Below are 72,089 nucleotides of genomic sequence, written 5' to 3'. Positions count from 1 at the left end.
CTCAAAATCCTTTGTACATATGTGGAAATAGCCAACACGTTTAACCCTTCACAAGGGCTTCTTCAGGGCAAGGATAAGAAATCGTAAAATCGCATGCCAATTTAAAGAGTCCAGCGATAGATACGTTTGCAACGCGTCTCTGTTGGTGGACATTGTCTCCTGAATTGAAGGCCTTATGCCGGTAGCGTTTACTTTTGTATCCTTAGTTCTATTATAATAAAGGTTGCCTTCAAAAGGGCAGTGAAGGAAGTCTGTATGTCACAATTATGCCTCCAATGTGTTCAATAAAAGTACTTGAGTCATCCACGAATCCGAAGTCCCGGTAGAGCCGTGTCCGGCAGCAGCAGCATTTCAGAAATGTGAGTGGTGAGAGGAAAAGAGAGAGGAAAAAAAATCCTGCCTTCTCTGACCAACATTCTGATTACCTGTGTCGTGGTGCAGTGGAATGGCAAAGAATCATGGTCTGAAATGGGGTGTGTTTTATAGTGTGATATGCAGATGTTTCCACGTGGCCAATGGACATCAGGTGGGTTGTCTTTGTATCCATTTAATGCCAACTGTTAGGGTGCTTTGTAGAGTGCCGAACGGGACGGACTCCCTCCGTTGGGTAAGCGCTGCAAGGATACCTCTAGTGCAACTGTGATTTCTTAAAATGCCCGGCATTGCAGTCTGCCATGTCACAGGTGGGACATACTCCATCAACGTGGTCAGCGATATAGGCTGCATGCATCTAAATACGACGGGCGGAATACTGACAATTCAACTGAGTACTTGGAGCTGCTGCCACGGTGGGATCACGGTAAGACCGTTAAACTCATAATCGGGCCCTTGCGCCGAATGTTCTTTCATGTTAAATAACAAGGCTTTCAATTAGCTTCATATTAACAGAAGAGCTTGTTCAGCACTTTCTATGGTGATATAGGGGGTTATCACACCTAGCTGTCATTTGCAAGATTTGCGGTTCAAACCCAGCCACATCTATTGTTTTCAGATAGTGGTAATAAAGTTCTATTGTAGCATGGTGATGATTGGCAAAATAAGTGCAGCATCGTCTGGTTTTTCTTTCTTTCAGGCATTTTCAATGAATGGGACTTGACCACAGTTCAAAGCACGAACATGGTTATTAGTACAGGCGTATCTGCTAATAAGCAAAGAGTAAGGTAATTCCCAATGATAAACATACTTTCTGATATTATTCTAATGACTCCACATATGAACATCCTGTATATCTGTAATTATACACCGGAAAATGAACAATGCATTTCACTAATCCTGCAGTCTTAGGTTTTTCACCTAACATGCAGGTATCAACATCTAACAGGTGCAGACAAAGGTGTAGGACAAATCCCTGCATGTTGTAGAATTGTGATTTGCATTTTACAAGCAATGCTCCAAAAAACTAATACATTTCTTCAAATTTCATGGAGGTCATGGGATTGTAAGATGCAACTTAATATAGTCACAGCAGTTTTGTTACTGCTCTGTTCTTTGGAGTACATTTTATGCGTAAGAACCTGCACATTATAATCACAAAGACTGAAAGCGTGTTGCAGATTCAGTCTATCGATTCCTCTAATGCACTCTGTTGCATGCTGCTCTGTGTGGATAGATTTATTTATTTATTTATTTATTTGAGGTATTTGTAGAGCGCAGCATTCATCCCAAGGGATATCAAGGCGCTTAATGAGAAAGGGCTGCTGAGGTTTGGACCGGGGGTTTATTATTTGGGGAAGAGATGAGTTTTGAGTTTTTGCCTGAATACAAGGAGGTTCGTGGTGTGTCTCAGATCCGCCGGTAGTTCATTCCAGCGTTTGGCCGCCAAATGCGAGAAGGCTCGTCCTCCTGTTCTTGTTTTGTAGATACGCCTGGGTTTTGCTAGGGCTGAATTAGTGGATCTTAAGTTTCGGTTTGGAATGTAAAATTCAATTTTCCCTTGCAGGATAGTAGGGCCTGTTTTATGGAGGGTTTTGTGCGCTTGACAAAGTAGTTTGAATGTGGCGCGCTGGCGCATCGGCAGCCAGTGGAGTTGTTTTAAGCATGCCGATGCTGAGTCCCTTTTGCCTTTGTTACATACCAGCTTGGCAGCCTGGTTTAAGTAATATGTGAGGTTCAGCAGACAGGAGCTGACACTTTCATTTCTTTGAAGAACTCACTCCTAGAAGGAAACTAGTTACATTTAACGTATTTGTATCCGGAAGCTAGCACTTATTTTTCTGTATCAGCAGAGGGAGAAAAAATACAAAGTGAAAGATGGAGAAAGAAGGAAAAACATTGCAAAGTGGATTAAAGAAGAATGAGGTGGATTTAAGACTACACAGACTTGTTATTCCACCCACTGAAATTTAATTGCACCGGTTGCGGGCTTCCGAGCAGAGTTTTGAGCACCGGCACTCAGTCTTTTACAAATAAAGCACTGAGTGGAGGTATTACTGTTTTTTGCATGCAATGTCACAATGCCAACGTTTCTGATATCAGAGCCAGCTAAGGCTTTGCTATTGGAAACCGAGAGCCTCCTGACTTAAAGTTTCCTGGGGGAACGGCAAGGGTGGCAGAACAGGACATCTCCCAATATATGGTGAAGGTCCTATTCTGCCAATCTCACCCTAAGTATTGAATGGTGGGGGGGGGGGCAATAGCACCATTCATAATGTGGAACAAACTAATCTCTACTGTACATAGAAGGAATATTACAAGTGACCTCTCAATATTGTGACAATATTAACTAACTTGGCCCTCAGCTTTCTTTCTATATACTGTAACAGAGCTCTGTGATGAAGAAACAATTCTTTCTACTGGCTCAGACAGAGGAGTGTTAAGGACGGAGACAGAAGGCCCATTTGGAGCTACAGTGTTATCCCTTGGCCTTTCCTGGCACTGTATTCCCTAGGGAAGGCTAACCCCCACAGGTTAATATTTGTTTAGCTCCCGAGAGGAAGCTCACAGTTCCCCGCCTTCATCTATACACTTGTGGCAAAAATCATAGCTGGACCTGTCTGCGTGGAATAGAAAAAGAAAACAGCTTCCCAGAGACGGTTACAGAAATGACTGCTGGAATACACAGGGACTGTCTGCAACTTGGTTGTAAAGGTGGGACAGAAGTTTCCAGTCAATTTGCAAAGATATATTGGCCGGTAGCCTAGGCTCCAACACAAGTGGTAATCAGAAGATCCCTTTGAGCTCCAGGGTGGAGATACTGAGTGTTCATTTTCCTTCCCAAGTTTGGAACAAGTAACTGGACAAGTAACCTGGGATCAACTCAACATGACTGTCAGAAGGGGCTCCCTGAATCCTGATTCAAGGGAGAGAGCTGACAGACTGTTCAGGAGGCTTTCCATCCATCACCTGCGCAGGATTAGGAAAATAGCAATGTTTCTTCCGCCTAATCTACTGAATACAGTGGTCCTCAGCCGTGTAATCTCTAGGATTGACTACTGTAATGGTCTTCATTTCAACCCACCCAAGGTCCAGCTGGAAAAATTGCAGATTCTACAAAACACAGCAGCAAGATTGCTGTTGAAAATACCGAGGTTCCAGTCGGCCTCACAGTCCTTGGTAAGGCTTCATTGCTCCCTGTTCATCAAAGGATTCTCTTCAAAGTGCTTTGCATAGCCTATTAATCGCTTCAGGGACAAGGTCCAACCTTCTTAAGAGAAAAACTTAGAAGATATGTGCCTAACAGGTCCAGCTCAGCAATGAATTTGCTGGTGCCTACCTACAAGCTCTCTTCTTGAGGAGGTAGGAGCTTTCTGGTCTGCACAACTCAAAACTGGAACATCCCCATATATGCACAGGGTCTTAACAAACCAGAACATCCAATGCAGGGTCACAGGCACAGCTTGGTCTGCATTGCTCACCTCAGCCTGTCCTTGCAAATACACTTCTAAATGACCGCTTTGGGACGGGAGCGCATCGTCATCAAGTCCCAATATGCTGAGAGATGTTCCTGACAATAAGTGGCATCACACAACCAGCCTTTCCTTTTGGGGCTAGGTTGCCAGCCCCATTGCAGCACGATTTGACATTGGGCTAGCAGTAGCAGCATCACCGCTACCTTTAGGCTATGTTAAAGATACCCCAGGCAAGCAGGATATCTTTGACATAGCCTAATTGTGCAATGCGCCGTGAGTGCTCTATCGCGCATTCTCCGATTTCATTAATCGTGTCAAAAATCTTTGACCAGAAGTATTGTATGCCAGGACAGCTCCATGCTAGGTGTATGAAATCTGCTGTGGGTACAGAGCATTGCAAGCAGCACTGGTCCTCAATAAGGCACATTATTTTTAGACACGCTGGAGTGTGGTATATGCGTTGCATGAATTTATAATGTAAAAGGCGCAATCTATAATTAGGGGAAAGGGCCCTAGACTGGGTGCCGCAGTATCTCCACTGATTATCAGTAAAGGTAGTATCAAGGTCTGTTTCCCATTCTAGTCTAGCACGAGGAACGGGCACCAGTGAGCCTGCTTGCATTTTATCATAGAGTCTGGTTACTTATCTGTGCTGGTTGATGTAAGTGAGCGCTGTCTCTAGCCCTTGGAACGTGGCGGGACACGGGGAAGGAGTCATGCAGTGTCCTAAACTCAGCACATAACAGTTAGTATGTGAATGTGTTCTGCAGGGTAGTGTTAGACCCCTGAAGAGCCTGCTGTGGGGTAACAAAAGTGCCCACCGGATAGAGCATTCTCATGGTCGTTAGGTTTATGTTCCGCAGCCTAGAATGGGTTCCTGCATCTTGCGTAAAGTGTAGGGATGGATGTCCAATAATGGGCATCAGTGGGGCATATAGGATTTCAAAGGGGAGCCCTCCACTGAAGATCATTCCATGCCCACACAGTGCAATAGGATGTGGTCATCTCCCTCTCCACGAGCACAGTGCTGACATGGTAATGATTCATATAGTCATGTAATTCGGTATTGTAGTTGCTGGCCCAGTGTTTATGCAATAGGTTGGCAACAGTTTATCCCACCTTGTCACCTGAAGAAAGTCACCCATTTAGGGTCACCCGGGTCACTAATGACCACCTCCCAGCCTTCCATACCAAATGAAGAGTCCGTCAGACAGTAGAGAATACAAACCAATAACTGTTTATTCAAAGTACACTCAGAGTGGAGCCCAGTCTGCCCAGTCGCTAGGAGTGCTGCAGAGGCACTGACATCAGCAAGCATAAAGATACATTATGTACATTTCAAAACCAATGAAGGCACGCCCACTGTGGAATTTTCCAAGCTGATGCAGCAAAACAGTGAAGTAAATAGAATAGGTTTCGATTCTGAGGCCGGGATTGCACTATCTACTACTCAAGGTCGCTCTGCCCGTGCCCGCCACTAGACGACTGGAGAAGGCCTCTATCTAGTGGGAAAGGTATGCACTAATAAGAACAGTGTATTCATTAGTGAAGTGAATCCCAGACTCGGTGAAATGAAACCCAACCGAGGCCTCTTCTCAGAAATGACGGAGGGCAAGTTTAGATTATAACCCAAAATGGCGCCCAAAAAGAAAATGGCACAGCGAATGCTAACATACATAGTACAATGCACAAACATGAATTTTTCTATTCTATCAGACCCTCCTTTTAGCATGAGTTAAAATTTTTCTAGTAATAGCAAAGAACATATAAATAAATAAAACAGTAAACCTTTTAGGAAAACTCCATACCTTCAGCATCAGGAAGGGGGACTGTAAGGATGGAAGAAGTCTCGTAAATGCCCTCGTCTATCTGCACTAGGTCATCTATCTCTTTCTGGACCATAATCGCGGCATTGGCGTCATGAATCTATATCTTCTTTTTTAGGAGTAAGGAGAGTGGTGCAATATGAACAACAGAAGGGAAGACATTGAATAAGGACACAACAAGACACCAATATCATTATTAAGTAAATCACCTTTTTAAGAATCCAGCCCCAGCTGCCAAAAAAGAGACCAACTCCAGTTCTCACTTTCAATTCCTTTGACATTGTCAAGAATATCTAAAATGTGTTGGGTTATATTCTTTTCCATATGTGTTATCCCGATAACACACTGATCTCCTACTACCGCACATAAACCACCACACTGGGCTAAAATGAAATCAACTGCATATCTGGTTTGTTCTGAATATAAATTAAATCAAGGGGGGAAAAGAAGAGCTAATGTTTATAGAGGTCCTGTACCCACGCTCCTCAATAAGTATATCTGAGACATTTTTAAAGGTAACCTGTTCCTCTTTTATAGTATATAAGGCATATACGTGCAAGTTAACACTGCATGCCTGACACTCTAAGTCGCTGGGAGATCTGGATTTCAGATCATGTTGCCCTCACACACCTTTTTAGGGGTGTCATGCTTCATCATAGGGCGCTCCTCGTCGGACCGGCGCTGCAATGTCCAACGGGCCTGGTGGCTACTTTGGCGGAGTTCTTTTGAACTGTATAACGCCGTATGAGAAGGGAGTATATGGGCAATCAGTATTATGTGTATAGTATCGTGATTAAGTGATTTTAAAAAAGGCTCCAGGTCTTTAGAATTTTTTTTTATTCAATATTAGAGCTGGGTCTCAGTAAAAACAGTGAGGCCACCAGCAGGGTTTGAGGTACCTAGGTGGCAAGAAATAGGGTGTATCAGGTCGACATGTTTCGTGTCGTAAATGCTCCAGGTTTGAGCGACACTTCTTCAGGACCTATGTTGTGTGATGACGGATCCCCATGTGATGCGTCATGCAAGAAAAGTTCTCCAGAGTCCGAAGAGGTAATATAATCAGAGGGGAATCCCGAGTAGGGACAGGTCCCTTCCTTTCCTTTCCACCTAAGTCACAGGAGAGACAAAAGGGAAAGGGGTGGAAGGGGAGGACAAAGAGAGGCGACATAAATCAGAACAGTTCAAAGAAGACATGTGTGTCTATAGGAAGCATAACGTCTGATTTAAGATAAAAAAGTGAAAAGGCCGGGAAACTTCACAGCCAATAAGATTTCATCATTTGTAGAAATATAGTAAAAAAAGGGTTTAAAAGCTAACATTATGTAGATAATATGCATATAACACCTTACAAACAGACACCAGAGGACCACCCAGTCTGAAGAGATAATACAAGTTAGGTGATAGCGAAGTTTAACAGACACACCAAACGAGGTGTAATTCTTACCTTAATTAAGGCAGCGGGGTAGACAACATGGAGGAGGGGGGGTGGGAGTCAACTCAATATATTAAGAGGTTGCCAACTAAAAACAGAGAAAGAAAGAGAGAAAGGTAGGAAGATAACCATTAGAAAAACTTCCCAAATTAGAATAATGGAAGTAAACTAATCTCGAATTGGTGTCCAACACTCAGCATAAATAGCGTGAAGGGTAGCGTGTCAAAGTCAGTAGGAACCGGAGACACCTCGCACAAGCTAACACGAACGGAGACACACCGAGGTGGACGGTGACTCCAGATGTGAGGGAGAATTACTTAAGTAGCAAAGAACTTAAGAGGCAAAAAAAGGGGGCAATTTAGTGATCAAACCCCAGCAAGCCAGTCCACTCGGACATAGAGTGGAAACGGACCCCGGGTAAGCCCGGCGTTCCGAAGAACAGAACAACCAGACGAGTGGGGCCGACAGTGTGTCCCAAGACTGATAAAGGCTCTAAGAAAGGCTATGTAACACTCACCAATAGACCCAAGCGCAAATGCTCCTCAGACAGGTAACCGCCGAATCCTCTGTGTGTATATGCTGCAGTGGCCGCCATAAGTATATACGGAAACGCGGAACGCTACCCTGCGTGAGAGGGGCGTGATGACGAAATAGGGGGCGGGTTTGCCCACCATATTGTCCCGTACTCACTGCCTGACTGTGTAAAAATAGAGGGAGGCGGGAGAAAAAGGAAATGCTCAATGAGTAAAGCGATGTGCCTAATAAGGAGGATATATGAAACGTCGCTGCCTAAATGTTAAAGCGCGACATTAGAATGCATAGGTGAACACTGAACTGCCCGCAATAGCGGGTGTGTTGTCAAAGTTAAGAGCGGGGCCAAATGTTTAGTAAGTCCACGAAACACTGCCAGTAGCACATGAGAACTAGTGCAAGAAAAATAAACTGTGGTATAAAAATAAATATAAATATAAATGCTAAGGGGCATGTATTAGAGAGGGGTAATTGGGGAACACCTCATACCAATGGTATGCAGGTGAACAAGAGGCAGACTACAGATTAGTCAAAAAAACACAAGAAAGGGTCAAAAGGTATGTGTGATGTAACGATGTCTAGAGAAATTGTAAATCATAATGTGTCATGTAGTGTAGAGAAAGGTTAGTACACGACAGACATGGTTAATACACAATTCGTATATTATTTCAAGTTGGTATGACGCTATAATATGACTTAGTGGTTGTTCCGCATCTCGGACCAAGGGATGGCATTGTTCAATCCCTTCTTGTGAGTGGACAGACGGAAAATCCACCTTTGTTCTGTCTCAAACAGTTTACCGGATGACCAGTTGGTATTACTTTCAATTATTGTCCATACCATCTCATCTGCCCCATGAGGTTGGGCCAGGAAGTGGGTACTCATTTTTGTTGATGATCTACCGCATCGTATATTGCTGCGGTGCTCCATTATTCTGGTTTTGACGGGGCGCGTAGTCATACCCACGTATTGTAAATTGCAAGGGCACTTGATAAGACATACACAGTTCTTTGTGTTGCAGTTTGTATGTGACCTCTGGGTCCACGTCTTTCCTTCTTCCAGGTGGAGTTCCTTGGTAGTCCTGGTAAGGGGGCAGACTCCACACTGTCCACATGGGTAATGTCCCTGCACAGGGGTTGTGTTCCAGAGGGTGCCTTGTATGGTTGGTTGTACAGTTTTTGGGCAAGTATGGATGAGGATGTCTCGCAAGTTGTTAGTCCGTTTATTCGCAAACCTAGGTGAATATATTCTCATACTCTCCAACTGAGTAGTGATGTCGCGTAAAGCAGCCACAGTAGTATTAGATAAAATTTGGAGCTAGCATCCACAATATTCTCTGGCTCTCCCACTTCGGGCCGTAGAAATCCTACCCAAAGTAAAAATAGAGGAAAGGATGTATCCAAAGGTGATGCCATTACTATAATTATTGACCTCTATATCAGTCACTCCCTCACAGAATTCTTTGGTCAGAGTTCTTTTGATCCATCTCACTTTAGGCTTCGCACTTTTACACGGCACACCCAAAGGCAGTATTATCCCAAGTGCCACATCGTTTGTACCATTATAGACATTAGAATAAGTCCCATTAGACAAAAAGAAAAACTCCGGGTGTGCATAAATTGGTCTATCATAATCCGCTGCAGAATATCGGGAATTCCACCCAAAGGTACTGGAACATTCTGAATTAACCAAAGGGAATGTGGTCTTATGTAGCACAATTCCTGAACAATTTATGTACAATGAAGTATCAGTACTATTAATAATTCGACAACAAGCAGGATAATAACCAGCTTGTCGAGGAACTGTCAATTGCTTATAATGCCAACCCACCAGAGTTATATTCTGTTTCTCCATGTAAAAATTATCACAGTACGTACTATCATCACAACCGGGATAACCCTTCCCTGATGGGTCTCTATAATAAAGGCATGGTCTTGAGTAACCAAATCCAAACACTGCTTTCACATCTACAAAATCAGGTAGCTGAGCGTAAGTATAATTCACAAGTGATAAAGGGTACACGGTCCATAGACTGGTGACAGATTGAGTGGGGTAACAAGCCGTTCCTTCTCCAAAGAACCTCTTATGTGTCACGAAGAATAAATTGCTTGTGCTGCTCTTTTATTTCTTGTTGGGGATATAACCTTACCCTTACTACGTAAAGGTACACTTTGATCATTTTCCAAAACCCATGATACACCACATAATATGTTTAACAGCAAAATCACATAGGCAACACGTTAACTTTTGTTTAAGGGTCCACACAATATTGTGCTGGGCAACAAGAAGCACTGGTTGCCCTTCCTCAGCAACCATTCTACCAAAGGGATGCATAACAAAGGATGAAATGGGGGCAAAATGGAAGAGAACTATATGAGTTCCCAGTGTCCGTCAGAGCCTCACTGGTACAGGCTCCTATTGCCCATCAAAATTTGACACTCTTGAGCACCAGCAGTGGAGCTTGCTCGGTCCTAAGCTCGTAACCCACGTCGATCAGGATGGTATACCTCCAAGGTATACTTCGATCTATCCTGTCCAATGTTCAAACAGTGCACAAAGCTCCCATCAATCTGAACTAACTCCGAGGGTACTATAACAGAGTACACCCTAACTTACACAGTCCATCCCGAACTAATCCTTCTTTTTTTTTGGTGCACTTTCTCTCAGACAAGGGCGCAAGTTGTACCTAGTGGCCCCGGGCACAGAATGAGCAACAAATAAGGACTCCTTGATAGACCTTATTTCTGGAGGAACTGCTTCATTCAACACGTCATCATTTTCCTTAACTGTTTGCTTCCATGTCAGTTGGGCATCACTAAATGGGACGAACCAAGGCACCGTCTCGCACTTGGAGTCCCCGATGCCGTCTTTTACCCACTGGTTATAGGGCAGAGTCAGAGGGACCCTGCAACAACGGGTTGCATGGATTCTGTTCTTATGACCAGCAACTTTTACAGCGGTGCGTGTTACCAAAAGGACTTTTTCCGGCCCCTTCCACCGTGGCTCCAAACTCTTCTTCCGCTGAAATTTCCTAATTAAGATAAATTCACCAGGCTGGATCTCATGACGTAGGAGGCAGGGAATCCCAGACCTGGTGCTGAATAGAACATAAACTTTCAGTTAACTGGCCAAGCTAGTCAAGTAACATAAGTAACTCAATATCAGAAAACCGCCGAGGGCGCGGGACGCCCCAGACATTTATCGGGCATCCACATATGACCTCATGCAGTGACAATCCTGATCTAGAATGTGCTGTCATTCTTGTTGATAAAAATGTCAATGGCAAAGCATCTGGCCACTTTAACCCTGTTGTCTCCTGAATTTTCACCAGTTTGAGCTTGAGAGTACCATTGTACTTCTCAACCAAACCTGCTGACTGTGGATGATTGGCAGAATGACATTTTTGCTTTATGTGCAGACCTTTACAAATCAATTGAATCACTTTTGCATTAAAATGACTTCCGTTATCACTCCAGATCACTTGTGGCAAGCCGAAACGAGGAAAGAACTCCTTCAGGAGCACCTTTGCAGTCATAATCGCTGTATTGTCTTTGGTGGGCTAAGCCTCAACCCATTTACTAAATGCACATACAGCCACCAAAATGTACTTTAAATATTGCATCTCTCCAACTCTATATAATCCATTTGAATTACCTCAAAAGGAAAAGTGGGTGGTGCAAAGTCTACGGGCGGTATAGGGGTACCCTTTCCAGGATTATGCATCATACACACCATGCTATACTTCACTAAGTGTGCATCTGTCTTAATGATGTCATTCTGCCATACAGGGTCTAACAATTTGCAAATGCCTTTGGCCCTGATATGAGCTGGGCCATGAGCCATAGTGACTCCAGGAAGGACATATGCATCTGGCAACATCCATCTCTGTTTCCCTGACTTATCAATCCAACATCCCTCATCGTTCAGTTGTGCTGTATTTTCATGCCACACCGCTAATTCTTCTATCGTGGCTTCACTTTGTATCTACTTTGCACTTTCAAGCGTGTCTTCAAACACAAAAACCTCTGGAACCCACCTAGCTGGACCTGCTACAAACATTCTTTTCATCTTTGTCCCGGCCGTTTCCTTAGCTGTCTGATCTGCAAATGCATTTCCCCTACAGTGACCTTCCAGTGTGTGCTACACTTTACTATTGCCAATTTCTTGGGGAGTGTCAAAGTGGGCAATATGAGGTGTCCATGCTGGATTTTTGTGCCATGAGAAGTAAGGAACCCTCTCTCAGCCCAGAGATGCCCAAAATTATGCGCGACCCCAAAGGCATACTGGCTGTCAGAGTATATATTGACAACCAGCCCCTCACTCAATTCGCAAGCTCGAATAAGGGCACCAGGCTCGGCAGCTTGATCCGACTGATAAGGGACTCTACTACTATACACAGTGCAGTAATAGCATAAGCAACAGTTATAGTGCCATCTGGTAGTTTGAAACAGGAGCCATCAACATATAGTTCTCCTTGTGGGTCAGATAAGGGAATGTCAGTCAAGTCTACCCATCCTTTCATCTCTTCTTCCGTCCGGAAAGATACAGTCATGTTTGTCGACTTCATCACTCTCAGAAGGGAGGGGCAGTAACGTGGCTGGATTCCGAGTTGCACATCTTTTGATTGTGATATGTTTAGCAAACAATGTCAATTCATAGCCAGTAACACGTGCACTGGTGAGGTGCTGTGTCTTTGTCTTATTCAAGAGTGTATCCACAGCATGGGGTACCATGACTCTAAGGTCAGTATCAAGCATGAGTCCAGCCAATTGTTTGATTGAAGTGGTCGCGACCACAACTGCTCTTAGATAACTCAGAGGGTTCTCGCAACTGTATCAAGGACAGCAGAGAAATAAGCACACGGTCATTGCTTATCCCCAACGTTTTGTGTTAGAACAGAAAGCATGCAACCAGCCATCTCATGGACATACAATACAAATGGCTTAGCTTAATTAGGAGTGCCAAGCAATGGAGCCGAACAAAGCGCTGCTTTCAATTGCTCAAAAGACTGCTGACATTCAGACGTCCAAGGCAGAGGCTCATGCTCTTTTTTCGTTGTTAATGCAAGCAAGGGTTTGATTAGCAAGGAATAGTTAGGTATCCACTGTAGACAGTAGGAAGTGATACCTATAAAAACAAGCACATCTTTTTGAGTTTGTGGAATGGGCATTTTAACATTGGTACTATGCACTCAGAGGGTCAACCTCCTACCCTCCTTCGACAGTTGTTGACCTAAATAGGTGACCTCCTGTTGACAATGCTGAAATTTAGAAAGAGAAACTTTATTTCCATGTTGAGCTAAATGGAGCAATAATTGAACTGTACTGTCTTTACACCCTTGTTGGGTATCGGACCTTTTAATGCCTGGCTATAAGTGCTCGGACTCTCTGTATAGCCCTGTGAAGCTCGACAGAACCTAAAGCTCCTGCCAACTACGGTGAACCCAAACAAATATCTGCTATCTGGATGAATAGTAATACTGAAGAACGCATTTTTCAAATCAATGACAAAATTATTTAGCAGTGGAAGGAATCATTGTCAAAAGCATGGTAATATCTGGAACCACTGGAAACTAGGGAACCATTATTTTATTAACTTCATGCAAGTCAATCACAAAAAGGTAAACATCTTCATGATCATAAAAGGAACCCAAGGGTATCCGTTTAAGAATTGGAAGAATGGGACTATTATAAATATTGGCAGACATCTCTTCAACTACTCCTTTGCTTATCAAATCCTGAATAATTTGTAGAAGTGCCCGTTCTCCCGCTGGGAGTATTTAATAATGAGGAATACGAGGCAAAACAGCATTATCTTAAACCTGATCGAAACCGGTCGTATATGCAGCAGCCCCACATCTGTATCTCCCGTCACCCATAGTGTGGATGGTATATCAGCAAATTCAGTGGGAAGAGGGAGGGACAAGCACTGTTTAGTACCTACACTTGGACCAATCGTCATATAAACGCCTGCCGGGGAACAATAAATAGTAGCATACAGTTTTTTCAACAAATCCAAACCCACCAAATTTTCACCACAATTGGACGACAACAAAAACAGAAAATCCAGAGTAAAAGGACCAACAATCAATGCAAGGGGGATTTAAATGGCGGTTTCAACTGGTACATCTGAACAACCTACTGACACATTATTATGGTCAGACAGAGCTGCCCCATGGACCAAAGATCGAGAAACGGAACTCTTCGTTGCACCTGTATCCACCAAATATTCCTTAGTCGAGCCATGCAAATCTGCGGTGACATAAGGACCACGCTGATCTACAGTTATCAGAACTGGTCCCTCATTCTGTCCCTGGCTGTCCTAGCTATAAGACATCCCTGTCAGCTAATCCAAATCATAATCATCATGATAATACTGTCCATCACGAGGGTCAACAAAGTAATTATTATCAGAATGACCCTGTGAGACCGTAGCACTCTGAGCTCTATTTGTCCCTCAACCTCGTCCCGAGGACCTCGCCCTCTAGGGACCGCCACCTTCTGCAGAAGCACAGGACACTTGCTACACCAATGGCCCTCTTCCTTACAATATTCATACTGATTTGGCCCCAAAGAAGTTGTGGTGGACTGCCTACTAGTGCGTGGAAGCTGTCTTGCAGAACCACCAAGTCCACTGAAGGACTGGGCTTTTCTAAGACCCAGCGGTGCCAGGGGACAACACCTGAAACCTTCGTGGGTTACCTGTTCCGGCGTACAACACACAGAGACACGGGACACTTCCTGCGGCATCAAAGATCAACGTTTATTTACTGCAGGGATACAGAAATCGCAAGAAGTACACAGCGTGTAGGTTCTGAGAGACTGCTTCAAATTGCACAAGTGGATCGCTCCTTTTATACACATTTTGGTCATTGCACAACATGGCAACAAAGGTTACGACTCAGTTCCCACAATAAACTTTAAAAGGGTCGCATTCATGTTTCAGAAGCCCGGAACATAATTACAGCAACATTGCCGGTTCCCAACTGTAAAAACATATTATCCCCACATTAAGCACATTCCATTCTGACTGTAAACACATTAGGGGAAGGGACAGAAACAGATTCAAAGGAAGAACAAGGATGCACAACAGATTGAAAAAGAGTGTAGAGAGTAATAACAGAAACTTGATTGCAGGATCAAAGACCTCGTGCCTAATGCATGCATGACTAAAACAATAGACGGGCACGGCAAGATGAGCCTTGAGCGGGGCCATCTGCCTTTGCCGTCATTTCCCCTATCATAAAAGACACCCTCAAAGAAACACGTGTCCTTCGTGAAAGCTTGGGAATCCCAGGGTCACAAAGCGGACAAGGTCCGTTCGCTGGCTACTTGAGGGCAAGAAACAAAATGGATGCCGTATCTAAAATGGAACCCGAGGGTTCGGATGGACATACCTAGGAATGAGACGATCCGTACATAGTAGCGTAGCGAAAACGCGTACACCCACTAAACTCGTCATTTGCGGTTCGTAGATACCAAACTCGTCCATATTCGAACACACCCAGAAAATGTCGTTCCGATTCACACGGAACCTCAGACGCTCCTTTTGCCCTCATGTAGGCAAGCACTAGTCGAGATCAGAATCGATTTCGATATTCATCAGATCGTTCAGCTGTTGCTGGAACATCATTCTATCCATCAATGTCTCCTTGGTAACAGATGGCCGTCTTATACACGTTGTAGCACAAAGACTACATAAGGCAGGGCCACACTGCACACAAAGACAACACGTGAACAGAAACGTTACAACAACCCCTACGATCATCAGAATCTTCCAACCCCAAGTTGATATCAAGCCCCAAAACCATCCTAGTAGTGTCCAATTACCTTCATCCACGTGTATGGACTCGGAAATCTTATGCAACTTCGAGATGGCTCGACAAACAGTTGGAGCGTTGTCAGGAATGAAAATGCAACAGCTCGAATGGATAACTTTGCACACACCACCTCTATCTGCAAGAACAACGTCTAGAACCATACGGTTCTGCAACGTCATAAGTCTATCCGCCTGAAGTTCCGCTGTCAGATTACCAAGAGCACTCGCAGTTATGTTAGCAGTCGACTCCACCACACGGGTCAACTGTCTTAGGTTCCTACTATTGACCATAGGTCCCCAAAACGGCAAGAAACCCTTAAAGAAGTATCCTGCTTCTTGACCCGCAGTATCCTCTTCGCTAATAACGCCTCTCACAATCCTAGTTTTGTGATAGTCTGAGGCAACTGTAAAAGTCGGTGGCAAAAGATTCGCGATATAACAGGTACCCGAGAAGTCACGGGGCAACCATGTATATGCACGTTCATAACATACAAAATAGGTACCCTTGGCAGTCAGGAAAACAGGAGAAGAGAGCATCGGTAGAACGTACGTGTCAGTACAAGCGCTCTCCCCGAGCTGGGCTCTCGGATTTCGACCAAGACCTTTCAAGCAGAAATTACCGAGGTGGGGTACGATCCATATTGGAGACGAGCTCTTGAGCTGTCCATCACCCACTGACATGCTATACTCAGCCTCACTCAGGTCCTTATAGGCTTGCACCTCTTCATCTGGAATAAGCGATGCATCAAAAACATCTCTATCCAAATCAGCAATCGCTATCGCCAAAGGCTTATGGTACGGGCCAGGACCAAAGCTTGCAGAGCGTGGCTCTCGACTGGGGTAGGAATCTAGTGCACTACGGAACATAGTTTGGAATGCTCGAGCTGACCCTTGGGAGCTATAAGGAAGAACCAGATATGGAATACCCCTATCCATGGTATGTGGCATTAACCCACACACCCAACAGTTGGTAGTATTCATCACCAACTGGTGCTGATGTAGGAGTTGAACAAAGGAGTTATTCATGAATTCCGCACGTCTAACCTGTTCATGTTGGGGCAGAGGATGAAAGGAATGTGGAGAAACAGTGGTAATAGAGCTTGGTTTAGGGGAAAGAGTAGGTGAAATGGAAGGCAATAACAACTGTATTCCGAAATACACTCCACCCACCAATAGCATAGACACAGTCAGAAACAGCAGAAATACCTGAAACAAAAAACATTTCGTTCGTACAATCTTATGCACTTTTGATCTTTGCGCCGACATCCTTTCTACTTCCAACAGCTTAGAGAATGCCATCCTCTAAAAACCGTCCGTGACGTACTTGACGCACTTCGTTCTGAGTAGCGATTATCAATACCCAGGAGTTCCCAGGAGTCGACAAAAAGTAACCGACCTAGTGTCAGAAACCTGCTAAACAGAAGGGAGTACCCGCACGGCCCTACGGTTAACCCGGATGATAGGTTTTCCTAAACACTCAGCTTAATACAAATCTCTGTAGCTGTGAGAGGCACACATAAAAAGAACCTCAAAAAAGGATGTAATTGTTCATAATGTTCGTGGCAACAGTAAAGGAAAATATAAGAAAAGTTTTATTAGTCTTTGCTACGTGGACGAAGAAAGTATCGATTTCTTCCAGGTCGGGTCGGTTCTTCAAATAATTGTTCAGCTGGTGAAACAATGTTCAGTCGATTGGGTGACGATTCAGACCTCGAATTCTCTTCAGCTAACGACTCAACAAGTGTGTCTGACTGCAATGAATTGTCTCTCACAGGTTGAGCATCGCTAAACTGCACAAAGCATAGAGGGGTCTCAGTTTCCGTTGCCGCTATACCAGTTCTCACCCAACTATCTGTTGGTGAGGGGATCGGCACCTTCTTGGTATGGCCGGCGTGTACCCAGTTCTTTCTGCCTTCCAACCGAACTGCAGTCCTTGTAGCCAATAGCACTTGAAAGGGTCCCATAAATCTTGGCTCCAAATTGCGTTTTCGGCCAAAATTTCGGGTAACGACCCAGTCACCCGGTTGGAGCCGATGTCCAGGACCCTCTGTCTGTGCCGGCAAAGTTTCAAAGACCTGTTGATGAATTAACCTCAGTTTAGTAGTCAGATCATGAAGATAATCAATTAGCATTGGATACTCAAGACTATCAAAGGCCTTAGGTCTCGGGACTCCCCAAATATTCGCAGGGCGGCCGAACACAATCTCATATGGGCTGAGCCCTACTCGAGAGTGTACAGTCGCTCTGGTTGATAGGTGAGCCAGAGGTAAGGCATCAGGCCATGACAAACCAGTCGTAGCTTGTATCTTTGCAAGTTTCAGTTTCAGAGTACCATTGTACCCTTCAACCAAACCCGCTGCCTGGGGATGATTGGCACTATGGAATTTCTGTCGAATTCCAAGGCCCTTACACACACTCTGCATCACACTTCCCACAAACTCACTTCCATTATCTGACCACACAATCCGTGGCATTCCATACCGAGGAAAGTATTCCTTCAGTAGGACTTTCGCTGAGGACAGGGCAGTATTATCCTTAAGAGGATAGGCCTCAATCCATCTGGAGAACGCACAAACCACAACTAAAACATACTTCAGATTATTGCATCTCTCCATATGGATGAAGTCCAGTTGGATAACCTTGAAGGGACAGGCAGGAGGAGCAAAATGACCAGGTGGAGTGGGGGTGCCCTTGCCAGGATTATGCATCAAACACACCATACAATTCTTAACCACCCTCTCAGCACATTTAGCAATACCATCGTTCTTCCATACAGGAGACAATAACTTGCATATACCTTTCGCACTAATGTGTGACAACCCATGAGCCATAGTCACGACAGCCAATACATAAGCATCCGGTAACATCCACCTCTGACGTTCCGACAAGTCAACCCAACATCCATGCATGTCCAACTTTCCCGTGCTTTCTTTCCACTTGGTTCTTTCAGTTTCAGTGGCCTCATTCTGAATTGCTTTCACACTCTCAACAGTGTCTTCACACATACCAGTCTCCGTTGGCCACCTCACTGAACTCGTAACATACATTCGGGTTGCAAGATTCTTAGCCGTTTCCTTGGCAATCTCGTCCGCAAATGCATTACCACGACCAACATCATCCGTAACCTTTCGATGCGCACTACATTTAACAATCGCTACCTGTTTAGGCAATGTAAGTGCATCCAAAAGATCATTCACGAGCTGCCCGTGTTGAATCTTCGTACCATGCGATGTCATGAATCCTCTTTCTCTCCACAGTCGACCAAAACTATGCGCAACACCGAATGCATACTGACTATCGGTAAACACATTCACTCGCTTTTCTTTAGACAACACACACGCTCTCGTCAATGCAATCAATTCTGCCGCTTGGGCTGAATTCTGACTCAATCTCGCGGTTTCCACAACCGTGCTCAACGTCACTACAGCATACGCAGTCGTCACATCACCATTCGGCAACTTAAAACATGAACCATCAACATACAAAGTGCCATCGGGATCTGTCAACGGAGTGTTTTTCAGGTCCACACGACCCTTCGTTTCTTCCTCAGTTCGTAAATAACAATCATGCGGTGGTACATCATCTGATTCCATACTAGTCGGCAACAATGTCGCCGGATTCAGCACGTTACAACGCTTGATCTGTATATGACTTGCCAGAAGTGTTAACTCGTAACCGGACAACCTTGCACTCGTCAGATGTTGAGTTTTTGTACGATTCAGGAGAGTGTCAACTGCATGGGGAACCATCACTATGAGCATATTATCCCAGACCAGACCTGCGGATTGTCGAATAGACACCGCAGCTGCCGCTGTCGCCCTCAAGCAACTTGGCAACGCTCTAGCTACCGGGTCTAAAGTCGAGAAAAAATACGCACATGGACGCTGTTTACCACCGAATTGTTGCGTCAAAACACTCAACGCACAACCTTCTCTCTCGTGAACGTATAGTGTAAATGGCTTACTGTAATCAGGAGTACCTAACACAGGAGCTGAACACAACGCATCACGTAGTTCAGAAAAACTTTTCTGACATTCTTTCGTCCATGGCAAAGGAGTCGAAACATCCTTGCACGTGAGAGCTATCAATGGCTTCGCTAACAGTGAAAAATTTGGAATCCACTGTCTGCAGTATGACGTGATACCTAGAAAGGCACGCACATCTCTCTGAGTTGTTGGCACAGTCATTCGAGCAATTGCTGCAATTCTTTCAGGGGTCAACCTTTTTCCCGCCTCTGACAATAAGTGACCTAGATAGGTTACTTCTTGACAACAATATTGCAATTTAGAAGGTGACACCTTATGATGTAAGTCACATAAATGCTGCAACAGTGATACTGTAGCAGTTTTGCAAATCTGTTCAGTGTCAGCAGCTACCAACAGATCATCAACGTACTGAATCAAAGCCGCACCAGCCGGCAACACAAACGCATCAAGTTGACTCTTAAGAGCTTGGCTGTAGATCGATGGGCTCTCACAGTAGCCCTGAGGTGCGCGTTTGAACCTGAAGCTACGACCACCTAATGAGAAACCGAATAAATCTCTGCTTTCCTCAGCAATCAGAATGCTAAAGAACACATTCTTCAGATCGATCACCGAGAACCAAGATGCAGAAGCTGGAATCAGAGTCAGCAAAGCTGTAATATCAGGCACCACGGGGAACTGTGGGACAACAATTTTATTCACCTCCCTTAAATCAATAACAAAACGATACACAGGAGGCTTGGATGGATCAGTTTGTTTCAAAATAGGTAACACAGGACTATTACACACGTTACCTCGTGTTTCCTCGATGACATCTTTATCGATCAAATCGTAAATGATCGCTAATAGCGCTCGTTCACCATCAAGAGAAATACGATACTGGGGAATACGCGGCAGTCGCACATTTGATTTCAACTGAACAACATAAGGTGGTATATCCAGCAGGCCCACGTCATTGGGACCTGTCGCCCACAAAGAATCAGGAAGAGAACTCAATTCCGGTGGGAGCTTATCAGTCGACAGATACATAGGAGAGATCACTCTCTGACCCAATGTAAGCTCCACTCCCGCAGGAGAGCAGTACAAAGTCGCATATAACCGTTTCAATAAATCCAAGCCCAAAAGATTCTCACCACAACCAGTAGTCAAAATCAAAAGAACGTCTAACTCACGAGACCCAATTGTAAGGGGCAAAGGGCTAGAAACTGGATTGCTAACGGGGGCGCCAGAGAATCCAACGGAAACATTCGTCAAGCCAGACAAAGGCGCGCCAGGGAGTTTCAAATGAATAATGGAACTTTTCGCTGCACCAGTGTCCAACAGAAAAGGCTCAACTACACCCAATGTAGCAACTGCGACATAAGGCCCTCTCTGATCAACAGGAACTGATACTTCTCCCTTCCTTTGTCTACGGCTGTCCTAGTAATTACTGTCAACACCAACATCATGCTCGACATAATAGTCGTCCACATGATACTGTGCAGATCTACCAGACGATGGATCGCGCCGATCAAAACAATTTTGCGAATCTGATGAAGTGGCAAGACGCTCGTTCTGATTCTGAGTAACACCGCGACCTCTACCACGTGACGCTTGTTGAGGACCACTACGACCTCCCCGAGCCGAAACACCATTGTTGCGGTCACGCAGCACTGGACAATTAAACTTCAAATGACCCTCACCCCTACAATATGCGCATTGATTGTACCCCAACACAAAGCGAGGTGTAGAGGAGTCATTACGCGACTGCGATCTAGAAAACTGCGATTGTAAGCGATTTGGCTGTTGCGAGTCATTCTGATTCGAGCGCGGAGGATACGCTTGCTGCAATAAGACCTTTGTTTTAAGATCCTTCATTTTCTTATCTGCGCGTTCGCTTTCTTCTTTCTCCCTATTTTCGTAGTATTGGGCCGTGGCTAATATCTGAGCAGTGGTAGAAACGGCCCACAAACTTTCAGATTTCTTCAATTTGTTGCTTAGTTCAGGCAACAAATTCGATACGAATTTATCAACAAACAATCGCTGACCTCCCTCAGAGCTCATATCCTGACCACTATGATCAATAAATGCCTCCTCAAATCTCGTAAAGAAATCGGAGACACTCTCATCCTTCTTTTGCTTGCACGCAGACAATTTGTCCCAATTAACGCGTATTGCTGGCATAAGTGTCTTCATAAGGGTAATTATCCTCTGGGGCAGATTCTCAATGAGCTGTTCAGGTTTAGCCCCACCAACTTGCCGTCCGTCAGCCGCCGCAAGAGCAGCCCAATCACCGCCTAACTCAGCTGCGTGATTCTCTTGACGGATTTTCGCCCAAATCGGTTGAGGTACTACATTACCAAACAACATGTCAATAGCGGCAAGGTTCATGACAGTAGCATCCACTAATTGGGACAACTCCTTATAATAACCTGCAGGATTTTTACGGGGGTCGGGCAAGGTTTGCTTCACCTGCAAAACTTCCGATCGCTTCCATGGGAGGTGTATCCAAACTCTCTGAAAGTGTGGTAGAATAGCAGGATTAGCATTAGGATCACCTGGCATCCATACTGGGGGAACTTCCCGCATAGGATACTGACCAGGTTGTGCCATCCACTCCCCAGTTGCATCCTTAAACAATGCTCGAGGTTGCACTATAGATCGAAAAGATAACAGACGCTCTAGAGCACGTCGGACGTTATCACCTACAATCGTAGCAGTAAAAAATTGATTCTGAAGCTCAGTGATCTCGGGCGGTACATTATCTACCGCATCATTATCCCACTCTTCTCTCAAAGATTTACACATTTCCTCAAACACGAATCTTTGAGTGGGCTCGTTAAACTGAGAAAATGTCTCAAAAACTATACGCGAAGCGTACTTCGCAGGATGCCTAATCCATTTACGCGCCATTTTTACCAATGACTCACGTTCCCTACCATCAGGAATTTGACTGCGCCTCTGAGCAACATCGGAAAGATTTGACCCAAGTACTGGTCCAAAAAACGGAGAATAGAGAGTAGCGACAGCATTAAATGTACAACTACGAACAGAAGGGGAAGAAGAAGAAGGCACAGGAGCAACAACATTAGGAGTAAGCGTAGAAACAGTAGCAGTAGTCGGGGTAACAGGAGTAGTGGTAAGATTGGGCTGATGAGATACTGGCAAAGGAGCAGTAGGAAAAAGAGCGGGTAAGGGAGGACGAACAATTTGTGGCACAAGGGGATTCGGAAGAACAGGAAGAACGGCGGGCTGACCAGCAGCCGCCAAAACAACAGGTGGAGGAACAGGAGGAATCACAGGACCCACGGTATCTGGAGCATAGGGAGGTGGTGATTTCAATAGATAAGACGATAATGGATCCTCTATCACTTCCTCTCCCGTCTTATCAGAACTAGACGGTAATACCGGATAACATCTATCCATGGCCATATGATGAAGCCTAGCACTAACTTCCTGCTCCTTCTCATCTTTGTCTCGCTGATACTGTTCTGCATTTCGCATCACCGTAATGACACCTTCTCTCTTATTTTTCTTAGTCTGTTTGATTTCCTTCTGCTTGGCCTCTTTGCGCCATAATCGAAAGGAATCAAACATAGCCGGCCTAGCCTTCTTTTTAAACAATTTAGCTTCAAGATTATCTAAGATTGCAGTTTCGAAACTACCATGTGATGGCCAACTAAGAACACCATCATTTTTATCGTAATGAATCCAATATTCATTATATACAATAGGACCTACGCCGTGGCGACTATAGAGCTCATAAATTGGAGTTACAACTGGAGGTATCGGGCATGAATCCTCCAGTCGGGAATCCGTGCTGCAACATTTAAGGAAACCAAACAACGTACTACGGCCAGGCATCGTGCACACTAACCGAGTTTACAAACTTCAAGGGCTATCGAATTACGATGTCCTCGCAAAAATGCAAGACCCTCGGTTTTTGGCAATTGCAATCGTCAAATAAAACCCAACAACTAAGAATCAACAACTAAGAACCACAAATGCAATGGAATCATGCAAACAACAAAGTAACCTGGGAGCGACCCACAAATACTTAACTGAAAGAGCAATGACGTCACCAGGAAGGCCCGTCTATCGTCTCGCCGTACAAAGGACTACGCCAGGCGCCAAAACAGGTCGACAGTCAGGGCATCAGTCCGTCGCAGCCGTCAGGAGGCAGGAATCTTCGCGGGGAAAATCTTCGGGCCACTTATTTCGACAACTCGATCGATGAAGCGGGGTGCACCTACCCTCGGAGATTTCACACGAAGTTCCTCACGATCGTCGGGCTTTGGACCGGTACCGCTGATGTCGCCCCACGTTGGGCGCCAACTGAAGGACTGGGCTTTTCTAAGACCCAGCGGTGCCAGGGGACAACACCTGAAACCTTCGTGGGTTACCTGTTCCGGCGTACAACACACAGAGACACGGGACACTTCCTGCGGCGTCAAAGATCAACGTTTATTTACTGCAGGGATACAGAAATCGCAAGAAGTACACAGCGTGTAGGTTCTGAGAGACTGCTTCAAATTGCACAAGTGGATCGCTCCTTTTATACACATTTTGGTCATTGCACAACATGGCAACAAAGGTTACGACTCAGTTCCCACAATAAACTTTAAAAGGGTCGCATTCATGTTTCAGAAGCCCGGAACATAATTACAGCAACATTGCCGGTTCCCAACTGTAAAAACATATTATCCCCACATTAAGCACATTCCATTCTGACTGTAAACACATTAGGAGAAGGGACAGAAACAGATGCAAAGGAACAACAAGGATGCACAACAGATTGAAAAAGAGTGTAGAGAGTAATAACAGAAACTTGATTGCAGGATCAAAGACCTCGTGCCTAATGCATGCATGACTAAAACAATAGACGGGCACGGCAAGAAGAGCCTTGAGCGGGGCCATCTGCCTTTGCCGTCATTTCCCCTATCATAAAAGACACCCTCAAAGAAACACGTGTCCTTCGTGAAAGCTTGGGAATCCCAGGGTCACAAAGCGGACAAGGTCCGTTCGCTGGCTACTTGAGGGCAAGAAACAAAATGGATGCCGTATCTAAAATGGAACCCGAGGGTTCGGATGGACATACCTAGGAATGAGACGATCCGTACATAGTAGCGTAGCGAAAACGCGTACACCCACTAAACTCGTCATTTGCGGTTCGTAGATACCAAACTCGTCCATATTCGAACACACCCAGAAAATGTCGTTCCGATTCACACGGAACCTCACCTCTACTATTCCCTCTAAACGATTGCTGCAACAGCACCTTCGTATTTAAATCTTTATGCTTTTTCTCTGTCTTCTCTTCTTGATCATGATGCTCATAGTATTGAGCCATATTCAAAATAACAGAGGGGGAAGAGGTGGACCAGGTACTCTCAGACACCTGCAAACAAGTCGCAATTTCAAGAAGCAGTTTAGAAACAAATCGGTCAACAAACAATCGAACACCTCCCTCAATAGACATATCCTGCTAACTTTAATCCAAGAACGTATTTTCAAACCAAGTAAAGAAATCTGACACTTTCATACTTTTTCTGTTGGCAAGCCATCAACTTGTCCCAACTTACCTTCTTTGGGGGATAAAAGAGTGCATATATGTAATAATGCGACCTGGCAAAGCAAGTATCTCGGCTCAGGGCTTATCTCCCGGCTTCCTTTCCTGTTCCCATCACCTAATCGCAACCCACGTTCCACCCAATTCTACAACATGGTCTTGAGTATGAACCTGTCTCCAAATGTCAACCGGAGCAAGAAGACCAAAAAACAATTCAATATCAGCAAGGGTCATTACAGTAGAACAGGCTGCTTCAATCAATTCTTTATAATAAACAGTGGGATTTTTCCTAGGATCAGGTAAAATAGTCTTAAGGGCGGAACCTCACTCCCTTTCCACAGAGTATAAACCCACTGTTCTTTGAAATGGGCCACTCCACCTGGTCTAGTGACAATGCCATACTGATCCATCAATTCTGGTATTTCTGGGCGATATATAGGATGATCCTCTTGCATCGGAAACTGAGACACCGGGATAGGACTCTTCTCATGGATCCTACCTGTATAAGCAATCAATGTCACCACATTTGCAAAAACATGGCCAGGCTCCATACCACTAGCATACACGAGATCTTTAATGTCAAATAAAATATACGGTGCATCATCCCCAAGATGTTACTGCCAAAGATGAATTAACGTAGAAGACATATGCTTAAGGACCTGTTGCTGTAAAAAGGGCTCATAATCTTTCATTACTTCCCAAACATCCTCCACTGAGCACCTTCTTCTCCTCATCCCCATCTCAGATCGCACAAATGGGCCCATACGCTCCTTAAAGTTTTGTCAAATCTCTATTCTCAATTCCATGAACTGGCGTCTCAATACGTGCAAATGTCAGGGTATAAAGAACCATAAAGGGAGAAGCGACAGAAGGAACAGGCACAATCGTCGCTGGCTGAGAGCAGGAGACATAGCAGTCGAAACAATAGGTGTACTAACAGTCACGGTTGCCACAGATGGCGAAGCCAAAGAGGGAGCAGAGGGTGCCATAGCCAGAGCCGTCAAAACAACAGCAGTAGATACAGAGCAGTAGTAACAGGCTGCTGTGATAACACGGTAACAACGGGATATATCCTCTGTGGGGCATATGGGAGTAGGGGTCGAGTATCTAACAATTCCTCTACAAAAGTATAATTTTCCTCTTGTGCCAAATAGGATTTATCAATCTATAAACAAAACCTCCTATCTTCACATTCAACTCCTTTCTCCTGCTTTTCTCAATCTTAAGCTACAGCTTTCTAGGTCATCTTCCCTTTTCGTTGATCTTTTTCCATTTTCAATCGTCTCTGCCTAGCTACTTACTGCCACGTTCTGAGGGAAACATAGACTGTCTACTTCGTCTTTTGAATAGCTGTTCCTGTAAAAACCCATCTTTTGTTCATAAAAATTGCCCGTCAACGGCCACTGTAACTTGGCGTTGTCCCTCGTATATTTGTGCTATAATGTACTAAACATAATAGGGCCAAGACCATGCTTCACATACATATCAAAATTAGGAGTGCCTTCTGCAGGCGCTGGCTGGGCTTCTTCCAGTCGACCTTCTGCAGAACAACCACGACAACAGGAAAGCAAAAGCTTGCTAATCCCAGGCATTTTCAAAAATAATCAAATTCGTTTTTTTACCTGGCAAAGCAATTGCAAGTGCTTTTATCCAAAACAGTACTCAAACTGCACCAAACTCAAACCACAATGGTACCATATCCACAAAGAACTAAAACAAACTCACCTGATATGAGTAAATGATACAAACCAATTCTCCACTGCTGACTCTTCAGACCAAACAGTCAGATCCAAGGGTTTCGCTGTTCAGTACTCCAGTTGGTATGACCACTGGGCGAGGCACCATCCGGCGGCCCAGAAGGGGCAGCTGCGAGTATCAGAAACATGCAGGGATCCCTGATCTGTCAGTCCTACCCGACGATGGCCGCGACCCCACCCCCGTCCACGGAAGGGGATGGGTCACTCAACTGAAGGAGTCCCTGTTCGGGCACCAACTGAAGGAAGTCACCCGTTTAGGGTCACCCAGGTCACTAATGACCAATTCTAAGCCAAATGAAGAGTTTCTCAGACAGTAGAGAATACATACCAATAACTGTTTATTCAAAGTACAGAGCGGAGCCCAGTCTGCCCAGTTGCTAGAAGTGCTGCAGAGGGACCGACATCAGCAAGCATAAAGATACATTATGTACATTTCAAAACCAATGAAGGCACGTCCACTTTGGAATTTTCCAAGCAGATGCAGCAAAACAGTGGCGTACAAAGAATAAGTTTTGATTCTGAGGCCGGGCATACACTATCTACTACTCAAGGTCGCTCTGCCCGTGCCTGCCACTAGATGACTGGGATAAGGCCTCTATGTAGTTGGAAAGGTATGCGCTAATAAGAACAGTGTATTCATTAGTGAAATGAATCTCATTCTTGGAGAAATTAAACCCAAACGAGGCCTCTTCTCAGCAGTGGCGAAGGATAAGTTCTGATTATAACCCAAAATGGCGCCCAACAAGAAAATGGCGCCACGATGCTAACATACATAGAACAATGTGCAAACATGAATTTTTCTATTCTAACACACCCTCACAGTGTCTTCTGGTAGATGACACCTTACCTAAATAGTGAGTCTCCTGATGTGCCACCTCCTCATAATCTACCAGCCTATACTTAATGTCAGCCAACACATCAGGGAACAGTACTGAAAGTATTGAGTCTCAAGTGTGCGGATCTCTGACTCAAGGCAGCTAAATTCCACCCATAGCACCCATCACATGCTCATCTGCTTTACAGTACAACCCCCCCCCCACGTATCACAGCTTTAAAAACTTACCTAAGTGTAGAGGAGGAAGAGAAAGAATGCTGATTTTGCTTGAAATAGTACACAATGGCACCTCTGATTTTCTCCCAAAAAGCCTGGTTCTGCAGTGCTTCCAGAACGAGCAGCCATGTGAAGGCACGCCTAGTGCAGTCCTGCGGGAGCAGCTCCAACAAAACTGGCGAATGGTCGGATAACATCCTAGCCAAATCCTCCACCTTAGTGGTCCAAGCATTACCAGCTAGTAGTGGAGTGAGGTGATGTGTGACACAAGTGCATTCAATGTATCCAGTGTGTCTAGTACACTACAGGTCTAAAAGGTGATTGTCCTCTATGAGGCTACGTAACTGAGCAGCTGCATTCGGGTACGGCTGCTGGGTGTCACTAAAGAAGTAGACCACGGGGTCTAGGATTACATTAAAATCTCTGCCCCTCAAAATTGCACCCTGATTCAGCGTGTCCACAAGCCTCCAAATCTCAGTAAAGAAGCAGCGGTCAACATTAGGGCCATAGATTTATAGCAGCTTCAGTTAGATGCCCTGCTGTGTGCCAGTGAGCAGTACATACCGGCCCGAGGGGATCACATAGGACTCGGTGGGTGTGCCAAAAGAGTCCCTTACGAAGTCATATCTCCACACCTCTTGCATAACAAAAGAAGTAATCTCTATGTTGTTCCCCTATCCATCCCGCTCGCAAGCGTGCCAGAGTGTATTCAGTAGGGTGTAGCTCCTGCATCTATCTGATGATGTTGCAGGTACACCAGCACATGTTACGCTTTACGTCTGTGATTGAGAGTGCATACATTCCACATTAAACACTAAGCGGGCGCATAGCGGAAGGAGAGAAGGAAAAAAGAGCCCCCTGTGTTCAGGATTTGGGCATTCAACTAGGGAATCACTAAGTAGTGCTGAGTGGTCAGGGAAAGGAAAAGAGGAAAGAAATAACATAATCTAACAAATGTGTACAACATCCCCCAACAGTCCACCCTCTCCCACTTTGACCCCCAAATAGGCCAAATCTGCCAAACCCTCCCATCTAGCATTCCTAATTTCGGGAACATGAAAGAGAGAAACAGGAACTCATTCCATGGGGGTGGACTATAGGTCTGATACCCTCCCAGCCATAAAGTATCTGAGTGGCTGGAGTAGAGATAGGTGCATGGCCAGGGTCCGCCAGGGCATGCCACCTGTTTGTTCTGCAGCTAGCATTGCCATTGTAGCTTGGCAGCAAGGGCAGCAGTGCCAAGCATGCTCACCAGAACATTTTCCATCTGCAAGAGTCTCATACCAGTCGTTTGGTGGTTATCTTCTATGTCTGAGGTGCGTCGTTCTAACTGGTCGATAAGTTCATCATGTTTGTCTACCTTGTCCATTAAGCTGTCAAATTTGCCAGTTAATAAATCGATTTTGGTGTCAATGGCTGTCAGATTGTGCTTCAAGTCTCAGAATATGGAGCGTATGTCTGGATCTTATGTGGGGCCATTGGTTTGCGATTGGCTTGACTGAGCACCATCAGAGTCCTGATCAGCAGCATACATCTGGTGGCGCTAGTCGAAGGATAAATTAGTTTGTTTGGTGTTGGTGTTCCCCATCACAGCTGGATATTTTGCCGCGGCAGGCCGGGGGAAGGTCCCACAGTAGCACTTCTTGCCAGTGCTCACCTCCAATCCCAGGGTCCTGCCTCACCCCCCAGAGTAGGAGATGTGGGGACGCACGAGCAGACCCCACACGGCAGGCACCAGCCAGCAGGTGGCATGGCAGACAAGCGGACAAGCTGCAGGATCTTAATAGGGAGGGAGCGTTGAGGCACAAATATTGCTGCAAGGGGGCTCCCAGAGAGGAAGTCATCATACAAAGTTCCAGGGCCAGGAGTTCACCTGGCTGGGGGGAAGCCATCAATCATGCACAGAGCAGACAGCCGCACAATATGACTCTGTGGCTCAAGGGGGAGAGCATTGCAGGTTCATATCTTTATAGTGGAGTTCACAAGTTGCATTGACTAGAACCCCACCGCACCCGGGGTGCCACCGCAGAGGGTAGGAGCAGGCTGGGCAGTGCATGGAGCACTCGTGCAGTAACTGTGCTTCCTGGGATTACAGATGTCTTCTCAGCACGTATACCTGACGGAGCCAACAGGAGTGGCAGCGGCACCGAAGAGGTGGGGGTTAAGAACAGGTGACCCCCAAAAGCCGGCACCTCTCAACTAAGTGCCACCCCTCAGGGGTCCTGATCATCGTTATGGATGGATCAGAGCAATAAGTGGTTGGAGGCAGACACCATCTCTGGCAAGCCCCCAAAAACAGCACAGGGCCCAGCAAGGAATGCTTTTTGCATTCTGGGTGCACTGAACCATAGTGGCGAGGTTGACAGGAAGGGAAATGGAGATATATCCCACATGGAAGTAGAGTCTGGAGAGACTGTCCATCGAGGTGGTGAGGCGTTGCAGGATTGAGGGCCAAAGGGCTCCCTGCATTGCAGGGGGACTCCAACGATGCCAGTAAGGGCCATTCTCGTCCTGGTAAGGCTCACTGGGGGGGCACAAGCAGACCGGCCACGAGAGCCAGGGGTCTGCACAGGCACCAAACCACCTAGGCCACTAGGGGGGGGGGCAAGCTAATGTGGTCTGGCCCCAAGCCAGCAATCAGAGGGGTGCTCCGACGTCCGACCAGACATTCAGCAAATAGCCTCCTCCGCTTCTACCAACGATGTAGTGATGCTCCAGTTATGCACGGCAGCAGAGATGAAGATAGGCCTGTTGGGGATTGAGATCCAGCCCCAAAGGCGGGCAAGCCGAATTGGCGGGCTGCCTCTTAATTCTGCACTCCCCAAAGCCAGGGAACAGGCAGTATTAACTCTCCAGGGCCCCAAAAATGTGAGGAGCAGCATGCGCCACCCTCCTCCTCACCTCATCTTGCAATCCTGCAGGGAGGCAGCTCAGTGCTGAAATTCCTCCTGGCGTCATCAATAGAAACAGAAATACTACATAGTTTTGCAATTTTTCCTTTCTAAGCAAAGTTCAGTATCCTCAAAAACATGTGCGACTTTAAATCGGCCATCAGTTTTGTTATAGCCTCTACAGCCTATGGACTATCATATGCTCCTAGTGAAACATAATCATCTAATTAATATGAAGAACATGCAGTACCGGTGCAGTCTCAATGGATGCCTGAATTAGTTAGTTGAACTTTGTGCAGTTGATACCAAACAAAACCTTTAGAAGAAATACACTGATGTTAACCTGATGCATTTCTTCGAAAATGGGTAATGGGGAATATGGTAGGAGTTTCATGTTAACTTAGGTCAACTTCAGCGTTTCAAAAGTCGTGAATCCTTTTAAGTCAGGACATAAAAATAATGTTATGTGCTGGTAGCCAAAACAATTACAATAACTTGGTTAAATATGACTAGAGACAACTTTTTTTCAGAGCTTTTGTAAACACACAAAATTATACATATAAATAATGGAAATACAGTATGAAGCGTTCGGATCAGTGCACTTCAGTCATTGCATGGCTAAGGTTTTGGTGTCAGTCACATTTTGCCACATCCCACAGGAGATCTATTCTGTGGTGAAAGTTTCAGCCAATTGCGCATGTACTTTCGCTTATTTAAAGCAGCTGATATTGACTAGCAGTTGTAAGAGTTCACATGGAGAGGGTCTCCAGACAAGCTCTTTTTTAGATTTCCTTTAACCCCTTCAGTGCCACGCCCTTTCCCCCTCCTGTGCCGGGTGTTGCACTAGTGGGTGGGGTTCATGACGAGATAGTCTCGTCATGGGCACAGCGCAACCGTGCTCCATGACGAGACCATCTCGTCATGGGCACTGAAGAGGTTAATGTGCAGCATTCGATGCTGGCTCAGCCCAATAGAAAAGATATAAGTAAACAAAGTGGTGATTCAAAGCCAGCACGCTGCCGGCAGTGGTTGGCGGATAAGGTTTTGTCTGGCTGGACTGTGACTGATGCACAGAAAAAAACTATTCTGCTAAAGATGGCCTGGCAGGTGAATCTCATTGGGCTGTGGGAGGAATCTTCTCATCTAACATGGCTGCCACATATCCTTGATGACATGACTGTCATGTTAGATTAGGGTATTCCCCAATTGGTTCTATTGTGCTATCTGTAAGTTAATTTCAATATTTATTTCTAGGCTCCTTAGCTACTGAACTGGGAGTGTGACCTTTCTGACATGGGCAGATTGGAAGGATACTTGAACAGAAAGATATATTCCTTCCAGTAAGCTGTCAAGCACGACAAGGGCTGCTGGAGTGACAGAGAGAGAGAGAGACTTGTACCTCATCATGGAACATTGGATTTTGGAAAATAGGGGCATGTGTGGGAGATCTAGTTGCCGGGAAGGTAGGCATGCAAGTTACTAACTCAAGGCTGTTGAGAGTAAGAGTCATAGAGAGAAAATGTAAGCATTTAAAACAGACTCAAAGCTGATCAAACACATTAGGACTCTAATGTTTTGAGAAGGGAATAGCTAGAGAACCATAAATACACAAGAAAGGAAAGCATAAGAATAGCTGCTCTCAAAGTGGTTACAAAATAAACTTGTTATTGGATTGACCAGTCCCAAACATGTCATGAGTTTCCCAAAAGGAGAAATGGATGTATGGGTACTATATAGCGGTTCCTCGACAGGACAACCTTAATTCAAAAATTCATTTAAGTTCCTAGTAGCTCTTCACTCCGAAAACGCCGGACCACCATTGCAGGGGGGCGGAGCAGCATCACCTATGGCTGCACGGAGTCGTGAATCTCCACAGCCATCCTGCCCAATCCTGTGAATATTAGATGTGAAAGACCCTACAATTGATCTGGTAGATGGAGGTTGGAAAGCATATACATTGGTACCCAATTCTCACTCCTTTTAGATTTGAAAGATTTCTTATTGTGAGGCCTTACAAAACTGAGTGGCAGTGCGTAGTGTTGGTTGGTGATCAAATAAAAAAGCATGTATATAGCAAATTTTTGTACTTGCAATAGTTGTTTATAGAAGGAGGTCACATCCATTTTAGTTAACGACAATGACTCTAATTCCCCTTAGCGCTTAAGAGTCAATAAAAAGGCTGTGGGCAGGGCTAGGACCTAACTCGGCTTGAAGGGATTAAAAAAAGGCATGACGGCTCCTCAGGTTGCATGGAATACTACCCATAAGAAATTCTCAATGCTTAAGAAGCATTGCACAAAGCATTCCGATCCATCAATTGTTTGTTGTTTCACATTATGAACTGAGGGCTTTACATTCAACTCTGTGCTTAATTGCCTTATCATGGTACAAGATATTTATTATATTTATTACTATGAGTGAAGTGGCATGATATCTAGGTTTATCAGAATCAACAATGTCTGTAAAGGGGCTAATTATTCCAACTTAGGCTGCAGATCACACCACATCACCATTAGGTTCCCAAAATGCATCTTCCTGAAATCCACTGGCAGGACGGCAAAGAAACCTCTTTGGCTCAAAAGACTGTTGGCAAACAATGGATTCTTTCATTTTGAAACTAAGCTGTGGCTGTTACCTTGATCATGGGGTTCATATAATAAAATGGAGTTTAACATTTTCCTTTGCAGCGAGGATCAGAACTTTGAATTTTGTGATAATTATCAAAAACTGATAGTTTTCCGATAAGAGATTCCAGCAGCTCTAACTTGCCAAACATTCTGAGGGAAAGTGCCTTTAATAAAGGCAAAACATTTGGAATATTGATTATGTATGTTATATCTAATTTCTAAGTTGATAACTCGGAAATGAAGTATTTTCCACACTGAGTAATGCCTCTTTCTGGGGTAATGGTCTTTGTCCCTCATTGCTATTTAAATCCTATTCCATACTACTTGTCATCCGGGACTCAATCTGTTATCCTTAGAAACCTGTTGTATGCTTTTTCTGCTGCCAACTTGAATAGTATGATAAAGTAACTACACCTGGTCTAGAAGTCTATGCTTCTTTGTAAAACTTCCTCCAGAGCTAGAGCCAGCCCCAGCTTTCGAGAGTGACTCAGTATAAAAATCCCACCTGCCCTCTTTGCTTGCCTTTGACACTTCAGAACAGTAGTCAGCGGCATCCGTTCTGACTCAAGTGTTCCATACTCCAGACCAGATGGTCAAAGAGCCTCACCAACATTTCTGTAGTGATTCATTGTGATCTACATTGTTCAGGTACTAGGAAACATCAGCTTCATTGCGTGCTTCAAAGTTCTTTCTTTGATACCTGCCGGAAGATCAGTATCAAAGTAGGATTACTTAGTCAGTTAGGAATTCAGTTCACATTCTTCTCAAGCATTTCAAAGTTTCACACCTGAAGAAGGCATTTGGAACTAAAGAAAAAATGCAGACTTTTACCCAGTGTTATTACACTGAAAACGAATAGGACAGCATTGAAGACTCATTTGATTCTGTGCAGGTTGTCAGTTGTTTTGGTGCTGCTATTTTTTTGATTATTAGTATTTTTAGCACTCAGCACTCTCCATTTTAGTTTTTGATTACCGACATAATGAATGAATGCAAAAGGGAATTTTTGAAAGTTCCAACAGGTGTGTGTAAAGATTTAAGTGAATATTTCTGTATAACATGTTGTTAATATTATGTTAGTTGTAGCATTATCAGACCTATGTTAAACTTCCTTGTATAATGTTCACAGCACAATCGAATATCTGTAAGCAATTAGTGTAGTACACCATGCTTTACAGATAGAGCAGGATGGGCCTCATTAGCAGGTACAATCAGATAGGGAATGCCAAGGTTGATTGTGTAAATGGTGACAGATTCCTACTAAAGTGATTATTGCTGTATAACCTTTTGCTTATTTCACCATATCAATTTTACACCATATAAATCACATTACACCCTATACATTAAATGAATTTACAAATTTAATTGATAATTACGTACATTTTTTATTGATTATTATGTAAATTATTTGTTTCATTTGAATTATGTATTATTTTATTGATAGTTTATAAATGTGTTTATTAATATTTGTGGGTGTGTTTTATATTTATTAATGTTTGCTTTATTTATGTAGTTATTTCATTTTATTATTGTATTATTTATACTTTTTGGGTGTTTGTAGTTACTTAGGTAGTAGGAAGGCAAGTGAACTTTCTTTAAATGTATTTCAATATTTAAATATTTGAATACACTTTCCCACTGCTGCTTAGACTGGAATAGTAAATCTAACCACTTCAAAGTGCAGCTTTTTTCTTATTGTTGCTTACATTGGAGTGAGACTAGTAAATCTTGCCCCTTTGAAGTCCAACGCGTTCCCTACATTTGCTTACTTTAGTGGCAGTGGTAAATTCAATTGCTCTGAAGACCAACACTTTCTATTCTGTTGCATAGACTGGAGTGGTAATAGCAAATCTAACACCTCCAAAGTCCAATACTTCCATTTGGTTGCTTTGATTGGAGTGGGAATAGTAAATCTAACCTATTTGAATTCCAACACTTTCCCTACTGTTGATTAGACTGGAGTGGGAATACTAAATCTTATCTCTCCGAATTCCAACAAGTTCCCTGTTTTTGCTTATGTTGGAGTGGAAGTAGTAAATGCAATGCATGCAGGGTGTAACACTTTCCATACTTTTATCCAAATTGTAGTGTATTCGATATTTTTGCTACTTTTGTTTATTTTTAATTATTGTTATTTTTTTATGTTTTTTAAAATGTTTATATATTTTATTTCAAAAAGCTACTATTTAATAATAATAATAATACTGATATTTGTAAAGCGCGAACAGCTACCTCACAAGGAGGTGTCCCGGCGCTATAGACCGCTGGGGAACCCGTCCTGGCTATCCCTGTGAGATGGTCCCTTTCTGGGTATCTCCAAGGTGAAACCAGGCATCCCCAGCGTCTGTGGGGGGCCGTTGTAGAGATGAGGCAAGCTTAATGCCCAGAGTTGCCGAGTGTGTTCCTGGTTAGAGTAGGTACCGAGGCGAGAATTATCGAGTCCGTTTTGACCCTGGTCCACAACCCTGCCGCGTCGGGAATTGAACCCTGGTCCCTGGCCAATTCTCTGCTTACGGGTCTGCCGCCTCTAACCAGTGAACCACACCTCTCTAAATTATTTTGTACATTATTTGTACTAATCTAATTGAGATATATCTTTTTATGCACGTTGTTTATTTTAATTTTTAACTACTGTGAACTTCGAATTATTAAAACATTGTTTACATTCTTTAAAAGAATATATATTTGTATTCATATATTATTTGTGTCCTTAGTTTAAAGTATTACTTAAAACTATTTTTATATGTTAATTTTTATATTCAAATTAAACATATGTGTTGGTTATATATAGTTGTTAATTTAATTTTATAATATTGTTAATGTTTTAGTTTCTTTTGAAGATAATTTTTCTTATATTTTTAAAGTTTTGGAAAGAAGATGTACTCCTGATCAACGAGGTAGCTGGTGTGGAAATTCCCTGAGAACCTATACCATGTTTATTCAGTCAAACTAAGAAAAAGTAAGCCACTAGGCAGAGGTGCAGGTTTATAGATTTGGCCCTCATCTTTGCTAAACATAACAAGGCAATGGCATGAAAGACATATATAGCCCCTGATCAAACAAAGTTGTTAAACAATATGATTAAAAGGACAAAGGTGGAGGTGACCACATTAGTAACCCTCCTAAACAGTAATCATAACACAATGGCGACTGATGAATAGGATTCAATCGTGTTGGCCCTGGAAGCAAAAACGGACAATTGACAACCATGATTCCACTCCAGGATATATATATATATGAATCACTATGAGGACAATTAATACAGTTAATACTGATAAAGTACCTCTTCATCCCTATTAGCATTGTATTGATTGTTTGATTAAATGCACTTAGGAAATGCTTAATACACAATGGTTGCACTGCTTGGCTAATTGGGAAGGCAGGGTAGTTTTGGAAGTTGGGGTTTTTGGTTTATTGAGTTGTCTTACTATTCATGAACGGGTAAAAAGAAGATATATTGTAAATCTCATTGCCTGAAAACATTATATGGATAATTCCGCGTTATCTGTTTGATTTACAACTGAATAAAGACAGGTTTAAAAAATTAGTTCTCTAAAAAACTCCTCCTCTGTTAAGCGATAGTGGAATGTATTTGGCATGTATAAGGGCTTGTCTTCTCCTAGCAACCCCCGTCCCCGTTTCTTTCTCTCGATTAACGTTAATTTTATTTTAAAAATGGTTCACTTGTGTCTATGTATCAATATCTTTGAAAGTCGTCTGTCTTTGATTAACGAGTTGCACTTAAGTGACACTGCATCTACATGTCCTTAATGTGGCCTGTTGCTTGGAATATTTCAGGATAATAAGTGTGTTCTCCAAGGAGTTATGAAGAACAATGGTGTTTGTTTGCACCTTTATCATAAGGGGAAATCATTTGCTAAAGGGAAGAGAGGGGCTGTACATCGTTTATAGATGGTTAGTTTATATTTTCTAATTCAGTAGATGGATTTTCAATTTGCGTTATCAACCATGACATGTGCAATCCAGACAAATAGACCGAAAGGCTCATGTAGAAGCAGAAATATTAGATAAATGTACATTTCCAGTTACTTCAAAATTGAACCCGTTTTGTTTTCCAAGAAACCACAATATTAAACTAAGCGTCTGATGTTTTTCTTCACTTACATTTTTTTGTACATTATTTTTTCTCCACACAGAAATTAATCTCATAAAATAATATTATCACAGTGTTCGTTGAGGTGCAGTGCCATGAGCCTGACCCCCGCACTGTAGTTTGAACATACACACTTGCAGAGTTTGCTCTAAATACGGTCCCAGCATCCTGGACATGTTAAACTGTGTAAACAGAACATTGCCTAGGATGAGCCACATGAGAAGGGTTTTATTTATTTGCATTTGACTGGAACTAAAACCACAATGGTCTACAAAGAGAAGGTTGTCAGGAATCGTCTCAGTCTTCAGGGCGTTAGGTCTCTCAGCATATTGGGCCTGGTTCACAAAATCATATATATGCACTCACTGGTGATCACACTGCTCAGAGGAGGTTCAGTGCTGTTGTGACCTTGCTGCAGTTTGCTACCTACTTGAATAGTCAGCTTTTCTGAGTGAGGAAAAATTGCATTCTCACTGTGTACCATGTCCCATGCTGTGATGAATGTACAGAATGAATTAACTTGTTATTAGCCAGCTGTAAATGATCATGAAGGGGCAGTCGAAGAGTCAACAGAGGGTGAGTCACACGAAGGGAAGTGTCCTTCCACATTGCTGTCACACCTAGCTGATTTAAAGATATCCCCTCTTTTCAGTAGGCCATTAGAATAACACTCAGCAGTCATTAGTGATTTAAAATGTGTCTGTTAACTCCAACAATGGTGTTTTGCAATTAATTTTTAAAAAGCAGTAATTACAGAGGGTGCTATCATCAAACACATTTTGGAGTGAATAAAGTATATTTATGTTTATGTTTAGAATTTATAGAGTGAATGGCTGCCCTAGCAGGGGGTCCCAGTGCTAAATGATGAGGCGATGTACAGGTAAATGGTTAGAATAGCGGTGTTTTAATTTCTTCCTAAACAATGCTTCAGTAGGACGCAAGTGCACGTGAAATGATAGGCTACACAAATGTTGATGGGCCATTTTTCTGAAGGAACAGCCTCCCTGTCTGGCTGTTTTAATTCAAGGGACATAGGGAAACATGCATCAACCTAAATAACGATCACAAATGGGCCGATTCGCCTTTCCGACCAGTATTTAGGCAATTGGGATGCATCAACCTAAAACCCATTCACAATATAGGTAATCGCAAATTTTGCGATTACCTAAATTGCGAATGCTTTTAGGGAATCGCAAATTGCGATTCCCTATTTGAGATGCATCAAAACCTTTCCTAAATGCGACTTCGCATTTATGAAATAATAATTACCATCAACTGCAAGTTGATGGTAATTTGCAAAAACTGTGAAAAATGCATTTTTCAAAGTGCCATGTGCGCACACATGGCACTTTGGTATATATGTGCGCCACATGAGCATACATGCCAAATTTGGGGGTGCATCAGGGTAGCCTTTAAGGACCCCTAGCACCCTTCAAATTGCATTTGCAATTGGGAGTTCCTATTTGGTACTCGCACATTACGAATGGCTTCCCATTCATTCCTATGGGCCTCCAGGCGCATAGCAATGAATGGGAAGGCATTCCTTAATTGCGATTCGTAATTTGCGATTTGCAATTAAGGAATTGCAAATTTTTTTGCGAATCCTTCAAGCATTGCATTGTGCGATTTCTAAATAGCGAATCGGTAAAATTCACTATTTAGAACTGGCAAAATGTGGGCTTGATGCATGTGCCCCATAGTCCACCACTAGGTTAGACAACTGGAGAACCAAAGAGTAAGTGTATAGCTAAATCAGATTCTGAAGGTAGTGTGTGACTGTGTTTGCGTAAGTGAAGTAGTACTCTGTAGTACATTTTACGTATCCTTAAATGCCTTTGTGATTCAGGCCAAGTCACACGATGGCTGCAAACACTTCCTCGTTTGAAGTGTTGGCAGCCAATCAGGTTTCAGCACGAGATCGAACGGGGTCGTAGATCCTCTGCGTCCTTAACCTGTACCTGAGCTCATTTCTGTTGAAAGCGCCAAGCAGGCACAACACTATCAGCGGATATTAGCACTGTTTAGTGATAGCGTTCCTTCACGGCCGCCATTGCATTTGACGCGAGGCCACACCCCCTGACAGGCCACGCCCACTCCCTCTCCCGCCTAGAAAAAGCCAGCGCTGACTACAAGCGCACCTACTGGAATCTACCTCTGAGGCGGAAGCCGGAGGAAGCACTCGCCGTTTTTTTAAAAAACTGTATACTTTGTGATTGATGCATTTTTAAAACCTTAACCTGTACCTGAGCTCATTTCTGTTGAAAGCGCCAAGCAGGCACAACACTATCAGCGGATATTAGCGCTGTTTAGTGATAGCGTTCCTTCACGGCCGCCATCGCATTTGACGCGAGGCCACGCCCCCTGACAGGCCACGCCCACTCCCACTCCCGCCTAGAAAAAGCCAGCTCTGACTACAAGCGCACCTACTGGAATCTACCTCTGAGGCGGAAGCCGGAGGAAGCACTCGCCGTTTTTTGAAAAAAACTGTATACTTTGTGATTGATGCATTTTTAAAACCTTAACCTGTACCTGAGCTCATTTCTGTTGAAAGCGCCAAGCAGGCACAACACTATCAGCGGATATTAGCGCTGTTTAGTGATAGCGTTCTTTCACGGCCGCCATCGCATTTGACGCGAGGCCACGCCCCCTGACAGGCCACGCCCACTCCCACTCCCGCCTAGAAAAAGCCAGCGCTGACTACAAGCGCACCTACTGGAATCTACCTCTGAGGCGGAAGCCGGAGGAAGCACTCGCCGTTTTTTAAAAAAAACTGTATACTTTGTGATTGATGCATTTTTAAAACCTTAACCTGTACCTGAGCTCATTTCTGTTGAAAGCGCCAAGCAGGCACAACACTATCAGCGGATATTAGCGCTGTTTAGTGATAGCGTTCCTTCACGGCCGCCATCGCATTTGACGCGAGGCCACGCCCCCTGACAGGCCACGCCCACTCCCACTCCCGCCTAGAAAAAGCCAGCTCTGACTACAAGCGCACCTACTGGAATCTACCTCTGAGGCGGAAGCCGGAGGAAGCACTCGCCGTTTTTTGAAAAAAACTGTATACTTTGTGATTGATGCATTTTTAAAACCTTAACCTGTACCTGAGCTCATTTCTGTTGAAAGCGCCAAGCAGGCACAACACTATCGGATATTAGCGCTGTTTAGTGATAGCGTTCCTTCACGGCCGCCATCGCATTTGACGCGAGGCCACGCCCCCTGACAGGCCACGCCCACTCCCACTCCCGCCTAGAAAAAGCCAGCGCTGACTACAAGCGCACCTACTGGAATCTACCTCTGAGGCGGAAGCCGGAGGAAGCACTCGCCGTTTTTTAAAAAAAACTGTATACTTTGTGATTGATGCATTTTTAAAACCTTAACCTGTACCTGAGCTCATTTCTGTTGAAAGCGCCAAGCAGGCACAACACTATCAGCGGATATTAGCGCTGTTTAGTGATAGCGTTCCTTCACGGCCGCCATCACATTTGACGCGAGGCCACGCCCCCTGACAGGCCACACCCACTCCCTCTCCTGCCTAGAAAAAGCCAGCGCTGACTACAAGCGCACCTACTGGAATCTACCTCTGAGGCGGAAGCCGGAGGAAGCACTCGCCGTTTTTTAAAAAAACTGTATACTTTGTGATTGATGCATTTTTAAAACCTTAACCTGTACCTGAGCTCATTTCTGTTGAAAGCGCCAAGCAGGCACAACACTATCAGCGGATATTAGCGCTGTTTAGTGATAGCGTTCCTTCACGGCCACCATCGCATTTGACGCGAGGCCACGCCCCCTGACAGGCCACGCCCACTCCCTCTCCCGCCTAGAAAAAGCCAGCGCTGACTACAAGCGCACCTACTGGAATCTACCTCTGAGGCGGAAGCCGGAGGAAGCACTCGCCGTTTTTAAAAAAAACTGTATACTTTGTGATTGATGCATTTTTAAAACCTTAACCTGTACATGAGCTCATTTCTGTTGAAATCGCCAAGCAGGCACAACACTATCAGCGGATATTAGCGCTGTTTAGTGATAGCGTTCCTTCACGGCCGCCATCGTATTTGACGCGAGGCCACGCCCCCTGACAGGCCACGCCCACTCCCGCCTAGAAAAAGCCAGCGCTGACTACAAGCGCACCTACTGGAATCTACCTCTGAGGCGGAAGCCGGAGGAAGCACTCGCCGTTTTTTTTAAAAAACGGTATACTTTGTGATTGATGCATTTTTAAAACCTTAACCTGTACCTGAGCTCATTTCTGTTGAAAGCGCCAAGCAGGCACAACACTATCAGCGGATATTACCGCTGTTTAGTGATAGCGTTCCTTCACGGCCGCCATCGCATTTGACGCGAGGCCACGCCCCCTGACAGGCCACGCCCACTCCCTCTCCCGCCTAGAAAAAGCCAGCGCTGACTACAAGCGCACCTACTGGAATCTACCTCTGAGGCGGAAGCCGGAGGAAGCACTCGCCGTTTTTTAAAAAAACTGTATACTTTGTGATTGATGCATTTTTAAAACCTTAACCTGTACCTGAGCTCATTTCTGTTGAAAGCGCCAAGCAGGCACAACACTTTCAGCGGATATTAGCGCTGTTTAGTGATAGCGTTCCTTTACGGCCGCCATCGCATTTGACGCGAGGCCACGCCCCCTGACAGGCCACGCCCACTCCCTCTCCCGCCTAGAAAAAGCCAGCGCTGACTACAAGCGCACCTACTGGAATCTACCTCTGAGGCGGAAGCCGGAGGAAGCACTCGCCGTTTTTTAAAAAAACTGTATACTTTGTGATTGATGCATTTTTAAAACCTTAACCTGTACCTGAGCTCATTTCTGTTGAAAGCGCCAAGCAGGCACAACACTATCAGTGGATATTAGCGCTGTTTAGTGATAGCGTTCCTTCACGGCCACCATCGCATTTGACGCGAGGCCACGCCCCCTGACAGGCCACGCCCACTCCCTCTCCCGCCTAGAAAAAGCCAGCGCTGACTACAAGCGCACCTACTGGAATCTACCTCTGAGGCGGAAGCCGGAGGAAGCACTCGCCGTTTTTTAAAAAAAACTGTATACTTTGTGATTGATGCATTTTTAAAACCTTAACCTGTACCTGAGCTCATTTCTGTTGAAAGCGCCAAGCAGGCACAACACTATCAGCGGATATTAGCGCTGTTTAGTGATAGCGTTCCTTCACGGCCTCCATTGCATTTGACGCGAGGCCACGCCCCCTGACAGGCCACGCCCAATTCCACTACAAATGTGCCTTCCACGCAAGCGCAGCGGACGAGCGCAGCGGGAGCGCCGTTTGCGCGCCGAAGGCGCGCCTAAGGCAAGCCCGTCTGCGCCCGTCCGCGACAGGCGCAGGAAACTCTGTACCCGGCCTCACTATTTTGAGTTACCAGTCCAACTGTCTATTAAACCTACGCAGCGGCAAAATGTGCGCATGCAAAATTTACATTAATACCATCAAGGGGCCTTTCAGCTGCAGGCTATGCAGATGGACCTCCTCCCCCGTCAATACCACAGCCCCTCGAACAAACCCTAGGGACAACAATCCACTCTTTAAAGGAGGGTTGATTAATGCACGCTCGATGGGCTGCCACAACCAAGATATCAAAGACCTCATTCAGGAATTAAACCTTGACTGTCTTCTCATAACGGAGACCTGGCTCTCAGACAACAGTAATCCTGACCTAGCTACTGCTCTTCCACAAGGCTACTCCATTTTCAGGCAAGACAGACTGAAGGGGAGAGGTGGAGGAGTAGCCCTGCTGCTGCGCAACTCCTTCAAATGACATACCTTCACCCTGGACTCATTAAAAGGAGCCGAATCCCTCGGATTCTCCATCAAACTCAATGAGTCCGCCTCCTTTTCAGGAGGACTAGTCTACCGTCCCCCAGGCACCGCCACCAAATTCCTAGATACTCTCAGTGATACCCTTGGTCAGCTCCTAACCAGATACCCACATGTCACCCTTTTGGGCGACTTCAATCTACACCTCGACTCTACAGAGGACGCTCAGACACTTAACTTCCACCAAACTCTAGAAATCTTCAACCTTCAGCAAAGGGTTAAGCAACCCACTCACCTAGCTGGACACACTCTAGATGGGGTCTGCACGAACTTTCCCCCTCTAGAAACCCATACTCCGATTCCACAAATCTGGACAGATCATAACCTGATCCCATTTCTCATTAGAACCCCGCAGCCTATAAACTCAAAAAAACCCTGTTCACCCCCAGAGAACCATGTCAACTGGAAAAAGGTAGAAGACACCTTTAAACTCCAGCCTACCTTTGAGACTCAAAACCCCAGCCTGACTGGTAACGTCGAACAAGACTCCCAATCCTTCCACAATTGGATACTACGCGAAATTACAGAACGTGCTCCACCCAAACGGACTAGGAAATCTGATAGTAATGGCAAAACCAACGCCCCTTGGTTCACCCCAGAAGTAGCCGAGGCTCATATGCTCTGTAAAAAAGGCGAACGCAAATGGAGAAAAACATACGACAGTTCGGACAGAAACTCCTATGTCCAACTAAGGAAAAGTTACCACTCCATTATAAAAAGCGCAAAAAAAGAGTTCTACATCAAAGCCATTAATGAGGCCAAGCAAAAACAAAAAACCCTGTTTGCAATAGTTAAATCTTTCACCCATCCAAAAGCCGTACAGCCCGAAATACCTCCCTCTCAAGACCTCTGCGACCAAATAGCCGACTTCTTTGAAGAGAAAATCAATCTCATTCAGAAAGACTTCCCCCCTTACCATAGCCCACAGTCCCCCATCCCTCTGGAACAAGCAGATAAACTAACTGGAAACCTAAAAACGTTCTCACAGGTCACTCTAGCCCAAACCAAGGAAGTCATCTTAGCATGCAAGTCAGGAGCCCCCTCTGACTCCTGCCCTCCTAGAATTCTTCACCAACTGATTGACACTGTCAATCCCATCATAAACAAAATAGTAAATACCTCCCTCAGCACTGGCATCGTCCCCAGGGCATGGAAACAAGCCATTGTTAAGCCCTTAATGAAAAAATTGAACAAATCCCCTTCCGACCTGACCAATCTCCGTCCAATCTCACTTCTCCCAGTTCTGGGAAAAATCACAGAACAATTAGTCTACAGGGAACTCAAAAACCATCTCGAAATGAATAATATCCTCCACCCTCAACAATCAGGCTTCCGCCCCCAGCACTCGACGGAAACTGCCTTGATCGAATTGACTGACTCAATAAAAATATTACAGGACCAAAGAAAGAACGCAGTATTGATCCTGTTGGACCTCACAGCAGCGTTCGACACCATCTCCCATCCCATACTACTGGACAGACTCAGGGACATTGGTATCTCTGACCTGGCATTGAACTGGATAACATCTTTCCTAACAGAAAGATCCCAATCCATCACACTAGGACCTTTCAGTTCTGCAGAGAAAAAGATTCGATCAGGAGTCCCACAAGGCTCCATCTTAAGCCCCCTGCTCTTTAACGTCTACCTTATTCCCCTTATCTCCCTGATCGAATCATTCAGCATAACTGTTACATCATACGCCGACGATACCCAACTCATAGTCCCGCTAGAGGAGAATTCTACATCAGCCGAACAAAATCTAAAAAACTGCCTGAAAAACGTCTTTCTGTGGATGGAAACAAATCACCTCAAGTGCAACACTAGTAAGACAGAAATCCTCCCCATGGGGAAAAATGTCAACTTCTGTCCTCATCTCTGGTGGCCAGAGGACTCCACAGCCCCTCCCCAGACCGTCACAACAGCTAGAAATCTTGGAGTCACCTTCGATACTGACCTATCCTTCGATCATCACGTAAGGAAGGTGGCAGGAAGCTGCTTCGGAATCATTAAATCCCTCAAAAAATTTTTTGACTTCCTACCAACGGATGCTAGAAAAGCGGTAGCCGTGGCGCTAATCCTATCGCGCTTGGATTACTGCAACGGCCTAATGGCAGGTGTGAAAAAAGTCACACTCAAAAAACTGCAGAGCGTCCAGCATTACGCTGCCAGAATGGTGCTTAAACTCCCCAGGAGGTCTTCAGCTTCCACTGCTCTGAGAACCCTCCACTGGCTACCCTTGCACAAAAGGATTCTTTTCAAAATCCTAATCATTGCATTCCGGGCATTCAACCACATCGGCCCCAAATATCTAATTAGGCGCTACCCCCATTACAATCCCCAGAGGACCCTGAGATCCTCCAATAACAATCTACTAAAACCATCGAACTTCAACCTAAAAACCAAAGGGGGTAAAACCCTCACCCACTTATCTTCTCGAGCCTGGAATTCCATGCCCCAGCATCTGAGGTCCCTAACCAAGGAAATCCATTTTAGGAAACAACTAAAAACCTGGATCTTCAGCCTTTCTGACGAGTACGTACTGGACGCCATCTAATCCCGCCTTCCCTCAACCTCAAGCATACTTTCCAGTTAGCGCCAGGATGCTCCTTCCGGAGCGACAGTCGCGCTCTATAAATACCAATACCAATACCAATATACAACTGGAGATTTTTTTTTATTTACTCCGCAACTACTGAACGGATTTACACCAATTTACAAAAAGGTCGCTTTCTGTCAAATTTGGTGTCATTGAAATGAAATGAAATGAAATGAAAAGACCATTTATTGAGCGCGATAGCTACCCTGAGGCGTCCTAGCGCTACGGACCAAGCATATAGGTAGTGGAGTTAGGGGTTTATTCAGATCTATTAAAAAGCAGAGATTTTAGTTGCTTACGAAACAGCAAAAGGTTGGTCTCAGAGCAAAGGGAAAGGGTAAAGGAGTTCCATAGTATGGCCGTGTTATAAGAGAACGACCGGCCCCCACACCTGGTCCTCTTAATCCTGGGTACTGTGCCAAGGAAAGAGGAGGCTGATCTAAGCTGTCTGGTGGGATTGTAGGGGGTGGTCAGTAGATAGTTGATGAGAGCCCCGGTTTTCCAGAAGGCTCGATGAGCGATACATAGGGCCTTAAATTCGATACGTTCAGCAGTTCAGGATGTAGTTGTGTCTAAAGTTCTTATGGAAATTAACATAGGGAAAATGTGTTTTTGGACCTCCCCCTTTTTCCCAGCCCCACTTGACGAATCACCCCAAAGCTTTCAAGACAGCAACTGAAGTGAGCGTTGAACTAGTTTTGTAATGACGCCAAAGTTATTGGCAAATAAAAAAATGCTCTTACTATGGAAACTACATCCTAACTATAACTACCTACTGGCGACCTCCACTGAGACACTCAAAACGTGTTATCCTAAGCCACAATAAAGCCGATTAAAGTGAGCCAGAGTGTGTTGGAAACTGTTGTTTGATGATAAATGGGTGTGTTGAAATAAAAATATATCTATCTATCTATATATCTATATATATCTAATGCGGTTGGTGCAGGGCACTGTATTAAATAAAAATGAGTACCAGCAGAATTGGGTCTGCTTCGTCTGTTCCCAGGACAAAGGGATGGAGCTTAAGGCGAGTAATTTGGAATATATATATATGAACACAGAACATCAATCCCGCCGCTCCACTTGTCCCGGGTGCTTGACTCCAGTGGTGGTGAACCACTAAATCTGCAAACACGATGGCGCCGCACTCTGACGCCAAGTATGAGAGCAGACACAGAAGATTTTCAAAGCAAGAAATGCTTTAATGTGCAGACCCCTGCACTGACAGACGCGTTTCAGCATTTAAGCCTTCCTCTGTGTCAGCAGCTATAGTTTCACGGAGGCATTTAAACCCCCAGGAAGTGTCGCATGTGAAACATAAAAAGAAGAAAGAGAAGATGGTCTTACAATCACAACTCTTTTCCAACTAACGTGGAGGACATCTTTTAGTATGGTTTTTAGCATTTTCTAGTGCAACAATACATAAAACCCATTAGTGAAATATGTGAAGGGATGTCAAATCAACCATAAAAACCAAATGATGAAGGGTAACATTGACATAACGCTGCGCAGAATCACATGTATCAATTTTTGAATTCATATCAACATTTCATATGTCAAAATATACATATGTTTACTAAGTTTATACATTCAATTCAGAGTCTTTACGCATGCATATGTCCACAGCGTTTCTCCCTCAGATTGTGCTTATTACACCCTTAGTGGGCAATTGTCACTATCATGTACAGAAGAGAGGGGGGGAAGCGGCATCAATTCTTAAGATGGCTATTGCAGGGGAAGGGAGGGGGGAGGAAAAGTGGGAAAGGTTGAAAAGGGGTGAAGGGAAAAAAGGAAGGGGGAAAAAAGGGGAAGGTGGGGGGAAGAGGGGGAAAAGGGAAAGAAAGGGATGATGTGGAAGGGAATTGGTTCCTAAGGGAATAGGTGAATCTCTTCCTATTCCAAATGTACCCACATCTCTTCATCGTCATTAAGCCCTATCGGGGCTTTCGTTTGGAGGTCTATTATATATTTGGACTCCAGAGTACGTAAATTCCTAACCCTGTCCCCTCCCCTCTCGTTTTTCTGAATTTGATCGATGCAATACAATTTCAGGAGGTCTTGATTGCTCTGGTGAAAGGTCTCAAAATTGCAGGCTACAGGATGGTTTATATCTTTTTTAGTAATAGCTTGCATATGCTCGAGAATGTGCTTTTTGGTTGGATGTATGGTGCTCCCTATATGACGTTTTTTACATGGACATTCCAGGCACTACACCGTATATTCTGAATTACAGTTCAAAAGGCGGCTAATAGTTCTGGTAGGTCTAGGATCCCCTGGTCTACCTTCATAGGTGGTTATTTTTTCACTATATTTACACACCTTGCAGCGCATACAAGGGTAAAAACCTGTAATCGTATTTCTGGTGGAAGATGTTGCATCATAATGACTATGTATCAAATGGTCACTGAGAGATCGACCACGTTGATAAGTTAACTGTGGGTGTGTTGGGAGATTTGTTTTCAAAACATTATCAGTTAGAAGGATATGCCAATTTCTCTTGAAGATCTGAACGATCTCCCCAGACTTTTCATTAAACTGAGTAATCATTCTAGTGGGGCCCTCTTTTGTGGGGTTCCTGTCAGTAGCTCTATTCTTTTAACTTGATCTACCCTTCTCTCTGCTTGGCATAGGTCAGCGTTCGTATATCCTCTAGCCTTAAGTCTTAGCCCCACTAGAATGCATGCTTGAATGCTTTTGCTGGCCGTAGAATTCTGTGCATTTTACCCCTGTTAACCAGTATCAAAATTCCTGTGTTCCACTTTAAACTTGATAAAATTGACATACCCTTAAATGTCATATTTAACTGACTTCTAAGTCCCTAATATAGAGTACACAAAGTGTACTCAGGGCCTGTCAGTTAAATGTCACTAATGGACAACAGCACCCATTGTATCATATATAACAATAACAGTGTAAACATGACTGCAGGTCTACCCTGTGGAGCTTAGGTATGCAAATGCAAATTCAACCTGTAAAAATAACCCTTTCTGACAGGTCTATACATTCCTTTTAAATTGTAATAAGTGACCTCTAAGTAGGCCTTACTACCCATAATGCAGGGGGTATGATATTTAAAAGTAGAGCATGTGAAGGTTTACTGTTAATGTGCATTTACAGTGAATAGGCCTCAAAAGGTTTTTTCACCATAGAAGGGTTGGATGTTTAGTAAGAAAGCACTGGGATACAATATTAAATTAAATAATATTATATTCAGCTCTGATTCAGCTAAAAAAAATTCTGTCTTGGAAATTCTAAAATATTTATTACATGCCCCATTTACTGGAAAAGTCAAATTTGTAATAAATATTTTGATAAAAGCACTTTTTAAAAGTTGAGTTTTTCTTGCTTGAAGCCTCTGCTCAAGTATTGCCTGCCCGCATGTCCCAAGTGCTGACCCAAAGGTCCTGGATCCTTGACTGGTGTCAAACTATGCTCCACCTAATCTTTCCTGAAACCTGCGACTTAGACATTTTGCCTTCATTTACCTCTAGAGAATGGGGCCAACTTGCCAAGTTGATCTGATGAAGATTCGTTGCCAATGTGCCGAAGATTCAGGTTGCTTCTGCTCAGAGGTTTTTCACAGCAGCAAATCTGAGTCAGTAGACCATACAGGGATGGTATCCTGCCACATGGAGCTCTCTTTTGTTAAAGCATGCTGTGTTGCTCTGCCTGAAAAGTCCGAGCTTCAAAAACGTGACGTGGTACGGAGATGAAAATCTTCACCCGGAGAAGGCACCAAAAGTGTTCAGCCAATAAAGGACATTTCCCTGGCACAAAATGTTAATTTTTTCCCACTTCAAACTTTCATTGGCTTTACCAAGACCTCATCCAGATGCCAACTGAAAGTATGTAGTCCACTTTGGCCACTGCCTGTTGCCTTAAGTTTAAAGGTAAATCTTCCAACTGGGTTCAAATTGATTTCTGTATCAAACCCGAGCTCCACCAGGGTCAGCCTTAATGTGCACCTAGGAACCAGAAAGAGCAAGCAGATGACCATGGTTGATGCTTGACCCTTTATGTTGCTATTTTATATTTACATTTTTAAATGTATTACTTTGTTTTCCCTTATTAGATGTTCATAGGTTTTTTGGTATTTTATTTATTAAAATCTGTACTGTTTTTCTAAATAAGATTGGGATTTTTCTTGTGTTGTGTTTTGACTTTTTACTGTTTTGGTAATGCCTAAATACGTTGCCTCTAGGTTATCCCTGTCTGCTTTGTGCCATAGCTACCAGGGAGTTGAGCTCAGGTGAATTTAGTGACTTTGAGGGTTTATGTTGACAAGGGGTATGATTATTACTTGAGGTAGGTTCTCACCCCCCTCAAATAGTATTTTAATTTCTTACAGAAAGGATGTTGAGCATAAGACCAGGACTAAAACCTGGTTTTCCAGTTACAAGGTTGGCAGTCCTTGTCAATAGGCCACCTCTGTGATGTACCACTGAACATACAGAACCTTGCATCACAAAGGGTTCACTGACCATAGAAACTCAGATCTTGTATATCAATTAGATTGCTAAGGTTGCAAAACAAACTGGCGTAGGCCTCAGTTAGTGGTGCTATCTTCAGGTTGCACAGATATTACGGTTACAATCTTCAAAAAGCAATGTAATCAGGTTATTAGAACCTGTTTGCTCCTTACTTGGATATCATTGCTTTTCCTCAAGTTACACAGTTCTTATGGAGTCAGACCTTTTAAATCATAGCTATTTGTCAGGTTTCTTTGATAAATTTGTGTTAGGCATTAGGAAGTATAATTAGTGCTCACTTTACTAATTACAGGCTATCACTCAAGTCGCACATGCAAACACACTAACACACACACACACACACACATCTCGTGTACAGCATACTTAATACCATTGTAGCAGATCTAGTTTTAGATGACATAGATTTTACAGTTTAAAGCTTCAGACAACAAAATGATATTTCTGATTAAAGATTTCACAAGCTTAATCACGCAGACACAAGTTGACAAATTATTTCTGAACTTTAATCAAACATATGGACTGTGAGCCTGATTTGCAGTTCAGTAGTGTAGAAAATCTTCCAATACGTGGAGGAGGTGCTGAATGTAGAGAAGAATATTCTGACAGTGTTTTCTCCACCATAGTATCACAAAGATAACGGAATTTCTTCAAACCTAGCAATTCCTCCACAAATTTGAAGTTTTCATTACCACTCATCTCAAAATCAGAGACTCATTTCTTTGGCAAGAAAACTAAAGGCCTTGTTGCAAAGACCAGGTGCCACAGAAAGGCCTATCAGGGTACATGGACGTGCTCCTTGGATCTCAATATTAACCGTCAGGACAAAATATATGTTACTTTCTCAAATCCCTCTTGTGGCACAAATGGGGTTTTCCACAAGTTGAGAGTAAATGTTGTTTACTCTTGCAGGAGAAAAGCAGGAGGGCTTATCATCGTCATGATTCTTTCTTTAGTCTGGGCATCTTTGCTTTGAATTTTGACATATTCTTACACCAGTTTTTTAAAATAAATATGAATAAAGATAATGCATAATTCAAGGAAGCCTTGGAATGATTATGCAGAAGTAGACTACACAGCTCTTGAACATTACCATGAAGAGAGATGAGATGCTTCATTTGACTGGACATATAGACTCAAATAATTGCAGACATGTTGTTTCTCTCATTCTGAGCAACAATCACATTTATCAATTTAGGACTGAGATAAAAGCACAGCTGGCAAACTGGCCTTCTGCTTATAATATAATTAAAATGAGCTTTGAATCTGCCCCCTTCAACCATTATCTGATACCTCCTGCCTCTTTCAGCCATTGGCTTGAGACTTTGACAATCACAGCTTGGCTCATTTTAAAGGAGCAAAATATTGGCTGTTAGGGTTTTTCTTTACATCTGCAGTGCAGTGCTCATATTCAACTAGAAGAGGGACTGATTTACAAGCAAAGTCTAACCCGTCCTGTCTTCTTTCCTATATGTTTATCCCTTCATCACTCCCTCCTACCACCCAGTCTCCTTCCTACCTCCCTCTCTCCCCTCCCCTTTACCATGAGTGCACATTGCTCCACCCCCCTGCCATCCCCTCTGATTCTTTTATCTTCCACTTGTGTGCTCCTTGTTCCCCCTGCCCGCCACACTCTCTCGCTCCATCTGTCCACACACCAGTGATGGCTTCTCATGTGTGCTTCCGGGAGCAGGTTTCTCCAATTCCTTAGACACTAACGGCAGTCTATATTTTTTTTTTTAAACTTGTTTTTATTGTATTCATTAGCAGCAGCACAATACAGTAATCAGACACATAATTTTCCACAATGTAGAGCAATGCAGTAGCCCCTGAATGCGGCAAGTTGGCAGAAAACAGTTCAACAGCGGTACATTTCTCCAACATCCACCATCTCGCTCCCCCACCCCCGGGATCCCCCATCCTAGTCTGTGTCTGAGGCATCGTCTTCAGGATCTGAGGGCGGGTCACAGATGTCACCCCTATAGGAGTTCCACGCTCCCCATACTTTACTCCATTTGCCAGGACAGCCCCGTCTAATAAAGGCCGACTTCTCTGCAAACATGGCCTCGTCCATGTCTGTGCCCCAAGCAGTGAGGCGCGGCAGTTCCCCTGTCCCCCATTTTTGAGCTATGTTGCGTTTAGCTATCATTAATCCTAATGTGGCCCAGCCCTGCGCCAGGCGCGAGAGGTCGTTAGGCTCCCAGATATTCAGCAGGCAGCGTCTGGGCTCCGGCACCAGCGTGACTCCCCCTGACTGTGACAGCATGTTCATCACTCCCCGCCAGTACTCCTGAAGCACGGGGCATTCCCATATGGTATCGAAGAAGCCTCCCACCTCCCCGCAACCACGCAGGCAGAAAGGATGTGTCGCGCTGCCGATCTTGTGCAGTGTGTGCCTGGTGTAATAGGAGCGGTGGAAGATGCGAAGCTGCACCAGCCTGAGCCTCGATGGTATACCCGCCTCCCATGGCGAGGCCAGCGCCTCTCGCCACTCCGGTTCGTCGAATTCCCCCAGATCACGGGACCATTTCTTGCGGAGAGGGCCCATTGGGTCCGGCAGGTTGTTAATCAGCTTACGGTATGTAAACGATGTGGCCCTTTTCGGCATATAATCCGTTAATAACCGGTCCTCCAAGGGCGATGCCTCTGGTACCGCCACACCCGGTGTTAGCCGTGCCAGCAAGGCGTGTTTAATTTGCGTGTAGCGGAACCATTCGGAGGGCGCCAGTTCATATTGCTGTTGGAGACGGTCGAATGTGATAACGTCATTCCCATGCCACATGTCGCCAATCGTAGAGATCCCTATAGCGTCCCACTTGTCAAATCCCCTGCTGTGCCGGAGCCTCCCAAGCTGCCTGGAGTCCCACAGCGGTGTGAGCTTGGTCAGCACCCCGCGCCACCCTAATCTGGCCTGTGCTGCATGCCATATGGCCACCGTTTGTCTGAGAGGGCCGATGAAAGCGGGAGTCAGCCCACCATCATACAGGGTTGCCAACACACCTTGTTCCCCCATTATGTCCCTATCTGCTCTAAATGCCGGGTCCGTATGCGGGACATGAAGCCACTGGTTTATGACTTTGAGCTGCGCTGCCCAATAATAGAGCTGAATGTCGGGAAGCGCTATCCCCCCGTCGTACCAGCCGCGAGTCAATTTTGACTGCGCTATGCGCGGCGGTCTGCCACCCCACAGAAGGGTAGTCACCTGCGCTGCTATCGCGCGGAAGTAGTCTGGCGGGACGCGATACGGTGTGTTTTCCAACACGTAGACGAACCGGGGAAGGGCCATCATTTTAAAGAGGGCCGCCTTCCCCAGCAACGCAAGCGGTAGCGTACCCCAGTGACGCACATCGCACCGGAGGCGGTCTAATGGGGGGTGCAGATTTAGTTGGAAGAAGTCCGTGGGGTTGGCCGTGATGTGGATACCCAGATACTTAAACGACTCCGTCACCGTCTGCAACGGGCAGTCCACGGGGAGCCGGGGAGTGGGGCCGCGCAGCACATAGAGCACCGATTTCGACCAGTTGATAGTATAACCGGACGCTCTCCCGAAAATATCACAAATGTTGAGTAGGGCAAGGATGGAGCGTCTCGGGGAGGAGAGATAGAGTAGCACGTCATCTGCGTAGAGGGAGATACGGTCCTCCCAGTCATTTGTCCATTTAAGTCCCCGTATCTGGGGTTCCCAGCGGATCCAAGCCGCCAAGGGTTCTAGCACCAGAGCGAAGAGCAGGGGCGACAGGGGGCATCCCTGTCGGGTGCCACGCGTAAGGGGAAAGTCTCTCGATATGTGTCCGTTCACGGCCACATGGGCCAGTGGTTGGGCATATCAGAGCCGGACCCAGGCCCTAAATTTGGGCCCAAAGCCCAAGTGCGACAAGACGGCAAAGAGGAAGGGCCATTCGACCATGTCGAATGCCATTCGCGCATCCAATGAGAGCAGCACCGCCGGTTCCTGCACCTGTCCCACACGGGCCAACACTCTGTGTAATCGTCGCAGATTAAGGGCCGTGCTCCTGCCAGGCATAAAACCCGATTGGTCCGGGTGTACAATGTCCGGCAAATGCGGCGTGAGCCTGGATGCCAAGAGTTTCGCGAGGATCTTCGCCTCTGCGTTCAGTAGAGAGATAGGGCGATAGGAAGTGCATTCTGACGCCGGCTTGCCAGGTTTAGGGATAGCCACAATAGTAGCTGTCCGTTGGTCCTGCGGGAGTACACCCGCTCGGAGACTATCCGTAAACATGTTGAGCAAATGAGGGGCGACCGTCCCGGCCAGTCGCTTGTATAGCTCAACTGGTATACCGTTAGGTCCCGTCGCCTTACCTGACTGCAGCGCAAGGATTGCCATTTGCACCTCCTCCACTGTAATGTCAGCCTCCAAGACATCCGCCGCCTCAGGGGCGAGCCGGGGCATCGCCAGATCCCGCACATACGTCCCTGCCTCCTCCTCTGTCATGGAGGAGCTGGAGGAGTAGACCCGCCGAAAGGGACGCGCGAGAGTGTCCGCTATCTCGCCAGGTTTTGTTAGCACCTGGCCTGCCTAAGAGGCGAGCTGCGCTATCCACCTGGTTCCACCCTCCCTCCTGTCAAGCCACGCCAGGAGCTTCCCTGTCTTATCCCCCAGGTCATATATCCTGTGCCGTGTGGCCAGCAGCTGCTGCTTCGTATGCTCCGTAAGGTGCGCCCGATACTTGGTCTGCGCAGCCCGCAGGGCTGCGGCTGACTCCAGAGTTGGGTCCCGAGCCTGCCGATCCTCCGCCAAGCGCAGTTCCCGTTCAAGCAACTGTAGCTCCGCCAGCGTCGCACGCCGGTGCGCCGCCATGGTGGTGAGCGCCTGATCTCGAAGGACTGTTTTGTACGCCTCCCATAATATCGTCGGCGAAGCAGCAGAAGGGGCATTTTCCTTAAAGAAGAGGACCGTCGCCTTTGACAGCGCTTTATGTATCGCCGGGACCTGGAGACAACCCGGACATATCACCGGAATACGGCGACGTGCGAGGCCGTAACAGTCATATTTCAGAAGTATAGGGGAGTGATCGGAGATACCCCTAGGTCTAATCTCAACACTATCGATATTGCGAGGACAGTTAGTGGAACCCAGGAAGTAGTCAATCCTAGTAAGACTGTTATGCACCCCCGAGTGGTACGTGTATTGCTTTGTCGTTGGATGGTGCAACCGCCATAAATCCAGCAGGCCCATGGCCTCCAGAAAACCTCCGAACCGGGACAGTCCCGCCCCACCCGCTCGCTGAGGGTGCCTATCAAGTGCTTCGTGCACTACAGCATTAAAATCACCGCCAATGAGCAGTTCCCCCTCCGGTAGGTCGAGGAGGAATTCGCTAAGCGCCGGCAGCGCGGTGGCGTGCATTGCAGGAGGGATGTAAACGGAGACTATGTTAAGGGGCCGTCCCTCCCACTGGATGGCTATAGCCGCAAACCGCCCCGCTCTGTCCGTTTTATGTTTGTGTATAATAAGCGGGTAGTGCTTCCGTACTAAAATACCCACCCCTCTGGACCCGGAGGTAAACTCCGAATGTACTACCATTTTGTACCCCCACCTGTCCATCGCTTTACTGGTGGTGTCGATCAGGTGGGTTTCCTGCAGCAGGACAATCGCTGGGGCGCATCTCTTAAGACTGTGTAAAACGAGGCCTCGCTTGATTTTGTCCCCCAGGCCATGCACATTCCATGTGAGCAGGGAGAGTGGTGGTATCGGAGTGGAGGGGCCCAGCTCAGGCGCCTCCTCCCAGTCAGTAGCCATCAGAACGCTCGTGCACCAGGGGAACTAGCGGCGGACTCCAAACTGCCCGCCACCCCAACTCAGCAGAGCGCTTTGACCCCATATCCCAGCACCTAACTGACTGAAGGTCCGAGGAAGACCAGTACCTTCCCCATTTCGAGTGTCCATATGTCCCGGGCTACTTTAGGAAGCACAGCCATCTCCCCACCCCAGGGTCGTCCCCCTTACCCTGCACCGTCCATTTAAGTAAGCAGTGTCCAACGCCTTCGGGTTAAGCCTGATGGCTGCAGCCGCGCCGCAGCCATCAGAGCTTCATCTCGGCCAGTGGGGTCCGGCGCCTCTCCCGCCGGTCGTTTGCGCCTGTCGGAACGGCCTGACTGTTTCACTTGTTGCCACCCCTCCAGCCAGTCATGCGCTTCCTCTGGCGATTCGAAGAACAAAGTCTTTCCCTCTGCCACCACTCTCAGTCTGGCCGGAAATAACATAGAGTAGGAAAGTTCGCGGGCCCTCAAGCTCTTTTTGACTTCCAGGAAGCTCCGCCGCCTCCCCGACACCGCCGCCGTGTAGTCCGGAAAGAAGGATATTTGGGAGTTCTGGATACGCAAGGGTGGGGCCACGCGGGCCGTCTGCAAAATGACATCGCGATCGCGGAAATTGAAAATGCGGGCCAGGACCGGCCGGGGGGGAGCCCCGACCCTCGGCCTCCCCCCGGGCACCCTGTGCGCCCGCTCCACTGAGAAGAAGGCAGAGAGCCCCCTGGGCTGCAGTTCAGTTTTTATAAGGTTCTCCACATAGAGGTCCATGGCTGGGCTCCCCTCGCTCTCCGGAATGCCCGTGATGCGGACATTGTTGCGGCGGGAGCGCCCCTCCTGATCCTCAAGCCTCTCGACCATGCGTTTATTCTCGGCCACCAGTCGCGAAACCTTTTGGAGCAGCGTGCCAGTGTCTCTCTTCAGAGTGGTAGTCACCTGTTCAACCTCTGTGACTCTGGCGGACATTTTTTGGAAGTCCGCCCGGAGGAGCGTCACGTCCGTGGATATCGACCCCACCGTCGCTTGCACAGTGGTCAGGGCGGCCATGATGTCCTCCAGCGTTACTTTAGGCGGGCCGGCCGGGTCAGAGGCCGTGCCCGCACGCTTGTCGTGGTCCGTCGGCGGGGGTGAGCCTTTAGTGAACGCATATTTGTCCAGTTTCCCTTGGTGGTGCGCCCTATTCCCCTTACCGCTCATGGTGAGGCCGGGGACCAAACTCCGTGGCGGGTCGTCGTCCCCACGACTCCAGGGGGAGGATAGAAAACCAGGGGCTGCTTCACTCCACACTGGACCCAAGGCAGTATTGCCACCTCTCAGGTATCTCCAAGGGGGCAGGGCGATCGACGGACGGCGCCTCAGCGAGCCAACACCAGCGCGCCAGGGCCGCCGCAGTCACAACTGCCCAGGGGCCGCACTCCTCCTCTCCCCCAGTCCCCGGTCACCGCTTCCGCTGTTTTGCACTGCTGGTAGCACCGTCAGGTCGCCCCCGCACTCCCAGCGTTGCCGACGGTGCTGATCCGGGAATGTTGTCCCGCAGGGGAAGCGCCACTGGCGCCGAGCCGCCACTGCCCCGCAACGCCACCTCGCTCCTCACTCGGCGATGCCCCGGATGTACCAGGGGTCTGCGCGGCTAGTGGGCGCCCTCCAGGGCAGTCAGGCTCCAGGCTACTTCTCCGCGCCGTCCGCCGCACGTTCTGGCCAATTGCAAGGCAGGGGCGGGGGGGGGCCGCCACTCAGCGACCCCGGGGCTCGTGCACTGTACCTGGGCACGCTGTCGCACTCGAGGTCCCGGCTTTCGCCGAAGGTACAGGCCCAAGTTCGCAGCGCGGCCGCGGCTGCCTTCCCGGTCACGGAGGGACTCCCGGGTGACACAGACGGGCGCCGCTTTGTTGCGGCGTTGCAGGCGCAGTCTGGGAACTCGCCACAGGACGCGGATCAATGTGCGGATGGCGGGGAGGACGGTCTCACTCCCGGAGCTCCTTCAGGCTGCGGCCATCGCGCTCGGCAGCTAGCCACGCCCCCTCGGCAGTCTATATTTAAAGGCTCTATTGCCTTCAATACGGTCCTCTTATTGTTTTAATGTCAAGTGACCAAACGAAGGGCTGTAATGAAGGCTTCCTTGCCATCTAGCCTACATACAAACATAAATATGAATGTGTCAAGTGCAATGGAGCCTTCAAATAAGACAGCCTTTCCTTCCTTATATTTGCTTGTTTTAAATACGCATGAATTTGCACCTTAAACTCATACCTATTAGCTTTGTCAATGCCTGCCATTGGTGATACATTTTATAGGTCTTTCCCGCATTGGGATTGTCGTGTCGCTCCACAGCAAACATCCCTGTAGTGACACTACAGGGATGTTTGCAATAAAACACTCTGAATAGGCCACAAATAAAAAAAAGCCCCCAGCAAACATTAAGATGTCGTGTGATGTGCCTTAGTTCTAAATATACTCCCTTATCATCACACTCACACACATTGTCACCTATGGATTAGAGCTATCCTGCATTGGCCTGTGAGCTGCCAGTGTGTATTACAGTTCACAACACAAGAGCAGCACTTAACTCCTATGAAGTTAACACTACTCTCCAATTAGCACCTAATATTTTGAGAAAAGCCTTTCCACTGTTAGTTGACTGGTGTTGTGTGATCAAACCTGTCCCTTATCCATAGCTTTAAAAAAATGCGACTCAACTGTGATAGCAGCTGTGCTCGGCAAAGAAGAAACAGACGAACAAGAGGGAACTGTCATGTTTCATCTCAGGCAAAGTGACTTGCATGAGCACACAAATGACAACTTAGTTGTATGAAGCAGATATTTTTGACAATTATAAGTACTGCAGCGGGTTGCTGGGAGCATCAAGTGAGAGACAGCGCATTTAAATAGCATTGTGGGAAGCCAGTTAAGCACAGGCTCTGGAGAAATCTTATTCTCTCTCAGCATTTTCTTGAAATCTGTATTTTTTATGTTTTGCCCTGATGACAGAATGAACACCTCCCTTTGTCCAAATTTTCGGTACCAGGTGCCGAACTGCAGAATTCCACCCGATATTTACATAACCAAAACAGAAAAGGAACAGACATTTAAAAAACAAGAACCTACCCTAGGGACCCAAGCAATCATGTTTTCTTGCATAACGGTATACCGTGCCAAGCAATCAAAGTGTGTGTGGGAGTGGGGGGCGAGGGGGGTTTGATGTAGACCTGGGTGACATTTTAATTATCCTTATGAAATTTACAAAATGACTTTTCACACAAGAATCCTATTGCTGGAGCAGGGAACAGCGCGAATGACCAGAAACCGAGCAGCTGCTGTCCAGGGCAATTGGTTTTTTGCACTATTTATTGTGGTGGTAAAAGTGTTCCTGAATGCAAGGACATTATTTCGCACTGAAATGTAGTACTAAATGGTGGATTTCCATTTCACATAATTGCCCTTAAATTTTCAGTCTTTTTGCGCCATTTTGCTGAAAGAAATGTGTGCAACGCTGTGACACTATTTCTGTCCCTTCATTAAAAAGCCCTTCATTTATTTACTTTTTAACTTAATATATTGAATGTGTACTCAAAGGAAAATAAAGAATTGTATGTTACAATCTTTAAATGCTTAAAAACAAGTTCAGTACATTCAAGCAGATGTATGCTTTATTTTCAGCCAATGAGGTATGCACTTTTTAGTGCAAAGCCTAGCTCAGATGTCAGTAGCTGTGTATCTTCTTTTCCCATCAATTCTAAGGCCAGTCCCTAGGCTCCATTCCAGGTTTTGCAGAATCTTCAATAGGTCAGGCCACAGCCTCATCGGGATTCTAGGATATGGTGGAATACAGAATCGCATTTGGACAACAAATCGGCCTGGGCACTAAAATAAAAGTGGCCTTTTTACCGAACCAGATAGTTAAACAAGCATTGGCATAGCCAATAGGTCTCGCTCTTGGGACCTTATAAGTGTTTTGCCATGCAGCACATTATTCTGGGTGCTGTGCCACCAGTGATTACATAGCTATACAATGTTGTCATGAACCAGTGTGGAATGAAACAAAGATAGCTTGAGCAATTGGATGACCAAACTACATTGTTCAGTTTTTAACTAATTGTTTTTTTTTTTTAAATCTTACCTGTGAAAACACATTTTCTCGTGCCAGCTGCATTAAAACGAATATTTGATATATTTAAAAAAGCCATCTTGGAGTTCTGGTAACATTTACAAACCACTTGGCTTTTGGCCTCATGGGTTATTTTGACACCAGAAACCCACACTGGAATAAATGGACCGTAATACACATTTTATATGGTATGTTTCAAAATATAGACATACTGCTGTATAAAATACTGCCGAAATTGACTGTGACCTTAGAAAATTTCCTGCCAAACAATCTCTGTTATCAGAGGATGCACACAGTGTCCCATTTAGTACATAAAGTCAGACTGCAGCATATCAAGGAAGCCTGGCTTTGCGGTTGTCAAAGCAACGCACCTTGCAAGCATTCGCCTGCTTAATTCCTCATTCTTAGCTTGGGTGCACTCTTGGCATTTCTAAGAACGGGCGGCCATCCTTTTAATACGTGGCCACGAGAATTAATGCTAGTTGTGCTGCTTCAGTATACACAAGCGCATAAGTATTCCACACCAATATAGCACCTGGGGAGTACTGCTAAACGCTGGACACGTGAATGTCACATTCTGCGCCTTTGAGAGTGAGACTTCTGTAAGACACGCGTTGAAACAAAATTGTAGCGCTCTGTGTCGTGAGCGAAACCACAGCGTCTCCAGCGAATATGTGGAGAGATGAAACAACAGTTATGCACCGGGCTTCTTTTCAGGGAATGCCAGTTTTCCTTTCAGAGCTGCAAACATGCTCCGTGCATCAACCCATCCGTGGACAAGCGCATTCATGATTCATGCCGGACACGTGCAGTCAGAGCGAGGGCAGGTCTCAGTGCACAGTAGGGCTGTTTCAAGAGCTTGCGTTTGGCGCGCTTTGGTTGTTTCACGTTCCTTTCTTCTCCCGTCCCCCCAGAACCAGGTGCTACACAGCCTGCCGCGACGGAAAAAGAAAAGGCTGTGTGAAGAGGAACATTTTCTCTCGGTCTCCATATAAAACAGGGATTCAGGCTCTGCGCATGGGAAGTCAGTTTGGCCGCAGAACAGAAAGCGTTATTATGTTGACTCAAGGTAGGCTGTGGAAATGTACTTGTGTTAATGTAAAGCAGTGTAGGGTTGCTCTAATTTTTAAAACTACAGCGGTGCAGTTCAAGAGGAAACAAGCACGCGAGTTGTGCTCGTAACCGAAAGCCATAAGCGGTGGGCAGAAACATTTTCTGGGAAAGGTGGGACATGCACCCGCCTTTGCCCAATTTTGTGCTGTCTTTTATAGAAAGATGCATGCAAAGACCAATAGAAAAAAGATAACAACAAAAAACACACGTACGAGCGTGTGAAGTCCAGAGCGATTCCAAGAAGTCGTTTTCCTAGGGCAGCGCATGAGCGCTGCGCTAGGCTCGACCTAAAAAATGGCCTACATTTGACAATCAGGCCAATTGTGAACTTGTAAAGACACGCTGTATGGGTATTTTGCAAGGTATAGGAGACTGCATGCATTTGTGCTTGCTGCAGTCAATGTTTGTGGTAAAATATCAGGGAACTCAAAAGTGAAAACAGGCTCAACTGGCCACACAACAGGTCCACAAACTGCTAAAAAACGACCCACAACCAGATCTGTCAGACCAGCCCATTGGGCATTGCCAGATTTCCCACCAGGCCAGTCCAACCCTGGTGAAATACTGCAGACTTGTAAATATTATCCATGAGACCCCAACTACTGAAAAACTAGCCGAAGTTTGCAGCTGGAAAATGCAGGGTTGAATGGAAAATGTGGGAGTACAAAGCACTGCACTTAACTTTCTGCATTGCATATGCCTAGGCCATTCGGAACGCATGCAGACGTCATGGGAAGCGTGGAAAGGCATTGTAAAGGTTTGTGAATGGTAACTAAATTTAGCATCTATATATTGACCATGTCTGCTAGTGAACGATGCTACACCTCAAGGAATCACTGAAAATCTGCATGCTAAAAATAATTTTTGCATTCGTGAGTAGCAATGCAGAATGCAAAACTGTCTTTATGAATCCCCTCTCAGTTCTTCATGCAGAGTTTCTTGCTGTTTCATTGCGTACGTAGGACACAAGAATGGGAAAAACACTTGTGAATCAGGCCGTGTTTGAGCAAACGTTGTATCAATAACCAAGATTTGACATTAATGCACCTTTAACTGTTAGGCTGGATCATTAATATAGTCCAGGCTTCTCCTACATGTACCTTGTGAGTTACTACACCCAGTCTACTAAAGTAGAAGCTTTTGCTTCGGCGAATTAGTTATGTATGACAAAATAAAAAATGTGTATTTGAAACTAAAGTGTGTGCATTTTGAGAACTCATTAGCTGATATTTGAAAGAAAAATTGTTGAATTTTCAAAATGTATAGTAGCTGATTTTTTAATGCTAAATCATGCGGCTTTGGAGAGACATATTATTAATATTATTATCTTGGTGCCACAGGCATTGCAGCTATGATAATTATAAATGACCCATGGACAGACATTCCAAATTATTAAATGTTTTTGACATTACTGTTGGCAACCCTGCCTGATTCGCAAAGGTCATCACTGATGGTAATCTTGCCTATGGTGTCCCCTAATGAGATCGTGTCTGGTGTGGTCAATATCACCATATGGATAATATTTTTTTTTCATTAGCTCCGGATGATTTTCATGTAACAGCAGCTTTTATTACAGAAAAGGTTGGATATTGGTACATAGGGGTCCCCTCTCTATGCCAAACCCCAGGAGTCTATACGGCAGGACCCTGGATGAAAATGTCGGCGCCCCGCTAGTCCTCTGGGTAGTTGTAAGCCTGAGCAACTGGGGGCTTCCTTTGCAACGCCCCGCCCCTAAAAAGGCGTGAATAAAGTCATGGACTGGTGGTCGTCAGTAATTAAGGATGCCAGATCGGTTCCGAATCAGTGGCACTTTCCCCCAACTCAATATATCCCTCCCAATCGGGTGCCTCCCAGTACACGAGGTACCTTAGAGCGTGATGCGACTCTAGGACGGAAGTTGGGCAACACTCACATGTACCCAGATATTGGGCACGGCTCACACCACAGAAATCGCCATCCTTAACCTTATAATTTACTTGGAAAAAAAACCAAGATGGCCCCAGCCTGCCTCGACGCGCTAGAAACACCGGTGCATCAAATTTATAAACTGGGCTGACCCCATGACCTACAGGTTACAGATCCCAGCACTGGGCTCTTAGCAAATCACCTTAACCTTCACACAGTATCTACCTTAACCACACAGAGCCTGTGGTTCATATCTGCATTGGGCTCTTCGCATATTATGGCACATTAACCCCACTCTTATCTCGGTATCGGGTTCTTGAGGCAGTTAATCACAGTATCCCTCAGCGCCTGTACTTTCTCTCAGCACACTGGGATATTCAGCATTGCGCTCTTGCCCCGTAGATCATCTTAACCCCTCAGAGCCCGAGAACCGCCTCAAAATTGGGCTCTTGGCACAGTCTATCCCATTAGCACCTGTGCTTTCTCTCAGTATCAGGCTTTTCCCCATCAGCTCCCATCAACCTCTCCGCCACCCAGCTTAGCTCAGTAACTCACATTAACACAACAGAGCCCGTGATTCATCTTAACATTGGGCTAATAAAATGTCATTATACGGACCATATTCTGACTGGTCCTAATTGAGGGAGGTGGGTGCCCAAACTCACCGAAGGATTCCACACAAAGCTGATCTTCACACCCGCTCCGCCAACAGACAACACGACACTGCACGACACAGGAAATGGCGACCGGCACCTCTGGACAGCGTTCCGGGGGGAACATGGAGAAATAGTGGGTGGGTGGAGGTAAAAGTACCTGGCCCCAGCCCTCTGCACGACGGAAGTAACGCAGCGAAGGTGCTGAATTTTGGGAGACTCCTGTGGGGGTCCCAGTGAATAGTGTGTGGAAATGTGCCAGAGTCCGGCACTGAGGTGGCCGCCCTCTTAAAGAGGCACACTGTGTGCGCCGCCGCAGCTGCATATTACAGAAAAGGTTGGAGACGACCATTCTTGACTCACAAATTATTATTGAAAAACTAACTAAATACTAATATATATTTCATAATCCTTCAGGTGAGGAAGTTGGCAAAATGTTAGTCAATAAACTGTTAAATCATTTAAATACACAATTTTATATAAATAGATTTGAATTGAATAAGAATGTGGTCTTTATAGAGACATTTCTTATTTATGGTAAAATGACAAATCCCATGAGTCAAAATTCTCTGTCAAGCTTTATGGAAATGTGAGTTGTGCCGCCATGTGATAGGTTCCATTTATGTTATGGCATGCCATGTTATGTATGTTATGTTTTGTTATGTTACCTTATGTTATGTTATGGTATACTTTTGTTACGATATGTTATATCATACAGTATTTCTAAAGCACAACCTTTGAGGTTGTATCATAGCACTAACAATAAGCCCAAACACAGTGAGGGTGGTCCCACCATCTCCCAATAATCAAAAGAGCCATGTTTCTATGGCTCCTGTGTATGATCTGAAAGGCAGTGGTGGTTTAAAGGACTTCTATTCAACAGGGCGACAAGTGATGACTGAATGCCATAGTTCATAGAACTGTTCTTCTTAAGGCTAGCTGCAGCCCCGTAATAATCAGCATGAACTAATGGGGAACTGTTCATTCCCTCCCCCCTGCAGTTTGTGTTAATTTAACTAGTGCCACAACCACATTTATGTTGGCACAGGATAGGCTCATGCATATGCAAATGAGACCAGCTGCTCTGAGCAGGAGGGAGGGCAGTCTTGAGAGGGGTGGTGGCTGCAGTATAGAAAGTGCAGCAGGTAACAAAAGATCTGCTTACTTGAAGTACCATCACTAGCAGCATATTAATTTGTTGTTAATCATGCTATATTTTTAAATAGCCCTGAATTTCATGAAAAGCAAGGCCTCTATTGTTTTCCAAATTACTGTGGGCATTATAGGACCCTCCCTCAAAACGTCCACCCCCCGTGTTTAGAGTCCACAGAGGCCCTATGCCCTCTCATTAGGGCAGGCAGGGCGTCCACCAACTTCTAAATAAGGCGCGAGTCTGGTAACCTGGCCTCGTGCAGTTTGCCAGGCTATGGTGCTGGTGAATACAAGGAAGGCCTTTTGATGTTTTCATAGCATCACAATAGTCACTTCAAATCACTACTCGAAGCACCTGATTAAAATTCTCCAGTCCTACAGAACGAGGAGTGGGCGAGCTACATCAAAACAGTTTGCATAATCAGCCTCTTGTCACTCTTTTATACACATAAATAGCTTTCATAGAAATTGGATATGCTTATTGGCTTCACTTACAGTAGAATCTCATTTATTTGGTTTAGCAGCCCACAGATTTTTGCTTTTTGTACTGTAGTGAACGGCGGTGGTCACCCAGGAGCTCACGCGTTCCCATGAGATCTATGCAGACTAACAGGCAGGGATCTGTCCATCTCACACTGAGAACCTGCGAGGGCGCCCGAGCTGCTGAAATGGATGTTAAATTATGGCATGCCAAGTTAATTAAGAAATAAGTCTTGACAGGATGATCATTTCGGGGATTAGTGAGACCTCAGGTGAATACCGAGGCAGAAGGCAAGAGGCTAATTGCTTTCAGCTGTCCAAGAAGTGTAATAATCAAATTACCGCTGCTTGTGTCTCCTACCGACTGTCAAATAGAGCATCTTAAATTGGAAAAGGGCTAACATCTTTCACGTGCCACATTGTGAAATGGGACGTGCCTTTACCAGTTAATTTCATTTGCATTAGGCAAATGGATCGTTGCATTTACTATCTGTGATCTAGATTAAAAAAAAGCCCTTCCTTAATGTTTGAATGTACACTCTCTATCTTATCATATGTGGCAGCCAGACATTGTAATGAGGGTCGATTTTTTTCTCGTCTTCATTGTACGTTTCCATAGAAGAACCCCATAGGCTTTCGGGAAATCAAAAATCACCCAGGCCGCGCGCAGAAAGGGCGCACTTGCACGAGATGAGAATGGATTCACTGAGTATTACCATCATTGCAATGTCTGAGTTAGATTCATTTGGGAGGACTGCATGCACATTATATATTGCTTCCAATTGGGAGCACATTTAGTGCTCCTAAATGAAGCCGCATTGATAGATATCGCGGCCCTCAATGTATTCATATCATCATATGAACTTTATTTCGATCGCAAACGATCATAAAAGTGTAGACAAACAGTTACACAGTAAACAACTACATAAAAATACACTTTTGAATATGACACTAAATAAGCATATTAGTTAAAAGGGGCACTAATATTTATTACACAATCATTGCTAAAAAAATGTAAAGGTATCAAAGTCACAAATAATACCTACATCTTTAAAATAAAAAATGTCTCAGCTCAGCGCCTCCCACATTGTCAACATTCTTATATAAAAATCATAGCAGACTGTATGAGTTTTGCACGCTTAATCCAAAAAGCCCTAAGAAACATGGCCACACAACAGATTATTATCTGGCTCGTGTCATCCTGCAGTATTCTGAACATTTCCCTGTGCACCCTATAACCCAAAGTTTTACACAAGGGAACAATCCATTTTGCACGTATTTGTTTATAAAAGGGACCAAAAAAAACATGAATGGACGTTTCAAAATATGCATTTATAATCAGGCATACGCCTTTATTTCTTTTACCGTGGTTATTAGGCAGCAAGGACCCGTCATATCCTCAGAATTTAATCTGTCCGTCCAAACCCACCGGATCACTTAGATCATCACAGGATCACACACTCCTCCTGTCAGAAGGACTCGCATATTCCTTTTTTGGCGGCCAAATAGCTGAATTCTTTACCACCTGATATTTACTGCAAAGTCTCAGAAAGTATTTTCAGGATAAACCTAAAAAATGTAAACTTGGCTTTTCAGCTACTCTTGTAACTCACAGTCACTTTTTCTTTTCAGCGTCAGCTGCGCTTTAAGTTTAGAAATCAGAAGTCTTCTATATATCAAATGATATATTATATGACATCATATTGTATCATATATCGTATAGTATCATCTCATATATCATTTATGCATTGTTTCCCAATATATATATAAAGCATATGGTAATTGATGCCAAGCGCCCTTTGTCATTCATGAGCTCCTGACTTGGCTTAGTATCCAGAAACAGGGTGGGTGCTGGGTTTTAGGATTGCAAAACCACAAGGCTTAGAATGCAGAGCACTAATGGCATAAAAATCAAGGACTGGCAGATGTTCACACTTGATAACGGTGCACTTAGCATTTGCATAGGTAAATCAGGCCGTGCACTGGTAGAGATTGTCCTGTATGGCACTGCCTTGACTGCCCCTTCTGTAGCTAAACCCTGTCAAAGGTATTTCCAAGCTTGTGCTTGGGGGAGCAGGAGGGGTACATGTATCCAGCATCTCCTGCATGGGAAGTATTTACTGCGATGCGTGAAGGTTGGAGATGTGCTCCGATTGCACTGTGGCATTTTTGGGTTTGAGGCGTATGTGCAGTATGTTAGAGAAGTTCTTGTGGCTGCTATGTGGACTGAGAAGAAAATGCTTGCAGTGATCCTGTATGGGATGACTTGGTTGTGGTGAAGGCCAGACATGTGCTCTGATGTCACTGCCTCAGGCTTGTCACCACAATTTTAACTACTGACTTATCTTCTAGATGGGTAGATGTGGATTTAAAAAAAATATATATCTTTAGTTTCCTAGGTGCATGTGCCTTGCTGATATATTGGTAGTCCATATTATAGAAATGATATATATGTAGGTTGATATTCTTCACCTAAATTCAGTGCCATACATCTGAATCTGCAGCTAAACACAAGGGAGTTTCAGAAATGTATGTCAGATGAGAAAAAGTTAATGTGGATACATAGCCCCATACCCATTGTGATTTAATTGGATAGTTGAATGTAGGATCAATACCCATAGGACATTAGACTGTGGATAAAGCAATAGGCAGGGGAAAAGCCAGTATCCTCTTTCAGAATTTGGGAGGGAAGAGACACATTTTGTGAAATCTGGCACATGCCATAATAGAGAAGCAGAAACTGGATGTATTCCCCTGGTTACCTACAAACCGAGCACATCTTCAAATCTATGTTATATTCTTGTGTAAAAAGTTCTATGAGATCGTTTTTCTTTCACTAATTTTTGGAGGATTTAAGTTTGATTTGTAGTCATTTGTAGTCATCATTAAAAGGCTTTTTGCTACTACAAATGAGCACCGGCTTTGCCAATTAAAAAATATGGATAATTAAGCAGTAGGGTTTCCAGAGGAAATGTAAAAGCAAGGCGCCAAACCAGATATTGTTTACCTGCAACTCAATATCGAGAAGGGAATTTGCTTTAATGTTTATATGAAACAAAGATCAACAAATGTGTATTTCTCATGAAAGAGACGAAATAAAAACAAGAGAAACTAGTTTTTTATTACATTCTTTTGGTGGAAATAGTGTTGTTTTTTTCATTGTAATGGTGAAGAAACTATTTTTTAATTTCCGTTTTCAAATTTGTTTATAATAAGGCTCTCTTGGCTCCGATACTCCATGCATTTAATGTAACTGAATGTTCAAATACCATCTTCCTCTTGATTGGAGCACTTCACGGGGAGAGCGAGCATTGTCATTTTGCTTTAGCATACAGCCAGGTGATTCCACAACATTTTACAATAAAATCTAACCTGAGTGTCCCCTGATGCCACCAGATTCTATATAACAAAACATGGCATCATCTACATTCAGTGCCAATGTTACTAGTACTCCATCCACTACAGTCACATCAGTTTGTTTTCTTCAAAAAGACACCTTCCCACCTTATGTATGACAATGACAGAAGAGTAATGAGATTGCTTGGTACAGTTCTCTCTTAAAGGGAGAATATTTCAACTAAAATGCAAGTTTACAACCGCCAATTCCGTTTGACAGTTATAACGTGAACATTGATCAAACCACATAATCGCCCTACGAGTCCTAAGTCCTCACCGCATCACTCTCTCCCAAAATAAAAGGTGATTCACTCCATTGCAAACATGTTCTGTCTGACACATACGTAAGAGTAGAAAAGATTGGACTGTTTGCTTAGTGACTGATTAAATGTTAGTGCTGAATTTTCAAAAACATAGTTGCAGAAAAGTCCATTTGGATTGTAAAATCAATGGAATTGTGAGAACTGTTGAGCTTGCAGAGATTGGGTGATATTGTCACAGATGCTCAGTCCATCTGGATGTAATGATTTCAAATGGTACATTCTGGATTTTTCTTTTGAGTCCAATAGTTCTGTCCTGAAGACATGTTCACCACCGGCAATCTTCATGTCTAAGAGAAAGCAAGCAAGCAAAGTTAATATGAAAGGTTATTGGCTGGCTAAGTTTCTCATAGATTATTTCTGTGTGTATGGAAGTAGTTTACTCTTTGGCCTACATTTTTTTTTTCGTCTTGCTGTTGCCACTGGATCACCTACACGGAAAAAGATGCTCAGCATGTAGAATATTGCCTTATGCCATAGGTTCTTCATTTAACAGAACCTAGGGCTAATGATGTTGCTAAATGGTTTTCACACGTGATGCACTATTTCGAATCACAGCAGTGAACCCCTGCATTTGTTACAGCATCTTTTTTTTTAATATTCTTTTTAATAATTTTGGTTAATGATACGGTACAGGTTATAGTAGCTTTCCATTTAAAAACTAGAGTCAGTTCACAACATAGCAAAGACACCAGATACAGCGGCATTATTAGGATACAGTATCTTACAACAATCGGTTCACGTTCTTGCCTTTTCCTGTTAGTTCGATGGATGGGGAGATTCAGACATCTCCTCTGTATGAGTTCCATTTGCCCCACTTTTTTGTCCCATTTTTTGGGGCATCCTCTACTTTTGAAGACCTCTTTTTCAGCAATAATGCATTTGTCCATGTCGGTAGCCCAGCCTCTCGTTGTTGGTGGGTTCTTGGCCCCCATCACATAGCTGTATTGTGTTTTGCCAATGTGAACCCCAGTGTAGCCCATTGCTGTTCTGAATGTACAGTTTTTATCTATTTTGTATATTTTTTATATTAGATGTTTATATGCTGTTATCTGTGGAGGAATGAAAAATATTTGATTGTGTCATACTTTATTGCGAAGCATTGAATTGTGAATTTCGTGATCAGACTTGTCTCATGTATTAGGTGTTTAAAGAATTAAACATATAAAAGACAGTCTTTTTTAACAAATAATAATGTCTTTTTATGAAATGTATTACTATGTATTTCTTTGGTATCTGATACATACTGATGTCAACCTGTTGCTTTGTGTTCACCCATTATGGCTATTTGGGCTTAGGCTTGAGGGAACGTAGCGATACTTTGCAGTAAGCACCATTCAATCGGGTGCGACGAGGGATAACATTTATTATAATCCACGCTCGTCATAATGGACATGTGCACATTGATGCAATCCTGACGAAATTCTCTTGAAAAAGGAGCTCCTTTTTGTTCTTGAAGATCTGTAGCTTCCCGCACATTGAGGAGTCCCAGTTTAGGTGTTAGTGATAGAGATCAGGGTGTGTACAATATTCCCGCTACCACGGATAAAGTAATCTCACAGTTACACGCACATGCATACATCATACGCTAGGGCCCATTTCACTAACATACGCTCAAATACTCTACCAGCAATAAACCTGTGGAAGGAAAACACTCCTAAACACCCTGCATCTATACCGAGGTCGATAAGACCTGGTTTTTGTGACTGTCCTTAAGCATAATCTATACAATATATACAACAATGATCAATAACGTAAACCCAATAATTGACAAGAAAGAATATCCAACACCATGTTTAAAATTATATTGCTTTATCTAAAATTAGTCAAAGGAAATCAATCAGAGTAAATCATTTCTCATAGTTACCTATTCTAGCTAAATGTCAGAACGGGTCAGGACAAGTCTCTCGGTAAATGTCTCTCAAGACGAAGTCCCGTCAGCATCAATCCTCAGCAACGCAGATTCGGTACGCGGCAAAGGCAAAATGGCAAGTGGCAAAAGACCCTCTCTAGACTAACATCTTATAGTCTCTAAACAATAGAAAGATACATTGGGAACATAGAAAAAACTATAATGTCCGCCGGACTTGCTGAGCAGAGCGAGAAGGAAAGGATGTAACATTGCTACATTTGAGAATCTCCGCTCAGGAAAAATACACATAACGAAAACTACGGAACAGGAACCAAGAAAATAAAACATGTATCACAATTATCCTGCTTCTCCTCGGCCATCGAGCCACAGTTCAGAGCTTCTCTCTAAGGCTCCTTTGTTTCCCAAGGCTGCCAAGGACACTTTCACTTCTCTTGGAGACTTCCCAAAAACTGCTGCCGTCCTCATGGAAAGTTTTTCAACAAGGACCATGGTCAGTTAGCTTCAGGACCATTTCCAGCAGGGGTCTCCCTCGTCACAGTTTTCATATTACAATCACAGCTAGGCCAACATAGGCCTTAATAGACCATCTTAATTAAAAGAGACAAAACAACGTTACTACAGCATAGTGATTAAACAATGTTAACCCCACTAATACCCTTATGTGTATGCATTTATCTAGCACTTGCAACATGGAAAAGCATTAATTCGGAAAGCGTTTTGTGCTCAAAATAAACAGCACATAGCAACGTTTAAACATAAAAACACATTTAACGCGCGTGTTATTATCAGTCAGCACATTTAAGCACACTCACGTGTAACCCTCTCTTGTTAAGACAAACGGATTGATCAATATAAACGCACTTGCACAAGACAAATAATTAATTATTAATTGTTAATAAATTAATACAACGAATAGACATGCCAGAGCTTCAAAAGCCCCAGAATTTTCAAACTGAAAACTCTGCTCCAGCAATCCCCCC

The sequence above is a fragment of the Triturus cristatus genome, chromosome 10, assembly GCF_964204655.1.
Source record: "Triturus cristatus chromosome 10, aTriCri1.1, whole genome shotgun sequence".
In the NCBI taxonomy this organism is placed as follows: Eukaryota; Metazoa; Chordata; class Amphibia; order Caudata; family Salamandridae; genus Triturus; species Triturus cristatus.
Note: the sequence above shows the minus strand (reverse complement) of the source record.